This window comes from Adiantum capillus-veneris, chromosome 11, assembly GCF_014529385.1.
Source record: "Adiantum capillus-veneris isolate H3 chromosome 11, ASM1452938v2, whole genome shotgun sequence".
Taxonomy (NCBI): Eukaryota; Viridiplantae; Streptophyta; class Polypodiopsida; order Polypodiales; family Pteridaceae; genus Adiantum; species Adiantum capillus-veneris.
This window is the reverse complement of record NC_140941.1, coordinates 92,975,218-93,047,306: the sequence shown is the minus strand read 5'-3', so window position 1 is coordinate 93,047,306 and position 72,089 is coordinate 92,975,218. Positions and strand designations below refer to the sequence as shown.

At 40.9% G+C, this 72,089-nt stretch overlaps 1 pseudogene; it reads left to right on the top strand.

Moving 5' to 3' along the window:
- The first annotated feature begins 21,153 nt into the window (after positions 1 to 21,153).
- On the top strand, positions 21,154 to 68,537 carry LOC147447656 (uncharacterized; annotated as a pseudogene).
- The last annotated feature ends 3,552 nt before the right edge of the window (positions 68,538 to 72,089 follow it).

Genomic DNA, 72,089 nt, shown 5'->3' with positions numbered 1-72,089 from the left:
TAGTGGTGCTACAAAGCACATTACCTCACATCGTGAATTGTTCATCTCTCTCGAGTCTGTTCCTCATGGGAATTCAGTCACTTGTGCCAACAATGCCTCTTATCCGGTTCAGGGAGTTAGAAAGATTGTGCTTACTGCTGCAAATGGCAGTTCTTTCACACTTGTTGATGCACTTTATGTACCTGGGATCAAGAAGAATCTTTTGTCTGTATCTGCACTTGCTAGACTTGGACTTGTAGTCAAATTTGTGGATGAAAAATGTACAATTCATGATCTCAGTTTTGGTGATGAAATTGTTGCATCTGGCTTTTGTGCCGTGGGCTGTATAAGCTCACTTTGTATGACAAGTGCATGCAGTTGCAGATTCAAGGGCTATTTCAGATGCAAAACTTTGGCATGCACGTTTTGGTCATCTGAATTTTGCCAGTTTGGTGCGTTTGTAGAAATCTGATATGGTTGCTTCTTTGCCACCTCTTGAAGCACCTATCAAACATGTTTGTGAAGGCTGTATTTTGGGTAAGATGCAGCGTTCTAAGTTTCCAAAGGATGGTTCAGTTCGGGGCCACATGCAGGTTGCAGCTTGTGCATAGTGATGTTATGGGCCCATGCAAGCTCCATCCTTGGGCAATTACCTTTACTTCATGACTTTCATTGATGATTACTCTAGGCATGCATGGATATTTTCACTTAAAGCAAAGTTTGAAGTTTTTATGTGCTTCAAACAATTTCTGGCTATGGCTGAAAATGTCTCGAAATGTACTATGAGCACCCTCTATTCCGATCGAGGGGGGGAGTATATGTCTCATGAATTCAATGCATTTTTGGCTAGTCGTGGGATAAAACACCAATGTATAGTGCCTTATACACCTCAACAAAATGGTGTTGTTGAGAGGAGAAATAGGTCACTTACAAAAATGGCACAATGTATGGTCAAAAGTCAAGCTTTGCTGCATTCTTTTAGGCTTGAGGCCATCATGTGTGCCACTTATGTACTAAACAGGTGTCCCACGAAAGCTTTGCAGTCTATTACTCCATATGAAGCATGGCATGATAGCTTCTATTGAGCACATGCGTGTTTTTGGCTCTTTGGCATATGCTTTGGTGCCACAAACACAACGCAGAAATTGGATGATAAGGCTGTCAAATGTATTTTTGTTGGTTATAGTGCTGAAAGCAAAGGTTACAGGTTGTATCATCCGCAAACAAAACGAATTATGGTTTCACGGGATGTACGGTTTGTGGAAGATTATGTTCAACCCTTGTTGTCATGTACTGGAGACAGTAATGTAAGCTCACAGGACATTTATGACACTTTGTTGCCTCTTTTCAGTGGTGGAAATACAAATGTAATTTCCAATGAGGCAAATGTATAGCCTATGGGGGTTTCTGAAAATGTTACAAATCAGCCTATTACTGATGCAGATGTACTTGATGAGGAAAAAGCTGAAAATGAGCAGGCTAGAGGTATGCCAAAATGGCCGGTGCACACTTTGCATGACAGTAAATTGGATGCACCTTTGTCTAGTCGTACTCGTTCAGGCTCTCGCCATGCATCTTATGCATCAGATTGTTATGCTTTGGCTGTGTCTAGCTTACATGATGTTGAGGAGCCTCTGTCTTTTGATGCAGCATAGAATTTAGAAAATTGGATGGCTGCCATGCAATCAGAATATGATGCACTTATAGAAAATGATACATGGACTTTATGTGATTTGCCTCCTGGCAAAAAGGCCATTGGTACGAAGTGGGTTTACAAGTTAAAATGCAAGCCGGATGGTGAGATCGATCGCCATAACGCTGGACTTGTTGCAAAGGGTTATGCACATAAAAAAGGCATAGATTACGAAGAGACCTTTGCGCCCACTTGTCGTATGACTACTGTGCATTTTCTATGTGCATTGGCAGCTCATTTTGGTTGGGATGTACATCAATCAGACATTGTTACTGCTTTCTTGAATGGTGACATATTTGAGGAAGTTTATGTAACGCAGCCTCGCGGTTTTGTCAAGAAAGGACAAGAGGACAAAGTGTGCAAATGTAACAAGGCTTTGTATGGGTTGAAGAAATCTCCTTGTGCTTGGTATGAGAAAGCTGACACTCATTTGGTCAAACGAGGCTTTCGTAACAATCCAACAGAAAGCACATTGTATGTAAAGCGTGAGGGTGATGTACTTCTCATTGTGGTTATTTATGTAGATGATTTGTTGATCACTGGACTAAATGAGAGACATATTGCTGAATTTAAGGCTGATTTGAATGCTACTTTCAAGACTAAAGTTTTGGGGTTGTTGCATCATTAATTGGGCATATAGTTTAAGCAGTGTGATGGTGGTATTGCCTTGTGTTAGAAAAGTTACATAGAGACATTGCTATGTAAGTTTGGACTTGAGGATTGCAAACCTATTGCCACTCCCATGGAAACAGGTTTGAAGTTGAGTCTACATGATGTTGGCGATCCTGCTGATGTCACTCTTTACCAAATTGCTGTTGGCTGCCTCATTTATATATGCAACATGAGGCCAGATATTCAGTTTGCAGACTCACAGGTTAGCAGATTTATGCATAGCCCAGGGTCTAATCATTGGCAGGCTGTCAAGAGGATTTTTCGCTACCTTAGTGGCACTTTACATCTTGGCTTGTTTTATCCCAAGGGGGGATCACATGCTTTTTCGGACTCAGATTGGGCTGGTTGTTTTGACATGTGAGTGTCGACAAGTGGTTTTTGTTTCATGCTTAGCAGTTCATGTATATCATGGTTGAGCAAGAAGCAACCTACTGTGGCCACTTCGAGTTGTGAGGCTGAGTACAGAGCACTCTTCACAGCTACGATTGAGTGTGTATGGCTCAGACACTTGATGGTTGATTTGGGTGTTGGACAGGACACTGCCAACACTATCTACACTGATAGTCAGAGCGCATTGGCAGTTGCGAGGAACCCAATTTTTCATGCTCGCACAAAGCACATTGAGGTGCATTACCACTATGTCAGGAAGAGGCTCTCAGTAGGAGAGATCAGCTTGGATTATGTGCCAACACAGGACAACCTTGCAGATCTTTACACAAAGGCATTGTCTCGTGAGAAGCTCGAAGCTTTTTGCAAAGCTTTGGGCTTACTCCCGTTTGTGGACTGATCATGTCCACAGGGCATGGCACTTCCCTTTACTCATGTGCCAGCTCTTGTTCACCACATCACTCCAGGGGGGATTTGTTACCATATACATGTGGTAGTGATGTGTGTGAACACACTAGGACCGCTGGGGCATTTTTTCTCTCTTTAGGAGGTTTTTCCCCCCGTGCATTGTATATACGCCCATCACTCTAGGGCTATCTACCTTTCTGTTGCACACTAAGTAACACACTCTCTATTGTGTGCCTTGAGCTTCCTTTGTCTTCTCCAAGCTGTGTGCATTTCTCTGCAACCCCTATTCCAACATCTGACGAAGTCAAGATTGTAACTCTCTCTCTAGTTAGGTAATATCTCTCTACTGTTCTAACGACATCATGGTTTATCCTCTCTCTCTCTCTCTCTCTCTCTCTCTCTCTCTCTCTCTCTCTCTCTCTCTCTCTCTCTCTCTCTCTCTCTCTCTCTCTCTCTCTCTCTCTCTCTCTCTCTCTCTCTCTCTCTCTCTCTCTCTCTCTCTCTCTCTCTCCCCCCCCCCCCCCCCCGCCTCGGATTCTTCCCCGCCATTGTCGCCTCCTCTCTTGATGTTGCCAAGGAGAGCCTCCACTCTCATGACAAGACCCTCGCTCTCGGCCCTCTTTTCTCACCATCTCTCGCAACTGCTTCTGCTGCCTAGACATCGCCTTCTCCTCGCTCGGACCCTATTGGGACCTCATGCACAAATGCAACACCGAGCTGTTCATTGAAAAGAGACTGGATGACTTTTAGCGTCTTGTTTTGGGACCTTACAACTCAAAATCAACATATCTTCCCAAACACTATCTTGGCTCAATGCTTTCCATGCAACAACAAGTTTCTGAACAGACCTGCAAGACATAGCATATGGTGACCACACGTTGTATCGAAATCGCAGAATCAAGAAACAAGTAACTACATACCTTCGGACATTTCGATGAAAACCATGCGTATAATTTGCAAGGTAGCAATGCTTGCGCTCAATGTTTAGTCCAACAAGGCTCCAATGTGAACTGATTGCACAAAACAAAGAATTAGTTTGCTATTCATAGTATACAAAATATTTAAGAATAGCGAGATAAAAAACACTTACTTTTCGTTGTAAGCTAAAAGTAAAACTTTTGTCGTGTCCATGTTGACTCGTTCAAACCAATCAACGACTTCTCTCAGGGAAGTGGACTCCGAGGTAAGCACGACTAACAATTGTGAATCCAAAACGGCTACCTCGGATTGTTGAGTCCATGAAAGGTTGGAAACCAGGATGCTGCAAATTGAGAAAATTAATTGATGAGGATCTCCAATAAGCTAGAATCAAATAAATACCTCTGCAAAAATATAACATACCAGAGACTAAAATTTATAATTTGGTTCATAAGGTCCCTCTCACTATTTCAAAAAATAGCTATTTCATGAGGGCCGAAACGAAAATACAAATTTTGGTCCCATACCAAAAGTGCTACATCGAAAGTTGGGCCGAGAAAACCTAGGGTCTCAGTGTTAGCTTGGTCAATTGCTGCTAACATCTCCCGTTCGTTTGACTCGGTTGAAGGCTCTTCCACAAGTAGCTCTTGAGTCCACTCCACATTCAAACGTGTGGCATATGTGTGTTGTGTGGTGCTCACATCGTACACCTTCACTTTGGTGACTGGAAGGATTGTCAAAATGTTTTCCATTCTCTTATCAGATAGATGGACTGGAACAAGTGTCTTATCGTACCTAAAGCGTAACAACCTAAGAGAATTGATATCCCAGGGCATCACTGTTAGTCTGTGAGCATGAGCTGTGAGGACGTAGTTGTCTTGGAACAACTCGATCAAAAAGTCCTCGGCTGCCTCGTGGAGGAAACCCATCGCACTTCTGGCCCACCAAAAATCCAAATTTGCACTCTGACAAATATGGCAAACTACTCTTTGGAAGGCTAACTTAGGAATAGCCATAGAGATATGCCTCTGGAGTTTGCCCAGCTCAAGCAGAACGCTTTGTTTCTACTCGTACCTCCGATTATGTATTGTTGCCTGAAGAATACGCAGGGTTTTGCCTTCAACTCTTGAGGATGAAGGTTGGTTGTCTTGCGGGTAAACCTTCCTTGCGGTCTGCTTCGGGCGAGCCATGGAAACAAGCGTTTTCCTTGGAAAGTGTTGTGGGGAAGAATAAGAAGAAGATTGAGCAATGAGAAGGTTAGGTCATAAAAGTTGACTCTTAAGAGGTGAGGAAAGAGGTCAAACAACAGTTGGCTATACGAAAATAGAAACGTTATATAAGTGCCAAGGACATCATCATCATTACTAAACATGGGATATGCATGTGGCGGTGGCCACAATTAATTGAGTCTCTCATCATCATTGAGAAGAGTGCATCACCGCGTGGAGGATACGTGGCATACTGCATGTCAACTATGTGGTTATCATGGCACAATGTGATATGGGATGGGCCTTGATAAACCAAACCCCCTCCTCGCGTTGTGTCATGACAAGGAAAAATGTCGCGGCACAACGCGAGAAGGGGGAGTGTACCGCAGCTAGACCTCCTTATTGCGTTGTGGCATGACACTCTTGATGGCGCAGAACAACATGATAAAGAGTGTCGTGCCACAATGTGATAGAGACCAACCATGTTGTCGAGATGCCTTCCTATCGGGTTGTGGCATGACATTTGGATGTCGCGTAACAACGCGATATGAGCCACCCATATTGTGGAGATACTCCCTATCGCATTGTGGCGCGATATTTGGACGTCGTTCCACAACGTGATAGGGACCACCCATATCGTGGATGCGTCTCCCTATCGCATTGTGGCATGACATTTGGATGTCGCATCACAACACGATAGGGACCACCCATATTGTGGATGCACCTCGCTATCCTGTTGTTGCGCGACATTTGGCTGTCGCGTCACAACGCGATAGGACCACCCATACTTGAAGAGAGCTCCCTATCACGTTGTGGCGCGACATTTTTCTGTTGCTACAGAGCGAGAGCATATCAATGGCTATGTGACATAAACCTCCCACTCGGATTGTGGTGCGACACATTTTGATAAAATCTCTTCCTTCATAATTAGTAACCAAAAAAAGAAACAAAGAGGCAGAGACAAAGGAACAAGATATGAAGACATTTGCATTATCATCAAGGACTCCATTACACAAGACTAAGAGGTGATAGATGCACCATCTTGTTTATCCATTATAATTATTCTTCCTCCTCCTTTATCGTCGGTGGTTTCTTGTCCTCTGTATTTGCAGTGCTGGTTTCCCCAGCCTTTGCCTTCTGGTTTCCTTTGTTTTCCTTCTTCATCTCCTTTCAAAGAGCTTTTGCCTCGGCTAGTGTTTTCTTGACCTCTTTCATTTTCGCCATCATCTTTTGGGAAAGCTTCACCTTTCCTCTCTTCTTGTCCTCCATACTTGTGTTGGGTAGATGTGAGCGAGTTCTTGAGTGTGCAGTCAAGGTTCTTTATATAGCTACGATACTCACCTAACTAGGACACGTGTCATAGGGATGGTTGAGCTTGCCTCGGTCTTTGTGTTGCATTCATTGCACCATTACTAATGCAATCATAAGGGTGGCTGTAATGACCTGGTCGAGTTTCTAAGGATCTATATATAGAAGTCCCGTCAGTCCTCCATTCGTACTCCCTAGTGTTAGCCGGTGCCTTCCTGCCTTTATCCTAACCAACAACCCAAGTTTTCTTACCTCTCTCCCCCTTTCAGATCGAGATAGAGGAGGAGTTGCCTTGCTCTAACGAGGCACCCAAAGACAAGCTGTACCATTTTCTCTATAAATTGGGCTTCAGTAGAGCTGGAGCATGATTTCAAGCATGTTTTCAACCCTACCTTCTCATTGCAAGAGTTTTTGGCTTTTGTGTCACATTTCCTTTGCAGAGTTTCATCAAACATACGAGCAACAGACGATCAGCGACACATTTGAGTTTCAAGATTGTCGATATGTTCATATGAAGGATATCAGTTCTGATTATTTAAAGAAATATATTTTCTACAGGAGGAACTCAAGTTGCCATTGCAGTCTTGCAGGAATGACAGCAGATGTCCCGTACATAATCGAAAGTGTCAAGTTGTAGAATACTATACTGGGTTCATACATTTTTTGAATGTTAATCTGGATGATCATTGAGACACAACAGAGGAGGCCGAGAGCAGTAACCGTTCGATCATTGGTGGTGAGTTGGTGCAACCACCAAGTGGTGCTTTGTGTGTTTCAGAAGGTGTTCAATTACCGGAGGGAGCTTTGCCAACAAATGTGCTCCCTACCGTCCCCATCGGTGATCATCATTCTGTAATGCTTAATGACAGCATGGAACTATTTGACTTGAGAGAGGACTACTACCTTGCTATAGTTGCTCAAAATCTACAAGAGGATGACAATATAATTGACCCTGCTGATGACACGTTGATGGAGCAAAAGATGTCGTGCGCACACTCACACACCCAGACAACTCAACACAATACAAGGAATTTACTTAAATTCCTCACCTCACTCACCACCACTCAAAAGCTCCCTGAAAATTCTACCCACAAGCTCAATTCAAACTCCAAACGCCTCGATCTACAAGCCCTTGCCTGCCCGTAGACACTACAAGGTGAGTCGAGGTGATCAACACTGGAAATCACGCTTGATGGTGAAAAAAATATACAAGAAAAACCATAAAAAACCCAAAAACTCCAGCCACAAAAGGCCACTCTCAAACCATTGCAAAGCCTTCACCAAACTTCACTCTGTTGGACTCTTTGGAGTAGCGCCAACCCTAATGGCACCGATACAGGGTCACATAGTCTTGCTGAAAGCCGCACCTTCTTCCCTCAACTCCTTGCACACACACATTCATGGAAACCTCAGAACTTCATAGACTCTCCCAAGTGCAAAATTGAAGAGAGAAAGCTCTCATTCACTCCTCCACACACTCGAAGACAGGACGCGAACATGATGGGACTACACTAGACCACCTGTAGGAACCCTGCTCCCTTCCCCACACAGAGTGGTGAAAGTGCTGATATTGTACTCCAAAAGTTCTCCCTCAGCTAGAACACTCACGCCACCGTGAGTGATGTGGCAAATTGAAGCCATTTCACACCTTTTTTGACCTTTTTTGGCCCAGTTTTGACCCCCGGTGGGCATTTTTTGCGGAAAAAACCCCAAACGGACTCCAAAATTCACCAAATTTCACACGCTTGATCCTCGATACCCAAATCACTTTTCCACATCTCCACATTCTATTTTTAACCACTTCTAGGGCGGTGCACGCATCACCGTAGATCAGGCACCGTAAATAGACAGTTACTGCATGTCCCAAACTTCTCGAGCGGGATGAGAGTACCCATACTTGTCACTTGCATTATTTACATTATAGAAAGCTCAAACGCACTATCTAGAACCAAAATAAGCCACCTAAAACCATATCAGGGCCCCGATACCCTATACGGGCATGTATATGTGTCCGACTGCTAGCGCGTGAACCTGACTATTCACAATGTGTACACGTTACATCTTTTTCGAACTTGAAACCACTTTGCAAAGATCCCAAATGCATGTATTGACATATTTTTGTACATATGACCATGCAAATAAATGCTACTTTATACACGCCAAAAGTGGTCTATCATCATTGCTCACCCTCTAGGTAGAGCATTTATGCTCAACCAAGAGACTATTTGCATCTGGAACCACATCCCTCGCAAAATATTTCTTGGGAAACCACATGTCCTAGCAAATGGACTCTGGCATGAGCAAAATTACACTTCTTTGGGTTGAGTTGCCCACCCTCTTGTTGAAGCCTTTCAAAACTCAACCTCAACTTCTCCAAATGTGTGACCCTTGAGCTATAACACCCAATGTCATCCATGAAAACGCGAATGGACGTACCCAAGTAGGGACCAAACACTCTATTCATCCATCCTTGGAAGGTATCATATGCATTAACCAGCCCAAAAGGCATTCTTTTGTAGGCAAAACAGCCCCAAGGAGTAATGAAGGTCGTCTTCAATCGATCTTCAATCACTATCAACATCTGAAAGTAGCCAAAAAATCCATCCATGATTGAGTAACGTTCATGACCTGCAACCTGATTGAGGATTTCATCTAGGAAGGGCAGTGGATAATGATTTCTTTTTGTGGAAGCATTCAAAGGTTTGAAATCAACACATATCCTAAATCTTCCGTTCTTCTTGGGCACAATAACAACTGGAGAGACCCATTCAAAACCTCCACTCGAAAGATGAAATCTGCTTCCAAAAGCTTCGTCACCTCTTCATGAAGTGCCTTCTCATGAATGACCCCCAACCTCCTAAGCTTTTGAACCTCTGGCTTGGTGCCTTCTTTTAGATTGATTCTATGCTCGATTCCTTTAGCTCCTTTCAACTCTGTATATTTAGTGGCGGATAGCTTTGGAAATTCCTCGAACATGTCTTCATACTCATTTTTTTCTTTCTCTGTCAAGTCCTCTCCTAGCATGCTCCTTGCGTTTACTTTGGCAGGCTCTACAACTGCTTTTGGACTATCCTTCTCCTCCTTGACCTTCACATCATGCACCAGTGATTCCTTTTCAACACTTATCCCAAAAAGATCAGGACATAATTGCATCAAGACTTCCTCTACACTTTCTTCTGATGACGTAGATGAAGCATCACGATCGTATGACGTGGTTTCTGTCGATTCCGTATCTTGCATCTCCACTAGGGGCTATGTACAGCTCTCGTGTGTCTTCATGTTGTAGACAATGGTTCTTCCTTTCTCTTTGTCGGGGATGGTGATCAAGCCCGTGCCCCAATGCTGCTTAGCACCAAGGGTTATAAGCCATGGACTCCCTAAAATGATTGGATACGCATTCTCACCGGCTTGCATCACGTAGCAATCAACCAAGCACTCAATCCCCAAGACTTTTATCTTCACATCTTCAGCTATTCCAAGACACCTTGCCTTTTTGTGGTTGGCCATCCTCATACAGATCGAAGCATTCACTGACATCTTAACGCTTGCTTCCTTCATGATAGCCTCGGTCATGACACACACCTGGGCACCACCATCCACATATTCTTGCACTTCCGTCTTCTTTCCCAGCATAGCTTCAACTATTGGCACCATATCCACTGGGTGACCAACCCTCAAGGATGACACCATGCTTTGATGCTTTTCCTTCTTGGAAGGAAGTCGCGTACTCACACACTTGGTCCACTGCCTCCTCAATTTAGCATTCAAAGCCACCAACTGACCAAAAGATATATTTGCCTTTTGATTTCATATGTCGTCGACAATATCATAGTCTTCAACACCTTGGCCAAGGACGTAGTCCTTTGGACCAATTTTCCTTCTTCGTCGCCTCTTGCTACTTTCTGGTTTGTCTTCTACCTTAGCCTTTCCTTTCCTTGCTCTTGTTTCCCTCTCTTCTTCAGTGTCTTTCTCCCTATCATGCCTAGCTCTCTTATTGGCCAAAACATCCACATCTTGATGCTCAAGGGTAATGATGTTAATAGCTCTGCCTTCTCCATTTCCAGGCAACAGTTGTGGTTGTTGTTGTGGCGGCGGTGCTTCTAGTGCCCGCTCTTGATGATTTTCTTCTATTCTTCCTCGACCACGTCCATATAGGGGGTGTATCCCTCCTCTCTCTCTTGGTGGTTCAGGACAATCAGGGTTGTAGTGACCCTCTTCATCACAATTGTAGCATTTTCCTTGTAGACTTCGTCCCCTACCTCTCCCAGCTGGCCGCTCCTCTCTTTGGTTCCTATTCATTATGTTAATTCTTAATTCTTGCAACAACTGACTAGCAAGATCATGCAAAACCCGGGCCATAACGGGATCTGGACCTTGAAGCACTTGCTCCACTCTATCATCTGTTGTCACAGGGACCATTGGTTGCACCACAACTGGCTCCGAGTGTGTCATGCCTTGCTCCCACCTTCTCTTGATCTTCTTGCTCTTGGCCTCAGCAATTTCCACAGCTCTTTCAAATGTAGCAGGCTCCTCTTGATCGACCTTCTCCCTTACACTTATGGAGACAATCCATAAACTGACGCACTTTAAAGAAATCCCCTGAAGGTACTTGGGATGCCGCCTCTAATTGAACCCAAAGTCCTTTGAAGTGTTGTGAAAATTCTTTAAAGTTAGCATGAACATCTTGGTGCAAACCTCTCAATTTTGTTGTCGCTTCTGTTGCGGTTAGTTTCTTTCCAAACCTGTCAAAAATTGCCAGCTTCACCTGCTCCCATGTTTGCTTTTTGTCTTCCTCTAAACCTTCAAACCACTCCCGAGCTTCTCCTTTGAGCGCAAGAGGAAATACATGAAGCTTTACTTCGTCATTCACAATGTGCATACCAAGCATATGCCATTCGAAGTCCGCAATTGAGTCCTTCACATCCTCCTTCCCTGTGAACACTGGACGACTATAAGACATCTCTTTGGAGTTGCTTCTCCCTTGCGTGAGTAACTTCACAAAATTTGAAGTCTTGCACCTCAACCAAACCACCACTTTTCTTCAATAAAGCTCGAACTTCACAGCAAAACCGCTTCACCTGGGTGCACAACCGGCAAATTTTTGCTCCCCAACAGGATCGCCAAAGGATGATGGAGCAAAAGATGTCGTGTGCACACTCACAAACCTAGACAACTCAACACAATACAAGGAATTTACTTAAATTCCTCACCTCACTCACCACCACTCAAAAGCTCCCTGAAAATTCTACCCACAAGCTCAATTCAAACTCCGAACGCCTCGATCTACAAGCCCTTGCTTGCCCGCAGACACTACAAGGTGAGTCGAGGTGAGCAACACTGGAAATCACGCTTGATGGTGAGAAAAAAATACAAGAAAAACCATAAAAAACCCAAAAACTCCAGCCACAAAAGGCCACTCTCAAACCATTGCAAAGCCTTCACCAAACTTCGCTCTGTTGGACTCTTTGGAGTAGCGCCAACCCTAATGGCATCGATACAGGGTCACATAGTCTTGCAGAAAGCCGCACCTTCTTCCCTCAATTCCTTGCACACACACATACATGGAAACCTCCGAACTTCATAGACTCTCCCAAGTGCAAAATTGAAGAGAGAAAGCTCTCATTCACTCCTCCACACACTCGAAAACAGGACGCGAACATGACGGGACTGCACTAGACCACTTGTAGGAACCCTACTCGTTTCCCCACACAGAGAGGTGAAAGTGATGATATTGTACTCCAAAAGTTCTCCCTCAGCTGGAGCACTCACGCCACCGTGAGTGATGTGGAAAATTGAAGCCATTTCACACCTTTTTTGACCTTTTTTGGCCCAGTTTTGACCCCCGACGGGCATTTTTCGCAGAAAAACCCCAAACAGACTCAAAAATTCACCAAATTTTGCACGCTTGATCCTCGATACCCAAAGCACTTTGCCACATCCCCAAATTATATTTTTAACCACTTCTAGGGCGGTGCACGCATCACCGCTGATCAGGCATCGTAAATAGACAGTTACTGCATGTCCCAAACTTCTTGAGCGGGATGAGAGTACCCATACTTATCACTTGCATTATTTACATTCTAGAAAGCTCAAACACATTATCTAGAACCAAAATAAGCCACCTAAAACCATATGCAAGGCCTCGATACCCTATACGGGCATGTACATGTGTCCGACTGCTAGCGCGTGAACCTGGCTATTCACAATGTGTACACGTTGCATCTTTTTCGATCTTGAAACCACTTTGCAAAGATCCCAAATGCATGTATTTACATATTTTTGTACATATGACCATGCATATAAATGCTACTTTATACACGCCAAAAGCGGTCTATCAACGTATTTTGTCATGGATGCTTATGTAACAGCGGGTGAGTTTATCAAACCAACAGAGACACTAGAAATGATATACAAGGATGCATCCGCATGTGTTGCGACGCTTCCAACGGAGTCAGAGTTCATGGTGGTACATGAAAGGCTTGGAATCACAGAGATGGGGAGAACTTCTCCATCAATGACATTGACGCCTTCCTCATCCTCTGCAAACAAGAGCACACTTGACTTATGGAATGCTGCATTACTCGAAGAAGATGAAAATCGGAAGGTATACTACTGTGTAAATATTTTTTTGCTTCCCCGTATGAGAGTTTCATGTGTATATACCAACACTTGGCTTTTATTTCTCGTAGCTTGTAGTCTATGATGATAAGTTCATTCCTCATCCCCATGGATGAGGTAAAGGAGACTTGGGAAAGAATTCCTCCCTTGGTCAGTACTTGGAGAATTTGAACGCACCAAACTTCCTCTGCTTCCATTCCAGCTTCTCCGAGGACAAGGCTGAATTCCCTCTTTTTGTATTGAAGACACTCTCAAGATATCTAGGAGGCGCGGCTATTAGATGGAACATAGACAAGGTGATGCTGCTAGACAAGTAAGCAACGGTCTCAATTTTCGGTGTAGGAACTTGCATGTATGGCCTGCGCAGTCGTCGCTAGGTTTTGTCACATGCTGCGTATGGTCTAGATTGTGGAATCACAAACCCACGCCAGTTGGCCACAATATGGAAAACATGATCTTTTGAAACAAAAGCATCCAATCATTCAACTTATAGAAGAAGGCCCCGCAGGTTGAGGCATCTGAGGAGATCCAATTGCTCGACCTCAACATGCTTGCGACGGATGCTGATGACGAAACGCGTCATTCAAAGAGACCAAGGCATGAGGAAGAGGGTCCTTCAAATAAGGGCAAGAGGCCATAATATTTTGTATCATTTCCAGATGACTAGAAATAAATAGAATGTATTTGTTTTATGTATCAAACTTACATTGATTATGTAACAGTGTCTTGCAATGTACTTTTTTTGTTGCAACCATCATTCACATTATGAAAAGTTGAAATGATAAGAGTATCAATGTCTTGCCGCATCTTAAATTTTGTTGCAACCATCATTTACAATATGAAAAGCTGAAATTACACTGATTATTATAGATACATTAAGTTTGGTGTTTGAATCTTGCTATGGCTGAGAGTTATGGCATAACTTGCAACGGTGTTGTCCAAACGCTTCCCACGCGTTGTTTTTGTAGCCGCCAATCCGCATGTTGTCTAGCCGCAGATGATAACTCCCATATCTCCTTTCTTTGTCGTTTTTTTTGCTAATCTCACCGCATGGCCAATCTGACTTTGTTTGACTTGCGATGTGACTTGTGCATTAGTTTTCGATATGTCCATTGGTATAGATCCTCTAAGCTATTTGCTTTGTCTACACCACCTCCATGTCGAGTGTGGTTGAAATAACCAGTACGAGGTTTTTGCCATGCCCTGTGTAGACCAAACATCCAAGTGGGGGAATTATGATGAGGAATGTAGCAACCGGCTACAAAAATGGGTGCTCTTTTTGGTGTCATAATTCTCAGCCATACATAACGTTTGTCATCTTTTACAAACAATTGATACAAAATCTTCCAATCCTTTCTTAACCATCCATGCTACCCCTCCTTGCCCTCTTCGTTGCTTGAGATTCTTTGACCACATCAATGAATGTACATTGTAATCCTCCAAGTCGTTAATCCTTTGTGTATCATGTTCCCAAGTTTCAACAAGAAGTACAACATTGGCTTTGCTTGTTAGTTCATCAATGCCAACCCTCACATTCCATGTGTATCCATTGCAATTCCAAAAGCATATTTTTAATTGTAACTCGGCCCCATAGATCGTGCATCCCTATTTGCTCGAGGAACATGTCTCCTCCTTGGACACATTTTCTTCATGGGAGATCTCCTTGTTTTTCTTATTCTTTTCCTCATATGCCTTGCGACGCATATTTTGTTGCTAAATAGTGTGATATTCATATACAAAATATTTTGTAACCCTCAAAATAGATCCAACTATTATCAATGATAATATTTCGTTTGGTCTCATCCGGCATGTTGCATACAACTGGTCGTTCTCTCGAGTGAGGAGCTCCTTGCTTACCCACTCTATGTGCTCCATAGACCATAAGTGCGGACATGCCAAAGTGGGTTTTGTAGAAATATTCGAGAACAATGGCAAGAGAAGGAGACATCTCTAACTTCTCTTTGGGAATTCCACGAATAACAATATTCTTGGAATGTCGCTCCCATTCCTTCAACTCCTCCACATTCACATTCTCAACATTCTTTGTTTGAGCCATAGCTTGCATGATGGAGGAATTAGGAACCACATTGCTACCACATACATCATCCCAAGACTTGTTTGTGCATATATTTTTCATGTCGTATACATCCCGGCTCATGGTGTCAATTTTTTTCTCTTTCAATACATGGTCATGCTCTACTTTGCTCATACACTCCTTAAAAGCATTCAAGTCCACAAGAGAGTGTTTACTTCCTCGACTTCCTCTTTGAGTAGCATCAAACGTGTTGTTTGTATCTCAAGTGTCCTCTTGATATTCTCATTCTCAACCACAAGAACCCTTAGTGTGCTATTCTCCATTGCAAGTGCCCGTAAGTCTTCACCTTGTTTGTTTCTCGTTTGTTTACGGTCTCTTGCAATGATACCAAGTACGCCGTGATCATGGTTTTCAATGTTGTTGGTTGAGTGGTTGTGTTGCTATCTTCACACTTAGGAGATTTTGGATCATTTTCTACAATGGTTGTGGACCTTGTTGAAGAAGAAGAACCCTTGCGATTGCCAGAAGACATTGTATGTAAAACAAGAGATGAGAGTCAACTTTCATGAACCTGTTCACTTCAAAAATGCTGCTAACAAAACACCTTCCATAACTCTAAAAATTTATGTCTTTAGATCAATGCATAGAGGCTATCATGCTCTTGGATTGAGGCTATAGATCACCCAAATCACAGTTCATATGAAGAAGTTATGATCAAAAGAGTGAACTATTGTCTCCTAGGTCAAAATACGGCTGCAAGAGAGAGAGAGAGAGAGAGAGAGAGAGAGAGAGAGAGAGAGAGAGAGAGAGAGAGAGAGAGAGAGAGAATGAAAAGTAATATTAAACGTCATTAAAAGGCCAAAATGACCTATGACACCAAACTGATACAATGTTGGTGGATCTAATAGTGCCTGGACCTTTGTGTTTTGTTGTTGTTGTGTGTGTGTGTGTGTGTGTGTGTGTGTGTGTGTGTGTGTGAGAGAGAGAGAGAGAGAGAGAGAGAGAGAGAGAGAGAGAGAGAGAGAATTGAAATGAAATGTTATATTAAACAAATTTAACAGGCCAAAATGACCTATGAGACCAAACTGATACAATGTTGGTGGATCTAATAGTGTTTGAGAGAGAGAGAGAGAGAGTTCTATTATCATCATCGGAGGTCAAATATGACCTATGGGACCAAATGAACATGTCACGTGGTGTGAGTGGAGGTCATAAGTGACTCTCGATGCTTCAAAATGGCTGAAATGAGCGTCGCAATAGAGAGTCCACATCATGGTTGGGAGAGGAAGGTATGTAGGGAGAGCTCATGGTTGAATATATGGGGAAAAGAGGACCTAATGTGGTCAAAAGCTAAGCACACAAGTAGCGTGTGGTACTCACTCTCTCACACTTGATGAGGGCATAAGGTGCAAAGTTGATGAGACTCCTCGCCAGTGCCCCAACGTCCTGCCTCACAGTGTAGAGAATGGGAGATAAGATGAATGGAGTCAATGGTGTGGATCACACTCAATGGGATGGGCTCAAGGATGTAGAGATGGGTTCGGTTACCTCGTTTGGAGAAGAAGAGAGATTTGTAGTTTGGGGCAACATGTGTGGTGTAATTGTTGAAGCAAGAACCTCCAGATTTCTCCCAAGCCGTGATACATTGGCGTTGTCAGAAGGCCTCATTACCTTGGGAGTCGATCGACGCAGCCTCAACCAAGTGACATGCATCCCATCTTCCAAACCATTTCTTCATGTCAAGAATTCACCTCGAACTTAGTATTTTGCTCTTGCGACCTTTTGACTTGCTTCATATGCGATTCTAGGAAGTCGATACAAAGGGCTACGTTGTGTCTTAAGCATGTACTCCACAACCCTTTGCATGCCCAAGGCCTCAATGGGAAGCGATCCGGACTCAAAAGTAAGAGCATGTAGGGTGTTTGTGTCTTGACTTGCAGAAAGTTGGTGAGAAAATGCTTTTGGACATTCTCAAACTCTTTCCAAGTAGACTTTCCAATGCTACCACCCCACACCTCCACTCCATAAAGAAGCATTGATTTCACCAACGTGTCAAAGAGGTACTTTTTGAGAGTCCAACACTTTCTCTCTAGCATTGGACATGTTCTCAAATGCATAATAAGCCCTCTTTTTTGCTTCCAAGAGACGCATTGTGCAATCCTTCCATTTATGATTGGATGGAACCTCAAGGCCAAGGTACTTGAAGCTATCTACCACTTCAAGTTGCTCATTGTTGTATACAATGCATGGAATTTTGTCATTGAGGGTCTTTACAAGCATAACCTCGGTTTTGGATCCATTCATGATCAGCCCGCTATGTAGGCAAAAGCGTTCCAAGAAACTCATAATCTTTTGTGCATCTTCTAAAGTATGTGCCAAGAGAACTACATCATCGGCATAAAGAAAAATCATGATCACCGCATTTACTATCTTAACTTCTTCTATGCCTTCTTGCTGCATAAAATCAAGAACCATGCATTCCAATTCATCAATGAGTATCCCAAAGAGGGTTGGGAAAAGTGGGCATCCTTGTTTGACACCAATGGTGCTTGCAAAAAATTCTGAAATTCCATCTCGCATACGTAGTCGACATATCACTTTTTGGTAGATGCAAAAGACTGTATGCATAAATTCTAAAATTCCATCTCCCATACGTAGTCGACATATCACTTTTTGGTAGATGCAAAAGACTGTATGCATAAATTCTGAAATTCCATCTCCCATACGTAGTCGACATATCACTTTTTGGTAGATGCAAAAGACTGTATGCATAAATTCTCTCGGCACTTGAAGGCTTTGCATACGTCTCCAAAGATTTCCTTGCAGTACCATGTCAAAAGCTTTCTTGAAATCCACAAAGCAACAATACAACTTTTTTCCTTTCAATCGAGACACTTCCATAAGAACTCAAAGAGTGACAAGGTGATCAATAGTGCTATGATGCTTTCAAAAACTTGCTTGGCCAAGTGCACGTTTGCCGTTCTTTTCAGCCCATTCACTTATCTTCATCTCCATGATACATCCAAATAACTTTGCCATCAAAGATCTAGCCATTATAGTGCGATAATTGTTCACATCTCCTCCTTTATGCAAAGGTTTGATCCAAGTACTCCAATTGTGAGGCATGCCATGCTGAAGTGCAAAGTTAAACATATCATGTATCCAATACCGTGTTTCTCCTTTGTCCATTTAATCATTTCAGCCTTGACACCTTGAAGGTCCCCTACCTTACGAGTAGCAAGTTTCTCAAGTGTGCGGCATACATCTTCAATGGTAAAGAAGGGAGGCATAAACGGAAGGGAGCTACAACACTCCATCTTATCAACATTGGGTTGCTCATAGAGATTCTTGCAATGAGTATACATATCCTCAAGAGTTAAGTTACCAAAGCTCTCAACACACTTGCCTTTTAGATTTTGCCAAAACTTGCCACATGCATGTGCTTTCTCTTGTGCTAAAAGAAGTTGTTTTTTAACTTCCCACCTTCTCCTCTTTTTTTGAACAAGTGCTTTGTATGTGTGTGAATGTTCCAAGTAGACTTCCTTGTCTTTGCTTACATCCAGGCTTGACTACATTCCATGTCAAACCATTTCTTCTTGGTGCTACCCTTCTTAGACCTTTTGCAAGACATGTGTTTCATTGAAAAGTTCCTTCGCACAAGAGAAAATTACTTCTTTGAAAACTTTCCACTTGCATTTTAATGTTGGGCTCTCTTGATTCTCTGTCATGCTTAACATTTGGTCCACCATATTAGCATATATAAGTGCTCGTTTGACGTCTAGACGTAGGTACGAATGATTCACATCATATTGGAGGCTACATGCTCGGGTCTTTTACCACACTTGAGGTCAATACATAACATCCTATGATCCGATTCTAGATTCCATTCACTAAGTGTAGAGCTTTGTATGCATTCTAAAGTGGCTTCCAAAAACAACATATAGTCAATCACGTTATCACCATTGTGATTTCTACATGTTAAGTCATTGGTGCCTTGGCATAAAGATACACCATTTGGAATGAGCATTCCGGTACTATTGCACATATGTAGAAGTGACTTTCCATAGTGATCCAGTTCTTTGCATCATTAGAACTTTAATTATACATGTATGAGTCATCCATTCTTCTTGAAACATGCAGCATGTCAACTTGCTGTGTGTTGTGTTATAACGTATTTGTGCGAGCATTCATGTCTCCAAAGACAACGACTTCACCTTGGTCCTTGTAATGAGTAATGTCTTCCTCTAGTTCAACAAAGACCGATATCTATCCATATGCAAGCGAGCATAAAAGGTGGAGTCATAGTGAGGAATGTAGCAACCAGCCACAAACATGAGTTGACCATTTGTTGGGTTGATTTTCAGCCATAGGTAGTGTTTATACTTATTTTCTTTGACAATGGAAACATCTTTCAAACCTTTTTTTATCATACATGCTACGCCTCCTTGGCCTCTAAGTTGATTTGCATTTTTTGCCCACATCAAAGAATGCATATTGTATTTGTCAAATCCAAGAATTTGTTGCGCATCATGCTCCCATGTTTCGACAAGAAGTACCGCATCGGAGTCATTGGTAAGCTCATCATTCCCGCATTCCATGGATACCCATTACAATTCCAAAAGCTTATTTGCAAGGGTGAGTTGGTCTCATAGATCACGTGTCTCTATTTTTTGGGTGGGATTGCATCCTCTTCAAGTGACTTTTCTTCTTGAAATGACACCTTAACCTTCTTGCTTCTTTCCTCATATGCTTTGCGACGTGCATTTTGTTGCATAAGAGTGCGATCCTCATATGCATTACAATCCATTCCTTTGAGGTAGATCCAACTATTGTCAAGGATGATCTTTCTCTTTACCTCATCATCCATGGTACATACAATAGGTCTTTCTCTTGAGCGAGAGACTCCTTGTTTTCCAACTCGATGTGCACCATAAATCATGATTCTAGACATGCCAAAGTATGTAGCAAAAAACTCTTGAATAGCAACCGCAAGAGATTGAGGTGTTTCTATGCTTTCCTCCTTGGTTCCACAAATGACGATGTTCTTTGAGCGTTTTTGCCGTTCTTGCAATTCTTGAGTGTCCACATTCTCTACATTCTTTGCTTGGACAACGGCTTGCATAATATGATATGTAGAAACCACATTATCCTTACATATATCAACCCATGATTTGGATGCATTTCTCATTTCACATACATCATGTCATATTGTATCTATCGTTTTCTCTTTCAATACATGATCACTCTCAACTTTGCTCAAGCGCTCTTTCAATACATTCATGTCAACAAGAGAGCGCTTACATTCTTGAACTTCATTCTCAAGATGCATCAAGCATGTTTGCATTTCAAGAACCTTCTTGAGGTGCCCATTCTCCACAATAAGAACTCTTAACGTGCCATTCTCCATTGCAAGTGTGCGCAACTCTTCAGCTTGCTTGTTGATAGTTTCTTATAATGAGACCAAGTAAGCCATGATCATTGCTTTCGTTGTTGTAGACGACATGGTTGGATTAGCGTCCAAATTCCTTGGAGATGTTGCATCATTCTCCATGAGAGTGTGGATTTTCCACCCTTGCAAGTTTTGTCCGACATTGCCTTCAAGTCGGCAAAGAAAACGCAAAGTTTTGACAATTTGTTTAATTTTGAGATGCTGTTACATAAAGCCTTCCAGTGCTCAAAAAAATTATGTCTTTACATCAATGCATATAGGGTGTTGTTCTCTTTGATTCAGGCTATAGATAACGTAAATCGGAGTTCAGATGAAGAAGTTATGAGAGAGAGAGAGAGAGAGAGAGAGAGAGAGAGAGAGAGAGAGAGAGAGAGAGAGAGAGAGAGAGAGAGAGAGAGAGAGAGAGAGAGAGAGAAGAAGAGACATCGTAATAACAATTTGGGGAGAAAGGGAGAGAGAGAGAATTTTTTTGTTAGCAATGACACTGCTTGTTTCAATCGGTGCAAGCTATTCTCAATTATCATCCAATAATCTCTCCGACTCCTTTGAGTAGTAAGGGCCCCTCAGATGGTCCGTACACATTCAATGCATCGCATATTGTCAGTGCCTCCCAAACGGTAGCGATAGGGACGACCCCCAATAGTGGTAGCTGCCTTGGTCACAATAGAGGAATCCCTTTTTCGTAAAACAATGGATCTGTTGCTTATAGCTATGGAACTGGCAATGGAACTGGAAGGAATGACCGAGACCTGGATAACAGGCCAGCTTCTCGCAGCCATGACTCTTGCATCAATGCAAGACAAGATGGGATGCAGAATGGTGGTGTGCTACACAAAAATACGAGGCTTGATCTTCACAACAATCCCATGTAGAATCATTCGGCCAATCCCAACAATGAACATGTTGTACACTTTGATGGCATGGAAAGACATGTGTATGGGCTGCTTGCATGGTTGCAACTATTTGCAAATACACACAACTCAAACGCTAGCTATGAAGAGGATGATGATGTAGGTGATATTGATGAGACTGAGAGGCAACACGAAGAGGACACAATCGTGCTTAGAGGGAAGGAAGAGGAACATGCCCGTAAATCAGTCCCCTCCCTCCTAAGCGTTGTGAAGCTATTTGGATTGCCATGTAGTGTATCTCCTTAGGTGGTTATTGGCATGCGTGGGCATACATGATTCCTGAAGAGCGATAACTGCATGTGCTTAGAGGGAGATTATCATCAAGTGTGGAAAATATTGATAAAGCAACAAGTAAATTATGCTTCAATTTTTTAAAGGGAAACATTTGGCCATGGTTGAAAAACCATCAGTTTGATTGGGCTTCATTGCCTACTAGTGGTGTACTTTTTACTAAAACCAAAGAGAACACAAGCAAGTTTGTAGAAAGCTCAAATTTTAATTTGAGAGAGAGAGAGAGAGAGAGGGAGAGAGGATGCAAACATGCCAACACATCAATAGAAGCATGTGCGTGTGTGTGTTCTTGGGACAAAGTGAGACACACATGTCATTCATTTGGATTGGAAAGAGAAGTAGATCATGTGAGAACTTCATCCATACATTGTGCTTTCTCGTATGTGAGCTTGGTCACATGGGCCATCCATGCTACACAAGGAGTTGAGCCTTACACTCTCGGCACCAACCCTGCACTCTCGGCATGGGCTGGTGCATCATATTGTGTGCTACCCTATGGGAGGAGGAGAGAGAGAGAGAGAGAGAGAGAGAGAGAGAGAGAGAGAGAGAGAGAGAGAGAGAGAGAGAGAGAGAGAGAGAGAGATTACATGCGACATTAAGAGAGAAAAGAAGAAGAGGGGAATCTCTTAATGTAAAAAGAGCATTCCAAAGAAACCTCAAAACTTGAACGAATAAGACCTGAACTCAAAACATGGAGAGAGGGTTGTGGGGATGGGTGGAGGTTATCTACTCCATGGATGATACTATAGCATTATCCATGTCATCATGGGGAGAAGGGTGGGTGAGATTGATATTAAAAAAAGTGGATATTCAACGTGGATGATAAAAAGATAGGTTTTCTCTTGGCCACTGCAGCAACACGCGGGTCATGTACTAGTTATTTCTTAAAACAAGCAAATGTTTGAAGCTCCCAAAAATCTAACCTTGACTGTGTGTGAAAGGGACTAATTATTTCCCCACTTTGAGGCTAGTAGCTAAAGTAGCAGTTGAAGGGACATGGGCAAATTGGAGAAGGGAAGAGATATCTTTATTTCTTACGACTTATGAAGACGAAGGGGAGGTAGCAAGAATCTATAGGTCAAGGGGGCCCCTCTTCATCATGAAGCAACAATCGAGAAATTCAATGTCACCCTCACTGCCTTCTAGATTAGGTAGGTGTAGCCAAAAGGCAGATGGATGTAGGTCTACTTTTGAGACTATATATATGGAGAAGGTGAAAAATCTATAGAGACAGAAGAAGAGCTAGAGACTTAAAGAGGGGCACGGGAGGGGGGGGGGGGAGAGAGATAGATGGATAGATAGATTGAACTATTGTCCATGGAGGTCATATATGACCTATGGGACTGAAAACAAGACATTACAAAAGGTCTTTCGAAGCGGAGGGATTGTGAGATACATCTCAGTTAAGGACTGAGGGTCAAGTGAGGGGTAAAAAGAAAGGGGGAGCTAAGATGAAAAAAAACTATGAAAGAGGAGGTGAGGAGGGATCCATTTTCGGACTTCAAAACTCCTGGATAATAGCTTTACCTTCTCGATAGACTACCCATTTCCCTGCTTTGCGCGCTTCTCGCATCTTTCGCAATTCTACTTCTTCTGTTTGAGTTGGGCGGGCGTAAGGCCTTTTGCAAACCACATTTTAGTGTCCTTGAGAAGTCTTGATTGCTCAAGGAGTTTGATTCGGTACGCCTTGGTCTTGAAAGTGAGGATTGCATGGTCGATGTGATGCTCGTGCGTAAGAGAGGTAATTGTTGTTGGATCCCATTGTACCATCGGGAATGTTGTTTGAATGCGGGCCAGGGACTTGTGAAACTTGAGATCCCCTTCCCCTTTCTAGTCGCTTGGGAGCCTTCCAATGCAAACATTGAGGGCGATATCTTCTTGTCGTTGTCGTTCGTGCAGCGTGGTGCCACACGATCTTCCACCTTGCGGTGTCGTGCTGTGACACGTACATAGTGGGAACGCATGCTACAAGAGTTATCTTGTAACTTTTTAGATACATCATTATATTTTCTATAATGTACATATGCATATTTAAGTATAATAATATGCTTTCTATCTCATCCTATTATGTATCTCAAGGGTAACGTATTCTTACTTTACCGTCAAAAAGTACTATGGGAAAAGCGTCAATAGCTCTGCCTCTTTAACTTGGGGCAAACAGCATTGATTTTTTCTTTCTACTATCTCATTATTATCTCACACCCTAGCTAGATCCTATATCTAGGGTAACTTCCAATATATATATATTCTATGTATTTTTCATATTTTTCTTATATTGCTTTTGAATAGCTACTAGGAGGGAATCAGATCCTAGTGGGACAATAGGTGGCATGATTTCAAAGATACACTTATTTTAGTGCATTATTGCAAGCATGATTACAAAACTTTGTCAAAGAGCAATGTCATGCTTTCATATGGCATGAGGTGTCCATTGGAATCAAATAAAAGTTTAGGCTAAGGGGACCACAAGAAGACTTTTGCTGCCAAAATTGTACCCTATTTTGATGATTTTTTAACACAAGGTTCCAATCCAAATTAGAAAAAGTATATAAAATGGGAGTCGTAGCTAATGAGCTGAATTTTCTGCCCATATTTTTACTTTTTTATTTGGAGCCACGGTTGATGAGATATGATCAAATACTGGACCCCAATCTGTCCACATCATGCAAGGACAACTCATTTCCACCTTTTCCAGTTTCTGTTCACACTGGCTCTTCTCTTCTTGTGTAAACCCTTGGGGGTTCCCTTCACCTATAAAAGGGGACCTCTTCTTCCTTTAAAACCACTCAAGTATTCAAGCCATTGATGAGAGGAATTCATGAGGGAGTGAGTAGTAATGCCAAATTGTACTTAGCCAATACATAAGCCTAAGCCTACACTTTCTCCTAGAGGAAGACTAGCCATTCTTGCAAGCTAACCTTGGAAGATCAACTCTAATCAAAGAAGGTCTTGCACTTGGTATATCAATCAAAGTTGAATGCTCCACTCTTCTTCTCTCTCCATCAATAATGGTGCCAAAGGGTTTGTCAAGTAAGATGTGTTCTACATTGATGTTTTCTTGATTTCTTGTTGTTTTCTTTTTCATCTCTAATCCAACACATATATATATATATATCTAATCTTATCTCCTCAACCAAACCTATCTCTCTCACTCTTAGAAATTCATTCTCTCTATAAATTCTAGGTTTTCCTTGCTATAGGTACATCTCTCAGTGTAGTATTCTTATTGCCTACGGGCAAGAATAGGGCTTGGGAGGGAAATTCTCTTCTCTTCTCTTCTCTCATATCTATATTTTGCACATACTATAGTTATCCTACATGAATAATCCACATGATGAGAATTTCTATCGCTTCCACTCTGTGCGATCTATTAGAATTAACGTATGGATTAGCCGTAAGATACACTTTCAACAACGCATAGTGTTTCTCTTTGGCCAGAAAGGCTCAATGAAATACTTCTTTCACTAGATCCCATCATACTACCTCTCATAGACTATAACTTTTCTTTTGATGTAAGTGTAGTTATCTTGCTATGAACCAAGAGGATTTGTACACAAAACATATATATTATGGTAAGCACAAAACTACAATTCCAAAGAAAAATTCGTAGCCTATTTGGTGAGCAAAGATTGAATGCCATTAACTCATCTATTAACCCTTTCATATTACCCATGATAGAATATGACCATAGTCTTTATGTTTTCCTCTTTGTGCTGTTTTGATATTCTCTTTTGTGTTCTTTCTTTGAGTGTGTGAGTGCAAGGGAGAAAGAGTGGGGATTCTTTGATTGCATTTCCTTCCAAACCCTAGACTTCATGGCATCTATGGTTTAACTCCTTCATATAGTTTTTTTGGAGTTCTCTCACAAACTCTCACAGCCATAAGATCGGTGCTTTCCTAACAAGATCGCAAATTTCTCGACATATTTTTGGTGAACCCGACGCGAAATTGCCAGAGTGAGTTTTTGGGTAACCATGGGTGATCATGTTGAGCAACAGGGTATGCATTTTGAGCCAGCAACAATGCAAATGTTTCAAGCATTTGCAATGTTTATGCAACAACAACATGCCATTGAAAGAAGGGAGATTTTAGCAACAAAGGCCATGCAAGCAGTTGTCAATAGAATGGATCAGTTCAATGGAAAAGATGTAACCAAGTACTTATGCAAGTATGTGAAGGAGATGGAGCTGTATCGCGTGTCAGAAGGTGAGATGATTCAAAGCTTTGAGCTAGTTGTTGCTCCAGAAATTAGAGAACATGTTAGGGGAATTAAAGATGGGCATGGGAGAAATTGGGAAGAACTCAAAGTAGGTTTAAAGGAGGAATATTTCATGGAGGACTCTGAGAGAGTGACGAAAAGGACATTCATAGAATGGGTAGTCAAGTCAAAGCAAGGACTATTAATAACAGAGCTACTTAGGGAATTTGAGCGGCGCTATGCACAACTCACCAGGACAGAAAGGGCCACACTAGATGCAGAGAAGACATATATTTTCTTACAAGCTATAGGTAAAGAGTTTCAAGAAAATTTGGAGCATCTTCTTGAAGATAAAGATGTTGAGCAAGGACTAAAGACCGACTGGAATGAGGTTGAAGGTGCTATCTCACTGCTTGCCAAATGACAAAGAAGAAGGGACAAGATGGTAGTAAACACGACAAGTCCGCCAACCTCAACTTCTGACAAAATGGTAAAGCCTACTTTTATAGCTCCTAAGTTTGATAAGTCTATGCTAGATGAGCTTGTGAAGGGAGTGCGTGACTTGAAGGTGAAGCTTGCAAAGCTTGAAGAAAAAGGCCAATCATCAAGGCCACTTCCTAGGGAAAGACAACAACGCAAAGAAGGGTTTGTTAATAGATGTATTTGGTGTTATAGTATAGACCATGTAAGAAGGGATTGTGATGATTTTAGCGATGCTTTGTCAAAAGAGGTTGTCTTTTTTAAGGATGGTAAAATCCACTTAATAGAGACAGGTCTACCCTTGCGAACTAACTTTGGGAAGGGGGGAATGCAAACCTTAGTTAAAGATATGGCAACTAACCGTACCAGCTCTTCAGTTGAGGCAGCTACTTATGGGGTAAAAATTGAGCATCTTAGTGATGAAGAGGTGAATGACCATCATGGTCAAATTTGGCCAAATGTCATGCAATTAGCTAAAAAGGGTAAGCTTACAAAAGAGATTCTACATGAAGCAGGTGATTGCATACGTCTAGAAATAGGATGGAATATCTAGTGGACTCATTGTCAGTGCATGCCTACATTAAAAAATGCCAACAAAATGAGGCTATTGTAGAAGAAAAGTGAAGGTGTGAGAATGCTGATGAAGGACCATCGAAAAGAGCTTCTAGAAGTGGGGGAAGAAGTGACTCAATTCGTTCCCAAACAACCCCGACACAAGGAGCGTCTCCACCTGAAGTACTCATGGAGGAGTCTACAACAGGAAAGAAGAAAGAGCCAACAAAAGGTAAGACAAAAGGCCCAACTTATAAACTACAATTTGATATTGAGGTTGCTATAGATTTAAAGAAAGTCTTGGAGGAAAAGATTTTGAATAGCAAGATTGAGTTCACTCTGGGAGAAGTCCTTGGCATTGCAAAGCATGAATTCCACGAGGAGATCATTGACATCATCAAGAGAAAGAAGCAAACTCATGCTGAGGTTGCTCGTCCACAGGTTGACGGAGAAACTTGAAGACACAAGGGATGCATTTGCAAAATAAGGAGGATGATGGAGCTGTGGTAGGATGCTACCAATCTAGTGGGAGAGTGAAGCAAGTGCATTTCTCAAATGATGATGAAGAAGTTGAAGCTATTCCTAGGAGCTACTATTCACCAAGTCATTGGGCAAGGGCTACTATAGAAACTTTAGTCAAGGTAGGTGATCTTGAAGAGCCATTTGTTGCCTTGATTGACCATGGTTCAGAAATAAACATAATGTCAAAGAGTCTCTACAACAAGTGCAAATGGCCGATGGACACAGATCATGGTTGGATGGTAAAAGTGGCAAACAATTCATCCGGTGAATTGTATGCAGCATGTCTAGGTGTGAAGGTGACAATAGGTGATGTAAAGATTGACCAAAACTTCTTTGTTCATGATACATCTTCATATCATCTCATCCTTGGACAACCCTACATTGTGGGAGTTCGAATGGAAACAAAGGTAATGGATGATGGTTCAACATATGCTAGGATACGTAGAAAAGATGGTAAACAAGCTGTTAAATTTCTCACAGTTTGTGTAAACCATGAAAGAAATCGTGACAACCTCAGAGAACATCCTCTACCAAAGGTGAGCAAAGAGCTTCATGATCATAGAGAAATGATGGGTTTTGGCCAAGTACCATTGTAAAGCAGGATTGCAGTGGTACAGAAAGAAAAAGGGTCTCGCTTGATCCAAAAATAGGTGAAACTTTCTCACCGAGCTCCTTGGTAACAAGGAATGGATCAGTATGTTTTACAAAACTTGAAGATTTGAAGAGATGTGAGAGGCAATATGTGCATAATGTACAAATAGGCATGAAAAAGAGTGGGTTGCTAGAGTCTACTGAAAATGTTTTGGGTTTGTGTGAACAAGTTTCTTTTGTAGATAATATGGGTGAGATTGATGCTATAATGGGGTCTAGTTTGCATCTTGAAATGAAGTTGTGGAAGTTTGCTCTATGGAAATGTATCAAGTAATAGAAGCCTTTAAAGAAAACCAAACAGTTGGCCCAGAAGTCCATGTTGAAACTAAATACAAGACTGTAGCAAAGAAGGTGAAACCAGTAGCTTCACCCTTACCACCCAACAATAGGGAAAAGATTGAGTAGGCTTCTTTGAAATCAAGTTTAAGGAATCCTAAAAAGATTGGGCATATCTTCACAATGGAGTCTTTTCAAGAGTTACAGATTGGTTGCAAGGAGTTTCTAACACAGGAGGAGACAAAGTGATTCAAAGAAATGCTTTCAAAGCATGGTAAGGCTTTTGCATTTGAGCCACATGAGATAAGATGTGTTGATCCTTCTATTGTAGCTCCTATGGTAGTTTTCACAATACCTCATGTGCCTTGGAATCTGCGACCTATTCCGGTTCCAAAGGCTCATTTGCCAAAGTTAGTAGAGCTACTGAATGAGAAGATCAAAATGGAAATTTTGGAGCCTTCTTGTGCTCCATAGTCAAACAGGTGGTTCATAGTTCCAAAGAAGAATGGTTCTCTACGCTTCATCCAAGATATGCAACCAGTGAACAAGGTGACAAGTAGAAATGTAGGTATAGGTCCAATTGTTGATGAGTTTGCAGAGGCATTTGTAGGGAGGGCAATCTACTCAATGGGGAATCTCTACTCAGGGTATGATCAATTTCATCTTGCAATCGAAAGCAGAGACTTGACAACCATGAGGACACCTTTGGGTTTGTTAAGGATGTGTACCTTGCCACAGGGAGCAACCAACTCGGTTGCACATATGATGAATGGGATGAATAAGGTCTTACATGAGTTTATTCCTCAAATCACAATTCCTTTCATTGATGATTTGCCTATCAAAGGATGTGAATAAAGTGAGAAAGATGAATCTTTGGATTTTAGGGGATGTCGCAGGTTTGTGGTAAATCACATAAATGATTGTGATAAAATTTTGTCTAGGTTGGAGGAAGTGAATCTTACTTTGTCAGGGAAAAAGTCAATGTTTGGTGTTAATGAAGTGCTCATTGTAGGGCACATGTGCGGGCCATATGGTAGGAAACCTTTTTCAACAAAGGTAGATGCCATCCAAAGAATGAAAGAAACATGCACTAGCATCACTGAGGTTAGAAGGTTTCTGGGAGCATGTGTCTTTTATGTTATTTGGATTCCACATTATGCACATATAGCTGAACCTCTTTATCAGTTGCTTCGAAAGAATCAAAAGTTTAAATGGATAGAGGCACATGTAAAAGCCATGAAAAAGCTAAAGGAGTTGCTCCAATTAGCACCAACTTTGAGAAAGGTAGACTATGAGTGTCAAAGGCCAGTAATTGTGATAGTAGACACCAGTCCTACAAGGATTGGATGGGCAATAGGGCAAGATGACGAAGAAGGATGCAGGTATGTGGTAAGATTTGGAGCAAAGGTACTAAGTGCTCGCCAAAGAAACTATCCACAGATAAAGAGAGAGTTATGGGGTATGGTTATAGCCTTGAAAAATGAGAAAGGGTACCTAATTGGTGCATGTGTGGTTGTAGAAACAGATTGTCTACCACTTCTTGGGATGATTACAAGCTGCTCAACGCGAGAAGTTGCTATGTTGCGGGTGGATTGCCTATATTAAGTCCTTAAACCTTGAGTTTAAGCACATTGCAGGTAAAGACAATACAATAGCAGATATGCTATCAAGGGCAAGGTATGAAGATGAATCACAGATGATTGACGAGGGAGATGATGTAGGCACAAAGTTCTATTCTATCTCTCATGTCAAATGTAACAATGTTTGCATGACTAATCCACTTGAATTATTCTTGAAAGAGCTTTATGAAGGCGATTGGCTTCTTATTGGAAGCTACTTGAGTACTCTAGCAAAACAGGATGATTGGTCTGAACAAGAATTCAAGAGGATACGCAGGAAAGCATATGGGTACTTTTTGAGGTATGGTCACTTGTGGAAGCATCCTAAACAAAAGGGTGCTACACTAGAACGGGTTATATATAAAAAAGAGACTCAAGTAAAGCTCATGCAAGAGTTTCATGAGAGTCTATGGGCCGGACACAGGGGTGTGTGGGCAACCTTCTCCAAGTTGAAAGAAAAATACTGGTGGAAGGGTATGTATAAAGATGCAACTCAATTTGTAGAGTTATGTGTAACTTGTCAAATGTATTCAAATGTTCGACATCGTGATGGACTGCACCCAACATATCCACTAGCCATGCACTATAAATGGGTTGTGGATCTAGTCACAATGCCTTTAGGACTCTGACAGATGAGATACTTGATTCTTGCATGAGAGGACCTAACTAATCAGGTTGAAGGAAGAGGATTAAGAGCTAAAACCACGGAAGCTATGTGCAAATTCCTTCTTGATGAGGTGATTTGCCATTATGGTTGTGTGGGAAAGATCACTGCAGACAGAGGTGAACTGGATGCCGAAGAAGCAAGGGAGTTCTTTTCCAGATTAGGAATCAAGCTTTCTCTTACTACAACTTACAACCCTGAAGGCAATGGAAAGAGTGAAAGAGGGCATCCTCCTATCATCAAAGCTTTGGCCAAGGCTTGTGAAGGAAGAGTTGGTGAGTGGCCAAAATTGTTACCATATGCTTTATGGGCTGATTGTACAATACATAGCTCAGTAACTGGCTACATTCCTGCGGAGCTAATGTATGGTCAAAAGACAGTGATGCCAGTTGAAGATACAATTCCCACATAGAATGTACTACCTTAGCAAGAGGGGCTTAGCACGGAAGATCTCCTTGCATTGCACATAAGGCAACTAGAGAGAAGACCTCGAGACATTGAGGCTGCAAAAGAACGACTCAAAAATGCAAGGCTGAAAAACAAGGACTACTTTGATAAGTGGCATCGGCTTAGGAGCAAAGCAATTGACAAAGGTGACTGGATTTTAGTATATGATAGTAGCCTTGATAACCAGCACAGAGTCATGCGTAAGTTCTTAAAAAGGTGGTTTGGACCGTATGTTGTAAAACATGTGCATGAAAATGCTACTTACACCTTGTCTGAACTAGATGGTACAGAAGTAAAGATTCCCATTGCAGGAAAAAGGATCAAAATGTTTAAGAGAAGAGGAGACAATGATCCAGAAGATGTTGATGAGGAGGAAGAACAAAACACAGGTGAAGATCAAACTGAAGATGAAGATTTGGAATCATCCAGTGAAGAGGAAAGCAAGGAAGATGTACAAGAGGGCTAATCTTACAAAGAGACAATGTGGCACCTACCGGAGGATGTGCAGGTTTAGAGGGGGTGGATGTCGTGCTGTGACACGTACATAGTGGGAACACATGCTACAAGAGTTATCTTGTAAATTTTTAGATACATAATTATATTTCCTATAATGTACATATGCATATTTAAGTATAATAATATGCTTTCTATCTCATCCTATTATTTATCTCAAGGGTAACGTATTCTTACTTTACCGTCAAAAAGTAATATGGGAAAAGCCTCAATAGCTCCGCCTCTTTAACTTGGGGCAAACAAGATTGATTTTTTCTTTCTACTCTCTCATTATTATCTCACACCCTAGCTAGATCCTATATCTAAGGTAACTTCCAATATATATATATTCTATGTATTTTTTATATTTTTCTTATATTGCTTTTAAATAGCTACTAGGAGGGAATCAATCCTAGTGGGACACTAGGTGGCATGATTTCAAAGATACACTTATTTTAGTGCATTATTGCAAGATTGATTACAAAACTTTGTCAATGTCATGCTTTCATATGGCATGAGGTGTCCATTGGAATCAAATAAAAGTCTAAGCTAAGGGGACCACAAGAAGACTTTTGCTGCCAAAAATGTACCCTATTTTTATGATTTTTTAACACAAGGTTTCAATACAAATTAGAAAAAGTATATAAAATGGGAGTCGTAGCTAATGAGCTGAATTTTCTGCCCATATTTTTACTTTTTTATTTGGAGCCACGGTTGATGAGATATGATCAAAATACTGGACCCCACTCTGGCCACATCATGCAGGGACAGCTCATTTCCAACTTTTCCAGTTTCTGTTCACAATGGATCTTCTCTTCTTGTGTAAACCCTTGGGGGTTCCCTTCACCTATAGAAGGGGACCTATTCTTCCTTGAAAACCACTCAAGTATTCAAGCCATTGATGAGAGGAATTCATGAGGGAGTGAGTAGTAATGCCAAATTGTACTTAGCCAATAACATAAGCCTAAGCCTACACTTTCTCCTAGAGGAAGACTAGCCATTCTTGCAAGCTAACCTTGGAAGATCAACTCTAATCAAAGAAGGTCTTGCACTTGGTGTATCAATCAAAGTTGAATTCTCCACTCTTCTTCTCTCTCCATCAATAATGGTGCCAAAGGGTTTGTCAAGTAAGATGTGTTCTACATTGATGTTTTCTTGATTTCTTGTTGTTTTCTTTTTCATCTCTAATCCAACATATATATATATATATATATATATATATATATATATATATATATATATATATATATATATATATATATATATATATATATATATCTCATCTCCTCAACCAAACTTATTTCTCACTCTTAGAAATTCATTCTCTCTATAAAGTCTAGGTTCTCCTTGCTACAGGTACATCTCTCCCCGTAGTATCCTTATTGCCTACGGGCAAGAATAGGGCTTGGGAGGGAAATTCTCTTCTCTTCTCTTCTCTCATATCTATATTTTGCACATACTATAGTTATCCTAGATGAATAATCCACATGATGAGAATTTTTATTGCTTTCACTCTGTGCGATCTATGAGAATTAACGTATGGATTAGCCGTAAAATACACTTTCAACAACGCATAGTGTTTCTCTTTGGCCCAGAAGGCTCAATGAAATACTTCTTTCACGAGATCCCATCATACTACCTCTCATAGACTATAACTTTTCTTTTGATGTAAGTGTAGTTATCTGGCTATGAACCAAGAGGATTTGTACACACAATTAATCACAATCACTAGACAAAACATATATATTATGGTAAGCACAAAACTACAATTCCAAAGAACAATTCATAGCCTATTTGGTCAGCAAAGATTGAATGCCATTAACTCATCTATTAACCCTTTCATATTACCCATGATACGATATGACCATAGCCTTGATGTTTTCATCTTTGTGCTATTTTGATATTCTCTTTTGTGTTCTTTCTTTGAGTGTGTGAGTGCAAGGGAGAAAGAGTGGGGCTTCTTTGATTGCATTTCCTTCCAAACCCTAGACTTCTTGGCATCTATGGTTTAACTCCTTCATATAGTTTTTTTGGAGTTATCTCACAAACTCTCACAGCCATAAGCCACGTGCTTTCCTGGCAAGACCACAAATTTCTCGACAACGGGAGATTACCTCTTGCACTTGAGTCTTGACCTCTTTGACAAGGGTTGTCACTACTTCCAGCTTTGCTGCATTAAACTTAACTTCCATATCTTTTATCTCTTCCTTCTCGCCATTCTCCACCATGGCAAGCGGATTCTTGAAGGCCGTAAGTTTTTGTTTCAGCTCGTCGTTTTCCTTTCGAAGTCTTTCAACTTCCGTTTGGAGGCGGGTGACTTTGTCCATTTTTGGGGGTGTTGCCACGACCCCTGCAAAACTAGGGTTACCTCAAGATGAGGCTCGAGTGGCCATGGGAGGGCTTTGGTGGAGCTTGGGGCGAAGTTAGGTTACTTAGTGTGCCAATTTTAACAGAGACATACTAAGCACTTCATTATACGTCACGCGTTTAAAACACCTGGAGACGCGGGTCGTAGAGGAGGGGAAGCTTGTGGAGAAAATGGTCGCAGAGGAGCACGACACGAGGAGCAGGTTGCGATGTGTGGGCGAGCGGGTCATAGGGTGGATTGAGGGCAGGGAAAGACTGTGGTTTAGCCCCTCCCCACAAGGCAGCCCATCGCCAAGGGGGAGGTTGAGGGCAGCGGAAGAGAACGACGATTTGTGCAGGCGTGCTATTTGTGAGCTAGGGAAAAGTTATGGGGGGAGAGAGAGAGAGGGAGGGAGGAAGAAAAGGAGACAAAAAATATTGCAAGCTCAGCTTGCATTAACAGGTCCCTCCTACCCTCAATACAAGGACCTCACCTCCAAATATTACTTGCACTGACCTTGCACTACCCTCAAAGCCTCATAAATTACAGGCCTTCCACTGCGATGCAACGTAGAACACATGTGAACATAAGGTGGATGGTACAAGCTACATAGAGGGAGGCAAGGAAGGGATGGGTGGAGACTCTTTGGATGTAGAGAGAGAGAGAGAGAGAGAGAGAGAGAGAGAGAGAGAGAGAGACACATGTGAACATAAGGTGGATGGTACAAGCTGCTTAGAGGGAGGCAAGGAAGGGATGGGTGGAGACTCTTTGGAGAGAGAGAGAGAGAGAGAGAGAGAGAGAGAGAGAGAGAGAGAGAGAGAGAGAGAGAGAGAGAGAGAGAGACGGAAGACCATTGCTTTCCCTCATCTATATGTATTCTATAATGGCAGAGGGAGTGCCCTTTACACGTGTCAAAATTTGCAAGATGAAGGCTAAAGTCTAAAAATGAGAGAACATTTGCACACGAGAGAGAGAGAGAGAGAGAGAGAGAGAGAGAGAGAGAGAGAGGGAGAGAGAGAGGCCGCCTATTTTTACTACATTAAGAAAAACATCTTATGGGATGATCTAAGGAGGTCGCTTGGCGCTTACCATGATTACTAGTTTCATTATAAATTGGTGGGTCATTAAACCATCATTTGTGTGGCTTCCTTAATGTATGCTTCTGATGATGCTTATGTTTGAGCACCCCATATATGCACTCTGAGTATCCCATTCTGTAGAGAACTACATGCTTCATTGTCTTCTCTCCTAGCTTCTCTTCAACACCATGGCCTAAATTAGCACACTTTTCTTGTTTAGAATAAAATATGGTGTTTATTCTTACAAGCACACTATTTTACCCATTTCCATATCTCTACCATGTAAAACAAAGAGTGCCACCAGAATTTCTTGAGCAAAGTTCAACCCTTTCGGCACTCAATTGCGCAAGTTTTTCATCATCGTCTTAATGTGATTTCAAGAATCCACAATTGCCTTCAAAGTTTTCAACGTTTAGTCATGTAGGTCTATCATTGTCTTGTAAGTTTAACTTCACACAATTGCCACCCCATAGTTGATGGCATAACTTGTAACTCTCCTCTTGGTTGCAATATCAACAAGAAGATGATGACGTGTGCTTGCCTTAAGCAACTTACCACACATTTGAACATTTTGAAAGCCTGTCAAGTGAAGACACTGATGCTACCACCCCATACTTGAACCTCATAAAGGAGCTACCAAGGTGTTAAAATAGATATTTTTTGAGAATATAATATTTGATATCCCCTCTCTAATACATGTTATCAGATGCACAAATGCATGTTATCAAATGCATAGTAGGGTCACTTCAATTTCAAAATGACAAAATGATGCATAGAACATTCATGCCATTTCTATTGGGTTGGAACGTTCAAGGTACTTAATTTCTATTACTAAATAGGGGCTCTTGATCACACACAATGCATAATGCTCGCATAGTGCTTCTCCTTTGTGTGTGTGTGTGTGTGAGAGAGAGAGAGATATATGTATATATATATATATATAAGTATTATATATATATATATATATATATATATATATATATATATATATATAGAGAGAGAGAGAGAGAGAGAGAGAGAGAGAGAGAGAGAGAGAGAGAGAGAGAGAGTCACTGTAGCTATACATCAATTTCGCACATCATACATACGTTGGTTTATTGTTCACAACGATAAAACATGTCAAGTACCGACCAATGCCTACCAAAAACCATTTTTCCAAACATACAAAATTCCTTTCCTTGAATCTAGTAAGAGAAAATTAGGTTTATTTTGCGGCTTTTTACACTTTTTCTCTTTATTTTAGGGTGGAATTTCTCCTTTTCCCCTTGCCCTTAGCTGGCATTTTTGAAATTCAAAACGGCACAATATTAACCTAAGACACATTTTTCCCAAACACTGCTACCACTACTCACTTGTCTATTTTTTGTAGTCGTAACTTGACCTTTTTTAACTCAACATGTTTAGGTTCATCTCATCATCGGCAGGCCTCATGATTTTAAAACTTTTTTTTTTAAAGCCAAGTAAGCATTTGAAATTAAGAGACAACAAAATTTTACCTTGCAGCACAAAAAAACATTTAGACATTCCAAAAAACCTCAATAGATATACCATCATGAGCCAAGAAAGAATAACAATCATCTGGCAAAAAGTTGCAAACACAATTGTTTCAAACCATTAGGCATCTAGATCCCTTTCATCCTTCCTTTATCAATTTTTGTATTTACCAACCAACATAGAGAATTTGCCACTATAGCAAACAAAAGAGGAGACAAACGACAACCTTGCCTGATAGACCTTCTCAACTTAATCACAACAGACAATTGACCATTCACATAGATTTTTATAGTAGCACGAGAAAATAAAATGTGGACCATTTTAAGGAAAGACTTACCAAGACCCATGTCCTACATGGATTGCATAATAAAATTCCATTCAACTATATCATAAGCCTTATCAAAGTCTATTTTAATAAAAACAAACTCCTAATTAGTCTCTTCTGCAAACTCAACACCTTCCCATATAGACACACTAGCATCTACAATGAATCTATTTTTTATGAAGCCCATTTGTTCATAATGGATAAAGGAGTCCATGAAGGGCCTGATTCTTCTAGATAGAGTTGAAGAGAAAACTTTGTATAGAGAAGTCAGACAAGTAACAGGTCTCTAGTTGGAGAGTTTATTCCTATCCCCCCCCCCCCCCCTCGGGCCTCCCTTTATGGATCAAACTAATGACCCCAAGGTTAGTTGAAACAGGAAGACATCTAGATGTAAGAGCCTCTTCCCAAACCATCAACAGAAAAGGACATAAGAAATCCTTGTATTCCATGTAGAGCTCATTAGGTAGGCCATTTATACCAGGAGACTTTCCCCTTTTGAGATTTCCAATAGTTTCTTTGAGCTCCCCCATAGTGATAGGTCTATCCAAGAAAGTGGCCACCATGGTATCAGTGTTCTTTTTTTGCACTAGGCAATTTTGGCCCTAGTTGCGGTAATCATACCATCGCTAGTAGGGAACTTAGAGAAAATATGGGAGAAATGAGAGGAGATCATCTCCATGTTTCCTTTTTATCAAGAACAATATCCCCATTTCCTTTCTCAAGAAGGGGTATGAAATCATTACTCCTTTTCTTTTGGAGTAAACTAAGTAACTCACTAGTGGGTCTACTAATTTTACAAGCCCAAAACTCCCTGGTTGAGACAAGAGCACTCTTAGAAACTAGATATTATTCCTATTTCAAATTAAACTTCAGGTTAGAAAGATGACGAGGGGGGAATCCTTGATTGAGAGACTCTTTTTCCAGTTTCTCAATCTCTTCCTTTATTATCATTCTTCTCCTTCTCCTCAGATCTCTGACTTTCTTTTTAAGGTCAATTAGCAAATTTAAGGACTATTTTTCTGTTGCATGCCAAGCCATTGCAAGAGAAGCATGCACTCCAAAACTTTCCTCGAATATATTTTGAATTTTAATTTTTACAGAAGACAACTTCAATAGACTTTGATCTATATGAGGCCAACCAAATCTGAAGTTACACTCAGCCTTGTGCATTTTAAAAATCAAGTATAGGGGTCAAACATGAAACAAGACATATCCAAGTGACAACACACTTGACACAGATCCTGATTAAGCTCATTAGCCAAATAGACCCTATAAAGCTTGGCAGCTCTAAAACAACTACCAATTTGCTTGTTTGACTAGGTCATGCTAGACTCAACAGACATATGAAACAAGTTTAAGTTCTCAAGAAGGTTGACCGAAGCACCCTTTTCACCACCTGAGATTACAAAACCCTTACCTTGTCCTCAGTCACACGAGTATTCCACCATGTTAAAGTCACCTACCAAGCATTCAGATGATTTAATATCAAGCAGCTGATTCCATACCCTAGCTCTATCTACATATGAGTAGAAGCATAAACTAAAGCCAAGATGAAGCTGAAGGGTAAGGACAATTCAATAGCTACCCATTGGTGGTCAGCTGACTTAAGGAGCTTTGTGATGCTAGCATTGACTTGAGGACTTACTCCCATTGTTGTGCCTCCATTCCTAGACGGGTGGTCAATATAATATCATGTATACTATTTGCCCAACCTTCTTAGATTGTTCTAAAGCTGCACCTGTCCAACCTTGACCTCCTATAAACATATCACATCTGCATTATGGTATGAAGTGTGCAAATATTACTTCAACACCATAGCCTTGATAGGGTCAGTGATACCCTTGCAATTAAATGACAAAATCTTTAACTTTTTGAATTCCATCATTTTTTAGAAGAATTGGGTTGCTTAGCTAAGACCATAGAAGCCCTTCATGATCACTGTTTTTTTCCTTTTTGCTTTTGTCTGGGCATTTTTACTAGGAGACCCTTTTGCCTCAGCTTCATTCCATGTATCTGATTTATATTTGACAGGAGACATTTTCATACCCTCCATAATATTCTCATGTTCCATCTGTATTTCTCTCTCAAAGTCAACCTTGAAACTTTCATAGTCATTTAATTTCCTTTCCCTGATAGTACTGAAAATAATGTCCTCCTCTGAGTCAGCATTAGATTGTGAGATTCCACAGATTTGTTAACTTCTTCATGTACTTTATCCACATGTTCCACATTATTCACTGATTCCTTAGCTCCCCCTTTTGAAGTTGAAGTAGCTTCCACAGGGTTTGATTTCTCTTACTCAACCTCAATTACAAATTTCTCAATTCCTTCATCATTTGAACTCTGCACCTTAGTGGGATCAAACTCATTCTCAAGCAAAGCAGAAAACCTATTGATATTCCTATTGTTGGCCTGTCTGTTGTTAGCTTTATTTCTGAAAGTGTTCCCTTTGTTAGGTGATTGGAACCCATTAGCTTTACTGTTAGATTGCTTCCAAGCATTGGGTACTGTTCTGTACAAAAACTTTTGCTTATGAATGATCTCTCCCTGTTGATTCTTAATCACTACACATTCCTTCAGTTCTTTACTCAGGTCAACTTCTACCTGCGGATCCCACTTAGGGTAATACCTCTTGAGTGTTTCTATCCCATCACCTTTCCCATATGAGATGCTACTTTTTTCAACCAAGGAAAGTAGTCAACATGAAAATCTAGGAGGTCAATCCAAACTATAACTTTTGATGGGTTGTACCCTTTAGGGTCAAAACCTTTCTACCATCTACAAAAGGAAATAGGCATGCTCCTAACAGGCCATTGCCCCTAATTGATCACCTGAAGAGAACTCTTTGTATCCTCAGAAAAAAAAGAAATACTAATTGTCTGGTGGGTAGTGAACTAGGGTGGGAATGATCATCCTAGAGTTCTCGTTGATAAAAATAGGTGTGTTCCTAACAAGCCACCGCCCATGGCTGATCACATGGAGAGAACTCTTTGTACATGTGGCGGTCACTTTTCAAAATCTGTATCATATCACGTGAGTTACTAGGAGAGGATCAAAATGTATACTTTTATGTATACATTAGAGGGGGGTGAGGGTTTTTTAAATAGGCCCGTAGTGTAAATGTTGTATGTATATTGAGGTATTATTAATAACCTCTTGAATGCATGTGATATAAGGAGATTTTGATAAGTGATGGCCTCGGGTCTTTGTATCCTTAAATAAAAGAGAGATAATAATTGTTTGGTAGGTACTGAACTAGGGTGGGAATGATGTTCCTATACTCTCAGTTGATAAAAATCCAATGCTTTGAACATCTCAACTAGAGGCCTTCTTCCATGACAAAAGCCAATTGCCACTTTGTCTGTCAAACGTCTGAACCAATTTTCCAGTTCTAATCCCCATTGGTGACCCCATCATTGTCACCATCTTGCACATAATCTATAGCCTTGATCTCCTCATCTTTTCCTACATCATTCCTCTTATTGGTCTCCTGCCCTTTGCCCATTGTATTTTCTTGGAGAACCTATTTAGGACTATTCTCTATAATAGCTCTATTCTCCAAGGGTGGGAAGTTTCTATTGCTCAAATCTATGTTGACCTCACCAATTTGTAACATTACATGGCCTAGTCACTTGTGTGTAGCGGAAAATAGCAAGAACATAGTGAGCACTTCATTAGAATAGATTCCTAATGAGATTAACAACAGTGCTTGGGTGGAGAGAGCAACAAAAAGCATAACACCTAGTTAGATAGCATGAACAATACTTCAAAAGAGAGAGAAATTAAGCAATTGACAATAGTTGAGGACCGGATTTGCATAGAGCCGGTCCCCCCTCCAAAAGGCTTTGTATTATGGTTTCTCCCATCAAGAGAGACATTTTACAATACAATTCTTTGAGTTCCTTCAATACTAGCTTGTGCAATGAAGATGGAAACTTCATGCACTAAGCAAAACACTTATCAAACACAACATCAATTCCCTCACGGTCTCAGACCCAAGACCTCACACACCTTCTTAGATGGTGAGAGCTAGCGGGGTATGAGAGTAGATTGAGAGGAAGAAGGAGTATTCTTATGAGAAAGATGTACATCTCCTCACATAATCATTCATATTAGCATAGCTTAGCTTAGTAATTAGCATGGTAGAGGAGATGAGCATGCATTGAAGCTTGGCTCTTGGTTGGATTTGCATCACAAAGCCAAGAGTTGTTGGTGTAGGCCTCCCTTCTCACAAGCTTGGAGTAGGTGATAAACTTTCCATTAAAGCTTGAGAAGGAGAGAGAGTCTTCTTTGCTTCACACCCGAGATTGTGTGAGTGTGTGTGTGACAATGCCTTGCAAAAATCAGCCCCCTCTCTCTCTTGGTTGACCCCCCTTGCTAATTGCTCATGCTACAGCCCTATTGGACCTCCCCAGCCCCTCAACCAATGGAAAATAAGCAGCATAAGTGATAGCCTTCTGACATGTGTCCCCCTTTCCCCTTTTGTGAGAGCTTTAGGTAATTAATAAATGCAACTAAACTCTCATTGGATCCCTTTGCCTCCTAGCCAATAGGAATCATGTAAGCCATTGGCCTGATGAATGCTCATTGGACCCCTTGGGAGACTGTCCAATAGTCTTCTAGAGAGCTTAATTCTTATTGGTTCTTTTATTAAGTGGTTTTAAATTGATTAAACTAGATTTACTCTAGCCTAATTCTCATTGGTCCACCTCCAAGGTCATCCAATAGGATTTGAGTACACCTTGTGGGCATTTGGGCTAGGGAACTGACATGTGTCCCTCATTACCTTTGTCTAAAGGGAGCATGTGTGTGTGTGTGAGAGTTTCTCTCTCATGTCCTTCAACTAGGGCTCGCCCCCTCCTATGTAGGGATGGTTGAAGACTTTTGGGACACACACAAAGCATCCAAATTTCCTAAGCTTTGACCTTTGGACACAACCTTTGAATTTTGGAACCTTAGCATTTTGGAAGTCTTAATGGGCTTAACCTTAGGGTCTTTTAAGCCCATTGTTGCACATTGCTCTTTTGCAGATGGCCCCCCCTTTGGATCCCTATTTTCCCTCCTTTGGATCCCTACTGTGGCCGGTCTACTAGCTTAACCAATATTCTAGCTTTTTCTCCCTTGGCACTTCCCCATTTTAAATGACTAGTTTAACATGAGAAAATCATTTAAGAGAATTAGATATTGATTATTATGACATTACCTCTCTCTTGAAATCATAGTCGTCCTTGACTATGGGGTAGAGAAAATAAAGAATATTCATTAGTCCTTTTTCTAGTGGGTAGAGGATCCCTATAATACCCTACGACATCTTTCCAGAATGGATGACTAGTTGATTTGGCGCTTGAGAGCCGAAGTGGCCACAAGCATGTTTGCACATTAGTCCTATCAATCTTCCATAGTAGAGTGACAAGCTCTACTTGGTGTTTGGGAGACGTCGTCTCTACAAAACTTGATCTAAGCATGCATACTACTTAATTTTTGTGCACAATAAAAAAACTTTGTTCATTTTAAACATTTGTACATTTGCTTGCTCTTGGGAAGCATTGTAAGCATTAACAAGGTTTAGGTTATCCTTTAATTGTATGCCTTGCATCCATCTAGCATCTTCAAAAGGATAATTCTTAAACTTAATAAGATATCGTCGGATGGTCTTACCGCCTCTTAGTACCTTGTCTTCATGTCAAAGAGTGGACTTTGGCTGCAACACCTCTTCTTGGTCTTCGATCTCCGGTGGGTCTTCAATAGTTGGTTCTTGAGGTGGATCTCCTTTGTAGGACTTTAGTAGGCTCACATGGAATGCATTGTGTATGAGCCAATGGTTGGGCAACTTGAGTTGATAGGCCATCTCATTGATTGGCCTAAGAATTTGGAAGGGACCATAGTACCTTTTTGCTAACTTAGCATAGTACTTTTGGTGTCCCGTAGGATTCTTGCCTGTCGTGTGCCTTAATCGAGCCTTGGGAAATTTGAGTAAGACCCAAAATCATTTTCTTCAAAATCTTGGGCTCTTCTGTGCTTGTTAGCATATCTCACAGCCTTTTGCCTTTGCTGTGAGATAGAGATAGCATCCTTAATCTTTTGGAAAGATTATTGTAGGTCTCGGCTATACTCATCTGCATCGAAGATCTTCCCGTGTACCTTAAGTAGCAATGGACTTTTTGATCTTCCCTCAATTACCTCAAAAGGTGCTTTTCTCATGGAAGTATGTATAGTGTTATTGTAGGCATACTCCACTAAGGGTAAGTACTTCTCCCATTGGGATCTTTGATCTACTTCTGTTACATAGGCTTTTAGTAGATCGAGAATTGTTAGGTTAGCTATTTCACTTTGGCCATCCGTTTGTGGGTGATAGGCCAAAGATAAGTTTAGCCTTGTTCCTAAATTCTCAAAGAGACCCTTCCAGAAATTACTGGTCATTCTAGGATCTCTATCCGACACTATAGACATTGGCAAGCCATGGTACTTGAAGATTTGTGAAATGAAGAGGGTTGCCATTTGATGGGCTTTGATAGTCTTTTTGACACCTATAAAATGAGCTTGTTTACTGAACCTGTCTACTATCGTCCATATTCCCTATTCCCATGGATAGACTTAGGCAATCCAAAGATAAAATCCATGGATATGCTCTCCCATGGTGAATTAGGAATTGGCAAAGGTTGAAGCAATCCAGGTTGCTTTCCTCTATCAAACTTCGTCTTTTGGCATACCACACATTTAGAAACATACTCTTGTATGTTTGCTTTCATGGTAGGCCAATAGAAATATGTTTCAATCCCCTTCAGGGTAGACTGAATCCCTCTATGCCCTGCATAAGGAGGAGCATGAGATTCATACATTACTTTCTCACGTAGTGAGCTAGTAACGCAAAGTCTATTGCCATAGAGAAGATAACCATCTTGTAAAGTAAATGGTTCCTCTTTCTTCCCTAGTGCAAGGGCTGAAATCACATCTCTAAAATCGGGATCAATAGCAATACTCATCTATCATAGAAGATAGATCATTGTGAGTTGCTATGGAAACTGCATTCACTCTCGGTTGTCTTTAGAGTGCATTAGCTACTTGATTATGCTTGCCAGCAATGTGAGCAATATGAAAATGAAATTGTGAAAGAAAGTTTTCCCACCTCATTTTTTTGTCGGAGACCTTGGTCTACGTCATGAAGTAATTAAGACTTTGGTGATCCGTTCGGCAGAATGAAAGGAGTCCCCAATAAATAGTGCTTCCATGAGTCTCAGGCATGTAGAACTGCGAGGAGTTCCTTTTCATATATGCCTAGCGCTTGCTCAACAGGGTCGAGCCTTTGACTTTCATAGCCTATGGTGTGCCCTTCTTGGAGCAAAACAGCTCAAAGGCAATCACCACAAGCATCACATTGGACCTCAAATGGCTTTGAGAGATCCGGTAGTGTAAGCACATGTTGAGGGATAAGCTTTTCTTTAAGCTTTTCAAAAGCATTGTTCTACTTGGCAGACCATGTATACCTAACGTTTTTCTTTGTTAGATCATGTAATGGTCCTGCTATTAGTGAGAACTTTTCTATGAAGCGTCTATAGTATGCACACATACCTATAAAGCTTCTTAATTCATTAAGATTCCTTGGTTTAGGCCATCCTTTTATTACCTCTAGCTTTGATGGATCCATTTGGATGCCATCTTGAGAGATAATGTGACCTAAATACTGAATCTCTTATAAGAAAAATTCACTTTTCTTTGAATTAACATAAAGGTTATTCTCTCTTAGAACTTGAAATATTACCTGGACGTGTTGCTTGTGTTCGTCTAATGAATTAGAGTAGATGATGATATCATCAAAGAACACTCCAGTAAAGGTTCGATGAGGCCTGAATAGCTTCTCCGTGAAGCGGTTGAATGTGGCTGGTGCATTGGTCAAGCCAAAAGGCATGACAATGTATTTGTAAAGACCAAACGTAGTGCGAAATACGTTCTTTACAATGTCTTGATCAACTATCCTTATTTGATGATAGTAGCCACTTTTCAGGTCAATCCTACTGAAGTAGGTGGACCCTTGTAGCTTATCAAATAGGTTTTCTACCCGTGGAACGGGAAACCTATTCTTGATAGTGATCCTATTTAGTGCTCTATAGTTGACACACATACGATATGTGTTGTCTTTCTTTTTCACTAGTAGCACAGGAGAACAAAATGGAGATGAGCTAGGCCTAACCATGCCCTTCTCAACTAACTCACGCACTTGCTGCATAATCTCCTCTCGTTGAGCTTGAGAAACTCTATAAGGAGGTTTGTTAGGCGGTGAACTTCCTGGAAGAAGTTCAATTGCATGGTCATCATTGCCTCGTTTGGGAGGTAGCTCACAAGGGATGTCGTCAATAAAGAGATTTTGAAACCCCTTGAGAAAATTGGATAACTCTAATTCCTTTTGATTGTGTATATTTTCTTTTTCTAAAACATTAGGTTCACTTTGAGAATATTTAACAAAAATCATGTACACGGAAATAGAGCTCTTTATTGACTTGTAGAAAGCTTGTGTATGTACAGTGGGTATAGTGTTACCCATTTCCTTAGCATCTATATACACATCTTTTTCCCTGAACTTAGAGGAGATTCTGCTTTTAGGGAATTAACATTGGCAGCCATGCGATCGAACCATGGTGCCCCTAGGATTACATCCTCATGCTTGAGAGGAGAGATAAAGAAGTCCTCTTTGTCCACATAGCTTTGGACATGGAGCCTCAATTTCCCGATTAAGGGAGTGACTGAAGCTTCTTGTCCCTTAAAAGCACCACCCGTGGGTAGGATATCTCTTATCTCGTAAGCTTGTATGCCTAGCTTGGTGGCCAAGTCTGTGGATATGAAATTGTGAGTAGAACCAGGGTCAAAGAGAATAAAAGCATCATGTTCTCTTAGCTTTCCCCAAGCATGGCATAGATGAGATCCTTTGTGGTGAGTTTCCTCCTCTTGGATTTTGACCAAGGTAGCTCTAGGAGGCTCATGGAGGTTGTTCTTTTGGGGACAAGCGCGGTACACATGCCCTTGCTTGCCGCACTTGAAACAACGATTATCCTTGCAATAATGCTCAAGATATGCAAGAGAGAGGTTATTTTTGCCTTTGTAAACTCCCTTCTCTTTAGCTTTATTGAGTTGCCCTTAGGAGACTTTTGGACATTGTCCTTCCCCTTAGGCTCATTGGAACCCTTGTTTTCTGTGGGCTTAGAATTTCTTTTAGCCCCCGTTTGGAAATTGATTCGAGAGGCCACCATAGTATGGTGTATAACCGTTGATATGGTGCGTGGCCTTTGGGAGTTGACATACTCCGCCATTTCTTCAGTTAAGCCGGCAAAAAATTGTTGCTTTTGCTCTCCAAAATCCAACTTTTTGAAGACAGTGGCTTTGAGTTGTAGGTCCCAAAACTTGTCTACATATTTGTGAATGGATTCATAGGGAGAGAGCTTCCAGCTTCTCCATTTGGTGAGTACTTTGTCTTTGGTATCGGTGGCCAAAAACTGCTTCATATTGGAAGCTCTTAAAGCTTTCCATGTTCGTGGAGCTTCACCGTTGGCCCGTACGCTAGACCACTATTGTCTGGCGGACTTTTAAAAGTGCATAGCTACATGGCATAGCTTAGAGGACTCTGTGAAGCCCTCATCTCCAAACACCGCATCGAATTGTTGGATAAAGGCCAAGACTTTGTCTGTAGCACCGAAAGTGCCATCATAGGTAAGGAAAGAGATGCTCTTCCCTCCCTCTTTGAATTTCTTGAGCTTGAACGACCTCTTCCACGCGGCATTGGATTTCCTATGGCCTCTTCTTTTTGATGGTTCAAAGGTTGCACCATCACTTTCTTCAGAAGATGAAGAATTTGAGGAAGATGGAGAAGAGGGTGACCTCTTTCTCGCCTTTTTCTTTCCTTGATCTTCATTGTCTTCACCATCACTTTCATAAGAGGAAGAGGATGAAGAAGATGGAGAAGAGGGTGTCCTCTTTCTTGCCTTTTTCTTCTCTTGCTTTTTGTCATCCCTCTTTGAAGTATGGTGTGGAGAAGTATGCGATGGTCTTCTCCATTTTGGAGGTGATGGAGAGCGTTTAGCCCGCCATCTTCGTGGAGCCATCTCCGCCGAGGTGACAGGAGAATCATTTCTTTCTCGTTCCTTCGGTGGAGGCTCTTGAATTATCCTTTGAGAATATGCATCATCAAGGAGAAAATTTCTGAGCCCTTCATATGGATCCTCTTCTTCTTCCCGAATCGGAGAGAGGCATCTTTTGGAAGTTTCGCAAGGAGGCTTCCTAGGTGCTCTCTCATCATGGTGGGGAGCTTGGAGAATCCCATGAGCACGAAGCTGTCATTGCACTTCACTTTGGAGGGATGGATTGCCCTTGGCTAGTTGAATCCTAGAAACAAGATAGTGAACAAGCATTGGGGCATCATTAGTAGCTTGCTCATTAGCAAAATCAAAGTTATCAACATTAATTTCACTCTCTTTACTATTGTCAGTCATTCTAACAACTTTTAGGTGTAAAATTTATAGGTGTCCTTTGGCACTTCAACCCCTAGTTGCTACTCCTCTTTACCCCCTTCAGAAAAAGCACTCAAATACCATTAATTGCAAGGAATAGAAGAGAGGGTTGTTCAACACCAAAACAACACCGGCTCCTATCCAGCTTCTAATAGTTCAATAGTGGTTAGCCGTAGGCAAGCCCCCACTATTAAGACCATAGCTCTCAACGATGATGCCCCGTTAACTGCACAAAGGTAGACACACTGCAAGGTTGAAAAATCCCTATTCTACTTACTCACATGCAATTAATAGTATTAACCATTTATAGCTAGCTTTAGGACCTCCCTTCTTGAGCAAGAAAAGACAAACCTTGTGCTCTGATACCAATGTAACATTACATGGCCTAGTAACTTATGTGTAGCAAGAAATAGCATGAACATAGTGAGCATTTCATTAGAATAGATTCCTAATGAGATTAACAAGAGTGCTTGGGTGGAGAGAGCGACAAAAAGCATAACGCCTAGTTAGATAGCATGAACAATACTTCAAAAGAGAGAGAAATTAAGCAATTGACAACACTTGAGGACCGGATTTGCATGGAGCCAGTCCCCCTCCAAAAGGCTTTGTATTATGGTTTCTCCTATCAAGAGAGACATTTTACAATACAATTATTTGTGTTCCTTCAATACTAGCTAGTGCAATGAAGATGGAAACTTCATGCACTAAGAAAAACACTTATCAAACACAACATCAATTCCCTCAAGGTCTCAGACCCAAGACCTCACACACCTTCGAAGATGGTGAGAGCTAGCGGGGTATGAGAGTAGATTGAGAGGAAGAAGGAGTATTCTTACGAGAAAGATGTACATCTCCTCACATAATCACTCATATTAGCATAGCTTATCTTAGTAATTAGCATGGCAGAGGAGATGAGCATGCATTGAAGCTTGGCTCTTGGTTGGATTTGCATCACAAAGCCAAAAGTTGTTGGTGTAGGCCTCCCTTCTCACAAGCTTGGAGTAGGTGGTAAGCTTTCCATTAAAGCTTGAGAAGGAGAGAGAGTCTTCTTTGCTTCACACCCGAGATTGTGTGAGTGTGTGTGTGATAATGCCTTGCAAAAATCAGCCCCCCCTCTCTCTCTTGGTCGACCCCCCTTGCTAATTGCTCATGCTACAGCCCTATTGGACCTCCCCAGCCTCAGTCAATGGAAAATAAGCAGCATAAGTGATAGCCTTCTGACATGTGTCCCCCTTTCCCCTTTTGTGAGAGCTTTAGGTAATTAATAAATGCAACTAAACTGTCATTGGACCCCTTTGCGTCCTGGCCAATAGGAATCAGGCAAGCCATGGGGCTGTTGAATGCTCATTGGACCCCTTGGGAGACTGTCCAATATTCTTCTAGAGAGCTTAATTCTTATTGGTTCTTTTATTAAGTGTTTTTAAATTGATTAAACTAGATTTACTCTAGCCTAATTCTCATTGGTCCACCTCCAAGGTCATCCAATAGGATTTGAGTACACCTTGTGGGCATTTGGGCTAGGGAGCTGACATGTGTCCCTCATTCCCTTTGTGTAAAGGGAGCATGTGTGTGTGTGTGTGTGTGTGTGTGTGTGTGAGTTTCACTCTCATATCCTACAACTAGGGCTCTCCCCCTCCTATGTAGGGATGGTTGAAGACTTTTGGGACACACACAAAGCATCCAAATTTCCTAAGCTTTGACCTTTGGACACAAAGTTTAAATTTTGGAACCTTAGCATTTTGGATGTCTTAATGGGCTGAACCTTAGGTTCTTTTAAGCCCATTGTTGCACATTGCTCTTTTGTAGATGGCCCCCCCTTTGGATCCCTATTTTGCCTCCTTTGGATCCCTGCTATGGCCGGTCTGCTAGCTTAACCAATATTCTAGTTTTTTCTCCCCTGGCACTTCCCCATATTAAATGATCAGTTTAACATGAGAAAATCATTCAGGAGAATTAGATATTGATTATTATGACAAATTTATTCTTGTCCAATATCCCTCATAAAGAAAAAGCCTTTAAAATCTTGTCCTTCTTGCCATTTATTATTAAACACAAAGCTATATGGCGCCTGCGTTCCTGATGAAGCACCCTATTCAAAGGTTGCACCCACCATACTAGATCCCTGCTAAGGAAAAGGTATGGGACAAGCTTGGTTATAAGGAGCTATTGGTTGTGGTACATACTATTGCACTAATGGATCACCTGTGACATGTAGCACTAACACCACCCCCACCATTTAAGGACTCTGACCAATAGGCCTGAGCAGACCTTAACCCTCACTCATGGTGACCCTACTCTATATTCCATTAATCAAGGTGTCGTGAAGAGACATGAATACCCTCCCCTACGAGGTGAGGGCGCGTCATCCCCCCTCATAAAAAATTGTTTGATAACCCTACCCCATTGACAAAGTTGACCAACAAATAGATCAAGCACACTAATCATGCAACAAAACCCTAGTGCATGCCCTAAAACCTCATCTTAGAGTTCACTCAAGTGCTTTAGGGTTGTTTTTTCTTGGTGATGAGCATTGGTAGCCAAATTTATGAATTTTTTTTCAAAATTTGAAGGAAATTTTTAGGATCTTGTCCATTTAAACTTACCATGAAGCATTTTCTAAATAGTGTGCCACCCTCTAGATTTTAAAGGACCCTCTATGACTTGATATTCTAGGTCATTTAAACTTTTGACCTATGAGAGGCTATGGGAGCAAGTTTCCCTCTCTATTACTTTAAAATTTTCACCCCGTGGAAAACTTGGAAAGGACTTACTTTAGGGCATTGAACTTTTTTTTTCTAGTCTCAAGCTTCACCTAAGCTAGTTTTATGGGATTGCGCCCACTCACACACACCTCATATCTAGAGGGGTTGAACTGTTAGTGTGCCCCTTAAGAAGGTTAACACTTACCACTAGGCCATCCTTCTTTGGATATGGGGAATTGAACTTTTAAAAAGGGTGCATCTACATTTTGAAGGCCCTTCCAAATGAAGAGCCTATGGGGGAGCCCTCTTTAGGAGGTCAACGATAGTGCTCATGTAACACCGTCCTTTAGTGTGTTTTTAAACTCAAATTAAATTGGAAGAGAAATATACAAGATCCACTTGGATGGGGTGACTAGACCCTACACCATACTTGATGGATAAATCATAAGAGGCAACCATCATATATTTATCAACTACTGAGTTGCTTGAGAGCAAAACAACTAGACCAAACAACTTATGGCCATAGCCACAAATAGTTTAAAGTACAAAGAAATTGTTGGTAGTACATCTAACAAACTAGAGAAAACTCAACAAGACTTGATGAGTCATAGACTTTGTTTGATCCGAGAATGTGGTATACGTGAACATCCTTACTCAGGTGGCCTCCAAAGATTTTGTGATATTTCCTTTTACCATTTGAGTAAAAAAACCCCGCTCTTCAGCTTTGGTGGAGAATGTCCTCCTCTTTGGCTGGTCCACAACATTTGCATATTGCTCCACCTCACGTTGGCCCTACTGCATCCCATACTGGAAATTCCACCAGTACTCTATATCACCCATATGATAGCTTCACTTCTCCACTTAAATTCCTCCTAGGCATGATGCTCCCTTCCTTCGGTCCCTGTTAAAAAGAAAACACCAAGCATTAAAATAGCTTTTGAGAAAATTCCCAAGAGCGTATTTCCCATGTCTACTTCCTACAGACCACATTCCCATACATGTCTCATTGAGAGAAAGATCATATGCCTTAGTTTTAGCCAACATTGTCCAAATTCATGTCACAAGTGTACCCTAATGCAAGACAATTGACATAACATGCTCATTGAAGTAAGATTCCCTTGCGACATGAATTGTGATTAGTAGCTAGCCTAATAAGGCCCGAGTTTTTTTCCACCATAGCAAGAAGGATGAGAACAAGCATGTACCTTTGTTATAGTATCTAGAGTTATTGTCAAGGAAATCTAAGTAGGCCCAACATATATGGACACAATTTTGCAAAACGCAAAAGACACCATGAATGGAAACTTCCATTTGAATGGCATGAAGTGAGTTGTTCTTGTTGGGTGGTGTAGAAGATTAGCTTGGTTGGACCAAGGCCTATTTTTTAGAGGATTTGAAAATAATTTTAAAAAAGAAAAAAGGAGAGATCTTAAAGGAAAATTCCCAACATTCCTTAGTCACTTCTGCACCAAAATGTCCTCTTCTTGGTAGCCGCCTTCTTCATCACAATGCATCCCTTGGCAATGAATGGAAACCTTGAGACTAATCCTTCTACTTCAATCTTCATCTTCCTTAGTGTCTTCACTCTGTGAGAGGTCACCTCCAAAATATACCTATTTGAATAAGCACTAGCACGTGGAGCAAGCAATCCTATAACACCATGTACACTTGTAGCTAACAAAAATAACCCTAGAATACATTTTTGATAGTTATGAGCTCCACATCCTTGGCATGATTTGAATTAATCATTGCCTGCATACGAGCTTCAGTATTCTATCAAGCTCGTTCTTTTGATTGATCACAATTCTCTAAGCTTGGACTTCCAATGCTGCCATCTATAAGTATTGCACATTTGCTCTAACTCTCCCTTTTTTGGCACCTTGACCACAACTACTCTCAATCTTGTGGCCAACCTATGCACCTCTAGAAGGAATTCTTCTGTCACATTAATTTGTTGGTTCTTAAAAGTAGCTGCATTCCTTTCGCACCATATGTACCACAATAACACTAGCCTTATTGAATTCCAAGTGAGAATCTCCCCTCCAAGGCCTTCCCCCAGGACAACCTCCCTCCATGTCCAAGAGATAGGATGAGCAAGATAGCATAACCTATAAAACAGGCTCAAAAATTTCTTGTTAGCCTAGCATCCAAAAGGCAAGTGTTGCAGAGTTTCCTCCTGGGTTTTGCACCTAGCACATAGACCATCCCTAGTACCAATCCTCTTGGCTTTCTAATGTGTCCATATGGCCTTACGCAAAATCACCCATGTAAGAACAACTTGTTTATTTGACTTATGGAAAACCCAAATGGCTTTAAATATATATTCCCATTGCTTAGAGACTCCACATAATTCCCCATTTTTGGTTTAGCCTTTTTTTTATGTCCACTGGAACACTGGCCTAGCTTATGATTCCTTATGGCCACTTGCCCAACTTATGATTCCATTTTTGGTTTAGCCTTTTTTTTAATGTCCACTAGCCCAGCTTATGATTCCTTATTCATGACACTTATGACCCATGATGTATTTCCTTCTCTCTATACTCACAATCACTTGCTAAAGAAATCAAAGTCAGACATGATTGCATTCATATTCACATGTACATTTACCTATTCCTTGACCTTCCTTTTATAGCAAACCAAGCATCCCGCATTATTTGGCATAGCATAGAGCCTTTGGGAGATATGATAACATCTACAAAGATAATCTCATCCAATGAAAGATCTACCCATGCTTTGCATTATTTAATGTAGAATCTATGCATATTTTTTTTTAATCAAAATGGCCCAAATTCCATCAAAGGATATAGCTCACTTGATCCATTTAGCAGGTTTAGGCATGATACAAACCTCATATGCAATTTTTTGTACCTTGGCCACTTGCTCATTTTCCCCTTGTAGAAATCTCCTGCTCAGTCCTACCATGCTTCATCTATAGATTATTAGGTTTCCATCAAGCCATAAAATACAACGTTGAAGGCAGCAAATAGTGATTAAGTACAAAAAATATAGAGGAGAGAGAATGCTACATGGACTGCCAGCAGATTAGCTTTTTCCTGAGTTTGTCCATAGCCAAAGTCCAACTTTGTTGAAAGGACACTTTAAAGTCCATTGGGATCCCAAGTAGACTGAACATAGTACCATATGCCAACTGTTTACATCCAGCATCACTAACAATATGAGGAGTTACATCATTAGAGTTTATGAACCCTATTTTAGCATGGTTAAATAACAGAGCCACTTGCAACACAGAAGACATCAAGACATTCCTAGAAATCATTAATGGATTTTCAATCATGAGCCAATAGGGCATTACAGTCATTAACAAAAAGTTGTAAGCAAAGCTGTTTTAAGTAGTTTGGATATTGAATCCCTTTCATCTTAACTTTTTCTATATTAGTGCTCATAGCAAGCATAATGCATCTTCCATAATAGCAAAGAGAAGAGGGGAAAGAGGATAGCCTTGCATGATAGATCTCCTCAATCTAATTGGACTTGTCAATTCACCATTAAGAGAGATTTTCTAACAACATGAGAAAACAAGATATGAACCATTTTGATGATAAAAGATTTCCCTAGACCCTTGTCTTGCAAGGACTTCATGATGAAGTCCCATTCTATTCTATCATAAGCCTTATCACAGCCTATCTTGAGGAATACAAACTCTTGATTCAACTCTTTAGCAAGCTCAATGCCTTCCCATAAAGACACAATAGCATCCAAGATAAATCTGCCCTTAATAAAACCTTTTTGTTCTTGAAGAATGAATGAGTTCATGAAAGGACTAATTCTTCTAGCTAGGGTTGAGGATAAAATTTTGTAAAGAGAAATCATACATGTAATGGGTCTCTAATTGGAGAGTTTTTTCCTCTCCCCCTCTTTATGTATTAGTCTAATGATCCCCAAGTTAGCTTAAATAGGAATACACCTAGTAATATGAGCCTCTTCCCAAACCAATATTAGATAAGGACTCACGAAATCTTTGTACTCAATGTAAAACTCATTAGATAAACCATCCAAACCTATAGATTTTCTTATTTTAAGATTTTTAATAGTTTCTTCAAGTTTTCACACAGTGATAGGTCAATCTAGATAAGTGGCCACCATGGGATCCATTGTTTTTTTCTGCACTGGGGAATTTTGGCCCTTGCTATGCTGATCAGACCATTTATAGTAAGAACTTACAGAAAATATTGGAAAAATGGGAGGAAATCGGTTCCAAATTCTCTTCTTGATTCTCAACAAGATTCCCATTATCTTTCTCGAGCAGAGGAACGAAGTCTTTGGTGGGCCTTTCTGTTTTACCAGCCCAATATTCTCTGGTAAACTTAACATCTCTTTGGTGAGCAAACACTTTAAGTAGCTAGGCATTCTTCCTATTTCATCTTGACCTTCAGATTAGACAATTTAGGAGGGGGGATCCTTGCTTGCCAGACTCTCTTTCAAGTTTCTCAATTTTAGTTTTAATCGTCATCCTTCTCCTACTCCCCATAGCCCTGGCCTTCTTTGTAGTTCAATGAGAACTCTCAAGGACTACCTTATAGCTTTTTGCCATGCCCTAGCAAGAGACTCATGCAAGCCAAAACTTTCCCCAAAAATATTTTCAAATTTACATTTTACAGAAGACAATTTCAACAAGCTTGGATGTATATGAGGTCAACCTACTTTGAAATTACATTTAGACTTTTGCACTTTCAAAATTAAAGGTAGTGATATGACATAAAGTAAGACCTATCCAAGTAACAACTCACTTGCCACATAATATTGATCAATGTAATACCAAATAAATTAATTGTAAGTTTGTAGATATTGCTTCAAAATAACAGCTTTGACAGGGTCAGCCTTGCAATTGTAAGAAATAATCTTTAGCTTTTTAAACTCCATCATTTCTTAGAGAATTTTGGAAGCTTGGCTAGAACCATGGAAGCTCTTGCTAGGTCACTGTTCTTCTCCTTCTTCCTTTTTGATTGAGATTTTTTGCTTGGAGATCCTTTGGGATCATCTTCACTCACTAGAACTGGATTAGTTTTGATTGGAGACATTTGCATTCCTTCCATTATAAGTTCATCCTCCATCTGCATTTCTCTCTCAAAATTAGCAAAATTTTCATAAGCATCATCTTTTTTTATCCCTGACTGAGTTAAAAATAGTGGCTTCTTTAGCGTCAACATTAGATTAAGATTGAGGAGAAGCTCACTTGGCCAGCCCCTTCACCATATCTTCTTCTTGAACTGCATTTCAAGGTCATTTTAGTGGGGGGAAATATAGTAAAGGTCAGTTTGTTTTGTGAGCACTTAGATAGGCTACACACATGGTCAGGTGAAACACCCAATCAATAAGAAACATACTTAAAATAATGTAACAAAAAAAAGATTTTATAATAAGATTGGATGCCTTGCATGGCTATGAAGTTGTTAACACTAACTCATCCACGTGACTACACTAAGAGCAAGTGCAAGGGATCGACAAGCTCAACCTTGGGTGGTTTCAACGCAATAGTGAATCAAAGTGCTCCATTCCTGTTATGAGACTGGGCACCCTCCTATTGTAGTGGTTAGCTGCAATTGGGATAGCTGGGCGTAATGGTTAATTATGTGCTGTCTATTTAGTTTACTAATTGAGTTGATGATGATTTTGTAGAGTGGAATGCGGGGAGTTGATGAAGAGGCGACGGAAATTACTCTTGGCCATTTTATATTTGCACAGTATCTTAGAACATCATTTCAATAAGCCTGTTACCATATACATGTGGTAGTGATGTGTGTGAACACACTAGGACCGCCGGGGCATTTTTTCCCTCTTTAGGAGGTTTTTTCCCCCGTGCATTTTATATACGCCCATCACTCTAGGGCTATCCATCTTTCCACTGCACACTAAGTAACACACTCTCTATTGTGTGCCTTGAGCTTCGGCCGTGGGAAGGACCTCTATGTCGATATGTCGACCTACATGAAATTGACTGCCACCGCCACACTTGTCGTCGCCTAGGCCTGTTGGGTCAAGGCCGTCACCCCCTCACGGTCCAAAACCCGCTTTGCGCGCCATTCTGAGCACCTCTTCGTACCTGCGCGCTGCCTGCAGATCACGAGCCCGCCATGCAAGGCTTTTGATGGCCTTCACACACCTGCTTTAAAATTAAAAGGTGGCCTAAAACCTGTCCGCCCGCCCAATATCCAAGGCTTTACAAAACAAAACAAAAAAACCTTACCCTCAAAGGATTTGCCAAAAATCCTCAAAGCATTCCCTTTTTTATTCGGCCACCCAGTGTTCTACTCGGCCGTCCACCGCAAATTCCCCAAGCTTTTTAAAAATTCAGACATTCTTGATACTTCAAGAGGGCACCCACTCATCATGATTACTCGGCCATTGAACAGTCAAAGTTGGCGATTTGAACAAGGAAAAATTGAATAAATCGCATCTAAAGTTCAAAACAGGAGGCGATCAAAGGCCAGGTGTAATTAACAACCATCCGCCACGACACATGGCACAAATCAGGAAGTGACCATATCGTAAAATTATCAGCGTATTATTTTGAGGGTTAGGGAGACCGGACGCTACAAATTCAACTGGCTTGGTGACACACCGTCGGACTGTCTATTCTCTAGCAATTTCCTAGCACATCGCCATTCCGGACTAGACACCACCGCTCTTTCTCAGCTAAGTACATTACATTTCTGTTATTTATTTTATTTTATTCCACATATTGCATCTGCGAATATCACCAAATAGCCTTTTTAAGCATTACTATTTAGTTATTTATTTATTAATTTATTACAAAAAAGCACGCAATCATGGCACATCTTCCTCATGCACCCACGATTGCAGAGCAACTTCAAAATTTGTAGCAATCACTCACATATGAACGCATGCGAAGGCAAGAACTTGAAGATAAATTATTGCATTCTGCACGCACCGAATCTGCACCGGTACCCAAGAAAAACAAAATTAGTAGAAAAGCCTTCACTTTCAAAGATTTTGATGGCACTAAAGCTGCTAGCACTGTTCTAGCATGGGTTAGTCAACTAGATGACTACTTTCATGATGAAGACTTTCCCGAGCGTGAAATGGTAAAGTGTGCATCCAATCATCTCACTAGCAGCTCTGCATTGTGGTGGAACGCCACCAAACAACATGGAAGAAGACCACGCACATGGAATGCATTTAAAAAAGTGTTTTTACCCCAATTTTTGCCCACACAGTACAAAGCTAAAGCACGACGTCAATGGGATTGAATACGACAGGGTAGAAATGAAGATGTACAGGGTTACACTGACCGTTTTTGGAATTGTCTAATTCAATTGCAAGCTATTGAACATGTTAGTCGTAGGAAATTGAAGCGAAAGTACATATCAGGCTTGGCACTACAAATTAGTGTTGAGGTAGATATGTTCGAACTAGATTCTCTGTCAAAGGCCATTAATTTGGCTCTCAACGTAGAAAAGAAGAAAGGTGGACATTCCTCTCACACTGATCAACCTGCTAACACTAACCGCAACAAGAGACCTCCTTTCTCTCCTAACTTTGACAGAAGCAAACACCAAAGCCGTACCTTTTTCAAAAGACGAAGATTCGACAATCCCCCTACCACTGCTCAACCTCATACGAGCAACAACAACACTCAGCAACGAGGCAACCAACATCCTTTCAACCAGCGTTCTCCTCCAAATTCTAATGGTAACAAAAAGGTGAAGTGTTTTAAATGCTTTCAATATGTTCACTATGCAGATAAGTGCCCAAATGGTCATGCTAAGGGAAATGGTCAATCCAATGGCCATTCAAATGGAGTCAACAGGAATTCAAGTAAAAAACCCTTCAACAACAACCGCCCCAACGGAGCTACTCTTAACCTCATCGAAGATGCTACACCCAACAACAAGGAAGTGGAAGTTAACTACGGTGAGGGATATGATCCTGATTATGATAACGATGACAACCCATCCTCAGGTACTCCTATATCTCCTCACACTTTGTTTAAAGTGCAAGGCACTGTTAAGGGTGAAAATGTCACCATTCTGTTAGATGATGGTAGTAGCCATGATTTCATTTCCACACGATTGGCACAGCAACTATCACTCTCTGAACTTTCATCACCTCATAAGGTCAAAACTGTTTTTAATAATCAACGTTTTAATTGTAAAACTCAAGTCACTGTTGAAGTTTGCATTGGTGAATTCACACAAGCACGTACATTTTTGGTAGCACCATTGCATGGTCTTGATATGATTTTGGGAATGCCATTTCGTCATGAATTTGACCCGTTGATTAATTATAAAACACGTACAATGTCTCTCACCCATAATAATAAAACTTTCTCCATCCAAGCAACACTGGCACATCAAAAATTTCCACTCCTCTCTCACACTCAAGCCAAACGAGCAATTCGAAAACAGGGGAAAACATATCTAGTATTGGTAAATCAAATATCCGTTGAAACTAAAACTTCACGTAATTCCACACACGATGAATTTCTCTAACAATTTAAAGATTGTTTCATGCATGATCTGCCACCTGGAATTCCACCATCATGCCCAGAAGACCACAACATTGACATCATACCGGGTAGTGAACCTCCTTGTAGAGCACCTTATCGTGTAAATCCTACCGCACACAGGGAAATACAAAATCAAATCACTGATTTACTTGACCGAGGCCTAATCCGACCTAGTAGTTCACCATACGGAGCTCCAGTACTTCTTGTCAATAAGAAAAATGGAACCTTTCGTATGTGTATCGACTACATGGCTTTAAACAAGATCACCATTAAGAATAGGTTTCCAATTCCTAGAGTGGATGACCTATTAGACAAACTGAAAGGGGCACACATCTTTAGCAAAATTGACCTTAAATCAGGATATCACCAAGTCAAAATGTTTGAACATGACGCCTGCAAAATTGCTTTCAGAACACAAACTGGACACTATGAATTTCTTGTCATGCCATTTGGTTTGACAAATGCACCAGCTACATTCACACGTATGATGAATCGCATTTTTATTGACCATCAAGATTCTGTGATTGTATTTTTTGATGACATTTTGGTATTCATTAAATCTGAAGAAGAGCATAAGCAACGTGTATTTGATTTGCTTGCACAAAATCAATTGTATCTAAATCCTGAAAAGAGTTCATTTTTCCAATCTGAAATTGAATATTTGGGACACATTGTATCGGGTAAGGAAATACATTTCGATCCAAAGCAAATGGAAGCCATTCAATCTTGGCCTAAACCCAAAAACTTGCAAGAGCTACAATCTTTTATTGGTCTTTGTAGCTATTACAGGAAATTTGCTCATTTAATGCACTTAAACATGCCTTGACTAATGCACCTGTACTGCAATTGCTTGATTTTGAAAGACCATTCTTTGTGGTAGTCACTGATGCTAGTGGGAAAGGTATCGGTGCAGTCCGTATGCAAGATAACCATCCAATTGCTTTTGAAAGTCGTAAATTCAACCGTCTGAAACAAAGTTCAATACTTATGATAAAGAGTTGACTGCTGTGGTACATGCATTGAAAATCTGGAAACATTATGTAATGGGTACTAACTTCATCATTAAAACTGATCAAAAAAGTATCAAATATTTACTTTCTCAGCCCTTAATAGATGATAGACATATTAAGTGGGCCGCTTTTATTCAAAGTTTCCAGCCCAACATTCAATACCAACCTGGTAAAGAAAATGTTGTAGCTGATGCTTTGAGTAGAAGACCCTCACTTAATCATCTATCAACCATTATGGGAACTTCCTTTGACACTATGCCTGACACTTATGCACATGATGATGATGTTGGGATATAAAGCCCAATGTGGTCGCCCAGGTAAGTGGGCGGGCCGCCAGGAAGGGCTTGGTGTTATCAAAATTTCATTCTGAGGTCATCTCGGCCACCGTTCGGCTTCGACAAAGGTCTGCGCAGGCCATTTTTGACTACGTGGTCTCGGCGAGTGCATATCCGACTCTGCAAATTTGGGGTTTTCGGCCTACGATTGCAGGTGCTGAGGATATCGACGCTCCCAGAGTGTTGATTTGTGGCTATCTACACATCGAAGGACGGCTCACAGTTCTTGGAGGCGTGTCACATACGACATGGGCGCATCTACACACAGACTGTAGGCGACATCCACTAGTTCATCAGGTAGCTTGTGTTTGCTGCTTGATATTCCAGATTTCATCCTGACATTGCAGGAACTTCCACATGGGATGTATTGTCAGAAATGATGTATGTTTGTTGAGGGTTTGCTGGCTGTGAGTCACGCAGCAAACAAGCGCTGCAGCGGTTACAGCATATAGTGGGAAATTTGTGGATGTATGACTTTGTGGGAAGTCTATGTACTATAAGATTTACTGCAGCCTTTGTTGAGGGTTGAGTGAGGTTTTATTGAGCTGGGGGATTCTCGAATGTTGAGATCCTTTCGGTGATACAAGTCTTGGAGCGATCCCTCGAGCACCCTTAGATAGGCAGCTAGGATGTATTGACTGTGAGTTAGACAGTTGGGATTGCATCTTTGCTTTATTGCCATTGAGGCATTGTCACAGTCTATGATTACAGGACAGTGACAGGACAGTGAGAGACAGTACAGGTGCAGGACAGGGTTACCCGCTTACAGTGTCAGAGAGACAGTGTTTTTGAGCTGTTTTTTAGTACACCAGAGCCATTTTACAAAGGAGACTCTGCCGAAATTTATGTAGAATCTGAAGCTTTCTTGGTTCATTTGACAGGTTGATATTGGTTCAGAGGTCAGTTTACAGGGGAAACTCTGCTGAATTTTTTCCAGGAAAGTAAACCACTGTGAAGCGTAGCTATGGCTGGATCACAGGACACTGCTCTTTACAATATCAAGAAGCTGGATGGAACCAATTTCCCATTGTGGAAGAAGAAGATTTGGCACGTGTTGGTACAAAAGAAGCAGATAAAACCTATAAAGCCCAAGGGGATAAAACCAGAAGATATGGACGAAGATGAATGGAGAGAAATGGATGAATTAGCACTTTCTACCATTATGCTGACTTTGGCAGAAAGCGTTTACTTCAATGTAGCAGACGAGATGTCGGCTTATCAAGCATGGTTAAAGCTGAGTGATCTTTATGAGAAGCAGAGTGCAGCTTCACAGGTATACTGGCTTAAGAAGCTTGTTGACTTGAAGATGAAAGAAGGGACACCTATGTCCAATCATCTGAATGAATTCAACACAATCTACAGTCAGTTGTCAGCTCAAGGTGTCAAGTTTGAGGAACCTGTTAGAGCTATGTTCCTGTTGATCACATTGCCGGAAAGTTGGGACACTTTTCGCACAGCTTTGAGTAATTATGCACCTCTAGATGGTTTGAACATAGCAGGTGTAGAAGGAAGTCTGCTTACTGAAGAAACCAATAGAAAGACAATGGACAAAGGCAAAGGAACAGCCTTAGTTGTCAGGGGAAGGACCAAAGAAAAGTACAAAGGTGGAAAGAGGAATCAGTCTCGTAGCAAGTCCCGCAGTGCTAAAGGCAAGAGTGACATAGAATGCTACCATTGTGGAAAGAAGGGTCACATGAAAAGAGACTGCAAAGAATGGAAAGCAGAAAAAGGCAAAGAGAAAGCTGAAGACCATGGTGAGAAGAACAAGTCCTCAGTGAAGATTCAAGAAATAAATGTGACAAACACTGTTGCAGAGGATGACAGTCTAGTGTCAGGAGACATCTACTTCTTGAAGAATACAATGGACTCAGCTCTTCTTACAACATCTGATGGAAATGCACTGAGTGACTGGATTATAGACTCAGGGGCATCACTTCATGTGTCTCCAAACAAGGAGTGGTTTACCTCTTATGTGACCACTAAAGATCATGTTCGGCTAGGCAATGGGCAGACATGTGAGATCTTAGGTGTTGGAGAAGTTCAATTGAAGTTTCGGAATGGCTCTTCTTTCACGCTGAAGAATGTGAGACATGTTCTCGCAATTACAAAGTGCTTGATCAGCACAGGTTTACTTGATGATGCTGGCTACGTCACCACTTTTGGACAGAACATGTGGAAGATATCCAAGGGTTCTATGACAGTAGCACACGGAGTAAAGTCTGGAGGACTTTACACGATTTATGTATCAAATGTCTCTAAAAATGTAATCAATGTAACCGAGCAGCCGAACGTTTCTTTGTGGCATAGCCGGTTAGGACATATTTCCAAGAAGGGAATGGAAATCTTGTCTCGTTCTGGTTATTTGCCTGGATTTTCATTTAATGATTTTGAATTCTGTGAACATTGTCTGTATGGTAAGCAAACACAGCAGCCACATAAGCATAGAAGCAGTAGAAGAGATACACAGTTGGCACTTGTTCATAGTGATTTGTGTGGACCTATGCCTAACCTATCTCTAGGGGGAGCTTCTTACTTTATGACATTTATAGATGATTACTCGAGGAAAGTATGGGTTTACTTTCTCAAGCACAAGGATGAAGCGTTTAGTGTTTTCAAAACGTTTGTGACACTTGTGGAGAATCAGAGTGGCAAGAAGCTTAAATGCTTACGCACTGACAATGGTGGAGAGTATGTTTCAAAGGCCTTTCAAGACTTTTGTGAGTCAAAAGGTATAAAACGTGAACTTACTGCTCCTTACAATCCTCCTCAAAATGGTGTTGCTGAGAGGATGAATAGGACAATACAAGAGAAGGTCAGAAGTATGTTGTCTAATGCACAGCTGCCAAATGGGTTTTGGGCTGAAGCTGTATCAACAGCTGTTCATCTTGTAAATAGATCTCCTAGCAAGGTTTTGCAGAAGGATTCAGTGCCAGAGATGGTATGGTCAGGCAAGGTGCCCTCATACAAGCATCTCAGAGTCTTTGGCTGTGAGACATATACTCACGTTGCAAAGGAATTTAGGAACAAACTTGAGCCAAAGAGTAGAAAGTGCATCTTTCTAGGCTATGGTAATTCTGGTGAGATGGGGTACATACTTTGGGATCCCGAATCCAGAAAGGTTATCCGCAGCAATGATGTTCACTTTAATGAAGCCAAATATCATTCTAAACCAGAGAAAGTTGAGGAGATTAGAAGAGTTGTCTTCCAAGAAGATGGACCTACACGTGCAAGACAAAATGTCAGGGCTCAAGAGGAGCAAGGATAGGATAGATTGGAACCACAGGTTGTGGGTGAGCCTGAGCCACCTATTGTGCGTAGATCTGGACGTGTCACGCGACCTCCTGATAGGTTTGTTCCATCTATGAACTATGTCATGTTGATTGATTGCAATGAGCCTTCATGTTACAAGGAAGCAGTGCAAATGAAGGACTCCGAGAATTGGCAATTGGCCATGCAGTTAGAGATGATAGCTCTGCATAAAAACCAGACATGGAAGCTAGTTAAATTACCATGGGGCAAAAAGGCTCTACCCTGTAAATGGGTTTACAGGTATAAGATCACCGCTCATGATAGTCAGCCAAAGTACAAAACAAGGCTTGTTGCCAAGGGCTTTAAGCAAGAACAAGGCATTGACTTTGATGAAGTATTCTCTCCGGTGGCCAAAATGACTACATTGAGATGCTTTCTTGCATTGGTTTCCATATTAGATTTGGTGTTGCACCAAATGGATGTCAAGACAGCGTTCTTGCATGGTGATTTAGATGTGGAAATTTACATGCAGCAGCCAGAAGGGTTTGTTGAGAAAGGCAAGGAAGATTGGGTATGCCAGTTGTTAAAGAGTCTTTATGGCTTAAAACAATCACCGAGGGCATGGTACCATAAATTCCACAAGTTTATGCTTTCTCAAGGCTACAAACGTAGTGAGTTCAATCACAGTCTATATACAAAGAAGGCTAAGGATGGTAGTTGGTTGATCCTTATTTTGTATGTGGATGACATGTTGATTGCTGGCAAGCACTTGGAAGAAATTTCAGCTTTGAAGTCAAAGATGGCAAAATCGTTTGACATGAAAGACATAGGTGAGGCAAGTCATATACTTGGTATGCGCATTGAGAGAGACAGATCAAAGAAGTCGATTTGGTTATCTCAAACGGAGTATATTGACAAGGTTTTGCAACGTTTCAATATGGAGAAGGGAAAGGCATTGAGTGTTCCATTGCCACCATATGTGAAACTTAGCAAACAAGATTGTCCTGTGTCTGAGGACGAACAGGCTGAAATGGATAAAATTCCATATGCGTCTGCAGTGGGTAGTTTGATGTATGCAATGATTGCTACTCGCCCAGACATTGCATTTGCAGTGGGAGTAGTAAGTCGATACATGTCAAACCCAGGCAAGAAACATTGGGAGGCAGTGAAAGGAATATTGAGATACCTGAAAGCTACAAAGAGTATGCGTATATGCTATGGGAGTTAGGAGCTAAGTGTAAAGGGTTTTACAGACTCAGATTATGCAGGTGACTTAGACAACTGAAGGTCTACATCAGGGTATGTCTTTACATTGGCTCGTGGAGCAGTATCATGGCGTTCTAGATTACAAGATTGTGTTACTCAGTCTACTACAGAGGCTGAATATGTTGCAGCATCAGAGGCATGCAAAGAATCAATTTGGATTAATCGACTAGTAACAGATTTGGGAATCAAAGAAGAGATGCCTGTGTTATATTGTGATAGTCAAAGTGCTATACAATTGGCTCGCAATCCAGTTTATCACTCAAAGACAAAGCATGTGGATGTGAAGTATCATTTCATCAGGGAAATGCTCGAGGATAAGCAACTTCAGCTTGTCAAAGTTCACACCACAGAAAATCCTGCTGATCTACTTACAAAAGGACTTCCCTCAGAGAGCTTTGCGCGTTTTCACAAGCAGTTAGGTGTAGGGTAGTACACCACTTCTCTACATCTCTTGTATATTATCTTGTATAGTAGCTTCTCTCACACTTAAAGTACCACATTGGACTTTAAGTGGGAGGTTGTTGGGGTATAAAGCCCAATGTGGTCGCCCAGGTAAGTGGGCGGGCCGCCAAGTATGTACACATATTCTTTTAATAAAACCTAATAAGAACTCACTATGCTCTACACATTACAGTAGAGCGAGTTCACCATATCGTCGTGCTCTTCTTCTCGCACTCTCTCTTGCGTCGCACTTCCGCTCGTACTCCTTCAGATGACTTCAAAACGACATGGTTGCACATGCTTGATAATTATGTACACACATTTCTCGAATACACTATTCAAGAAAAATTCCTTTATTTCAAACAAAAATTGTGTGTAAATAAACCTTTCCGTACATTAATTATTGAAGAATTACACAAACCTCCTTACGCCGGACATAGAGGATTTACTGCAACTTTTCAAAATTTATGTCGTGATTTCTATTGGCCTACTATGAGAATGGATGTTAAACAGTACGTGTCAACTTGTTTGATTTGTCAAAAAATCAAAGCAGCTACAGGTAAGAAATTGGGACTTTTACACCCTCTTCCCATTCATGCAAGACCTTGGGAACATATTTCAATGGATTTTGTTACTGGTTTCCCACTCACAACGCACAAACATGACATGATATGGACTATTATTGATTGTTTCTCTAAACAAGCGTACTTTGTTCCATGTAAGAAAACACTCACAGCACATCAAGCTGCACTTTTGTTTCTAAAGACTGTTTTTCCTTATCATGGTTTGCCTAAAGTGATTATTTCTGACCGAGACTCAAAATTTTGTAGTGCTTTTTGGACTACTGTATTTGAAAATCTTGGCACTACACTTGACTTCACTTCTGCATTTCATCCTGAATCTAATGGTCAAACCGGAGTCACCAACCGCACTATTATTGACTTGTTAAAAGCTTATGTTTCTTCTCAACCTAAGAAATGGGATGATTACCTACATATTTTGCAATTTGCATACAACAACACCACTCACACGGCCATGGGTAAACCTCCATTTGAAATTGTATATGGTCACTCACCTCCTACTCCTGCTTCACGTCTTTCTAATGTTGTGCCTGCCGCGCTGATGATTTCACTACTGACTTTCATGATATTTATGAAAGTGTGCATTCTGCCATTAAACACTCACAAGAAATTTACACCAAGCATGCTAACAAGCACCGCAAGGCACACCAATTCAAAGAAGGTGATCATGTTTTACTTCGCATCGAAAAACGAAGGATCAAAAGTGTTGATACTAATGTCTTTGTTAAGCTTGCTCCTCATTTTTATGGACCCTTCAAAATTTCAGCAGTCTCATTAATGATGTTTCTTTCCGTTTAGAACTACCTGCACATTGGCACATTCACAACGCCTTTCACATAAGTCTTTTACGCCCATTCCGAGGACCCCTACCTACACACCACATTTATGAAGACCCACCTTCACTTGTAGACCAAGAAGAGCAACTCATCCCTGACAAAATACTTGACCATGAGACCACCACTACACGCACTGGAATGGTATATAACCGTTACCTTTTGACTTTCAAGGGCCACCCTGGAGAGGATGCCTGAAAAGTTTTTTCGCAACTTTCCCGACCTTCTCCACACTTTCCATCACTCACGGTCTAGTTGATTTCTCCATTGAGCAACTGAGGACAGTTGCTATCCCTGGTGGGAGGGATGTTACGAGACTGGGCACCCTCCTGTTGTAGTGGTTAGCTGCAATTGGGATAGCCGGGCGTAATGGTTAATTATGTGCTGTCTATTTAGTTTACTAATTGCGTTGATGATGATTTTGTAGAGTGGAATGCGGGGAGTTGATGAAGAGGCGACAGAAATTACTCTTGGCCATTTTATATTTGCACAGTATCTTAGAACATCATTTCAATAAGCCACTATGGCTCTGTAAATAGTTGTAGTGGGAACTCCCTCATGGGTCATGCAAGAACTAATGAGCTTCACTCATTTACAAAAGTGAAAGTGGTTGTAAAAGAGGGGCCTCAATTTTTGGCACCTTAAACTCAAAATAATATATTAAATACCAAACTCCACAAGAGAGGTGCCGTGGAGTTTGGGGCTAGATTTAGGCCTTGCTCTTGTAGATTCCCTTCTCTACTCTCTTAAGCTATGGTTATTTTCTGTGTACTCTCTAATCTAGTCTCCATCTCTGACACATCTCTTACACTCTCTTACAAGCTTGTCTATGTCAATTCTATGTTTATTGTGTGTGTGTGTGTGTGTGTGTGTGTGTGTGATAGTCTAGGTGAGTGTGTGTGCTTGGAAATTGGAAGAAGAGGTGGACAGTTTGATGGTGATTGCTTGGAAGATTGTGATGAATATCTTAAGCGGTCAATCTCCCCCTCTTCTCTCAACAATTCCTGCCTCATCAGGTGTTCCAGATCTTGCGTGAGTTTGTTGATGTCAAAGTCAATCTTTTTTCTAAACTTATTTTTAGCTTTGGTAACTGCTAATTACACTAACTCATTAAAATGACCTCACGCTAAATCGGATCCATGTGCTAGAACCATCAAAATCTGGCTGGGTTGGTTGGCGCTCGTCGATCGAATGCATGTGCATTGGTGATGGGAAAGAAGAGTCTCCTCCCTTTCCCTCCTTGAGATGTTGATAACCAAACCTTCCTAACCAATTGTGAAATTCGACAAGGTAGCCTCAAGCGACTAGGACCTTTACTTTGCCCTTAAAAGAAAATCGATCAACATGAAAACTTGGAAAGGAAAGAATATTTAGCAACTTTGTGCGGTTTAGGGTTTTTGCATGCATAGATCAACTAGTTGTGCTTTAGTCACTCACGATTTTCAAAGGGCCTATTTGCCTCAAGACGAGGCATCTGCTGAGCGCACTCTTGTGCTCTGCCCTAAAGGGGCAAGCAAGACGCTCTTCAAGATGCCCCACTGAATGAGCTCTTGCCTATGTCAACTACAAATATGGGGATTCTCCTCCTGCTCAAGCATCTTTGCCGGGGGTTCTCACAACTTTTCACAAATGGAACACAGAGAATGGGTCATAATCATTTGCATCCTACAATGGCATGGATACCTTTGAACTAGGGGGTTAATGACAGCCAAAATGCTTTTTCTCCTCTATCAAGGCAAGGACAAGTCCATTTCCATAGCATGATGGCCAACTACATATTGGAATACCGAAGAATGTAGTAGTAGCTAATGAATGGGGTAATGTGGATGGGGATAATGTTGGGCCAACTTATGGGGATAATGTTGGGCCAGCTTTTCAACATGGCTTGGACCTGCTGAATAATATGCATCAGGATGCATGAGCAAACAAGGAAAGCCAACAGTCTGTAGAAGCTCAACAACAAAGAGAACACAGTGAGGGCAATGCTATGCATGCTATATCTTCAGATGCATCCAAACAAGGTGAGAAGATAGAGGAGAACAATGGGAATGGTGCATTTGATGAGGATGTAGACATAATTGGGAATGGAGAACTAGAGAAGTGGAATAAGTAGCTACAAGACATGGTACTTATTGGTCTCTACCATGGAGTTAGACCACCACGGGAAGTCTTCAAGCAGTGAATAAGTGTAAATTGGGAATCTAGAAACATATTCCAAAGCTATATTCAGTGCTTGCTTAATTACTACTATATGGTCTTCTTTGATGACCCGAGCAAAGTGTTGTAGGTTATTGAACAGGGTCCTTGGTTGCTGAAGAACACACCTATATCTTTTTTCAAGTGGCATGTTGGATTCAATTCCAGGGGAGATAAGCATTCTAAAGTACCTGTCTAGGTTGATTTTCTTGAGTTCCCTATGAATTTCTTTCCTTGGATCAAAGCAGTACGGGCATAGGTTGGTAAGGAGCTAGGAAAGAAACCCACCAATAGGATTAACCTAAATGGGACCCCCACTTGTTGGTAGAAGTAGATCTCAACAAGACTCTAAAAGAAGGAGTCATTATCAAAGTCTCATATGGTAATGTCCCACATAAACAAAAGTTATCTTGAACGTGCAAATTCACGTTTCAACTGTTTTTGGCAAGATCATTTGATTAAAGATTTCCCTCTAGTGAAAAAGTCTGAGGTGACCAAGGAAGGAGGCTCGAGGGAATAATCAACCAGCCTTCATTGCTCCAAATAGAAGGAATACAACAAGGCAAAGAGGAGGCAATAGAGCTAACTGGAACAGACATATAAGTAAGTTTTCTCCTTTACTGGATGAAGTCTTTGAGCCCACAATGAATGAAAACCAGGTCAAGGAAGTAATTTTTGACTCTCAATCTAAGAAAAATGTCCATCAAGTTGATCAACAAGTTAAAGTGGGAGTAAAATACAATGCAGAGGAAACCGAGGAGGTACACTCACAAACTCCAAAGGTTGATGACTCTAAAGGAGAACAAACGTCAGCAAGCTCAGATGATGAGGCATGTGATGAGGTTATAGGGATATCTTTTGATCGATTGTGCAAAAAATTCAAGAGGAGCTTGAAATACAAGACCAAAGGAAGATGGTGGAGGTTGATGAGTCCCCTAGAAAATCCCTGAATGTGATAATGTCCCAGGTAGAGGAAGAAACCCTTCCCTTAGCATCATCCTCTAAGGTTAAAAGGAAAAATCCTAATAGGTCATCAGTCATCTTGGCTAAGACCAACAAAACAAGTAAAAAATGACTAAGTCTAACTATATTATAGGCATCACTTTCAATTGCAAAGGACTAAGTTATCCTACTAGACCTATGATACTTAAGCAATCACTTATTGACACTAAGATCAATCTAGAGTGCATGTGCCTCCAGGAACTAGAAGTAGGGGGGAGTCCCTTGATTTCAACCTCAAGAGAATAAGCAGTCAATTGCATGACATGGGGATGGGAAAATAGCTCATAAATTATGTGCATATCCTTTTTGTCAATGCCAAGGCTATTAATGGAAAGTGGTCCAAGTATTTTCCTCTTTGTAGATCTATAAGGCAGGGCTATCCACTTGTTGCCTTATTGTTTGCCATTGTGTTAGATGCTCTTGGTTGGCTAGTCAAGGATAAAATCAAGGAGGGGAAAAAAGTAGGATAAAGATACCAGGTGCAAGCCACGACCTGTGTCTCTAGCAGTTTGTAGATGATACAAACTCTTTACTTATAAACAAAGTTGAACATGTTGAGCACTTTTGGGACTGCCTTACCATTTTTTCCATGCAAGTGGTTCCATAATCAATCATGCCAAAACAGGGGTTAAAGCTCAATCCAAACTAATATCCCAGGTAGTTATCAATGCAAGGTGTCTTGTAATACAGGATGGTACTATTTTCAAGTTATTGGGCATACCTATGGGTTTTTCTGTCACCTGTCATGGAAAGGTTGAAAAATCAAATTTTGGTAGTCCATGCAACCTAATCTATCTTCTAGGCTTTTTGTGTTGAACCACTACCTCATTGCAAGCCTTATGTATACATAGATTGTTGGAAACCATCTTAGGTCCAGATCAACCAAGCCCATGCCCTTATCAGGAGGTTCTTGTGGGGTGGTACAAACCAGATAAGAAGTATTCCAAAGGTTGCATACAAAACATGTGTCCTCCCAAAGGAACAAGGTGGCGTTAATCTCTTAGATATAGAAGAAATAACATCCAAATTGGCAGCAAAATGGATTAGAAGGTGCATCAACTCTGAGGACTATTGGGCACTACTGATAAAAAAGGATGTCAACAAGTTCTATGTTAGAGGATGTAAGGCCTGGACTGATTGGGATCTGCATAATCTGCTCTTTTCTGCTACATATATTGTTCCCAAAGGTTCTATGCTAATTTGCAGGATGTGGATCAGCTAGTGCTCCATTGCCAAGAAAGCAAAGTTGTGGTATCACGTGGGCACAAACTTTTAGATTTTTTTTGTAGGACTCTTTCTTCTTTATAAGAGGTATGGGCTCAGTTCAAAGCATCCAACTGAGGAGAGACCACATTTGCTTTAATAAAGGTTTAGAAACTTGGCAGGATGTATGGGGGGATTTATGCAAGCTATAGCATGATTGAAAGGGCAACCGTTTCGAAGAACCTCTCTGAACTACCCTTCTCCTTCATTTTGATATGAGATTTAAACATAGTAGAAGGGTTTGAGGATCAATTCAAGAAATTGGGTAGAGTCATACAAGGTGAGGAGAAAAACAACTGGACACCCTCAAATCAAGTGTTGGGCCTCTGGGATGTATCAAATCAATGATTGGTTTTTGTTAGAAAAGAGAGTCCGTTACTTTGGAAGGTTAAAGCTTGTAAAGGTGATGACTAAGAACTCCAAGGATGTGACTTTTCTTCGTAGATGATAAATTTTTTAATTAAAAAAGGAAGTGTTACCTGCTTATTTTATGTTTTTCTAGATCTTGGAGTGAATTCTTGCACAAAACCCCATAGTAAAATCTTGCCCAAAAAGGTGACATAACTAATTTCGGGGATGGTTGAAATGCACTAATTCAAGCCTTTTCGTTCCAAAATAGAGCTTTCAACAAATTTTTGGACCCCAAAAAGACCCAGATAATTCAAAAAATACCGTTTTTCTTACACGACCCATTTCCTCCCCGCACTTCCCCTAATGTCTCTTCCAGACCTAGGGATAGGCGAGATAGGACATGTGATCTCTCTCATAATTATCATCACTAGAACAATGCATTACTACCATCTACAATATTCTCTTCCGAATCTAGCATAGGTGAGATGGGATATGTGACTTCCTCATAACGATCATTAGTACAACAAAGCATTACTATCATATTTGTATTCTCATAACTATCATCTCAAAACCTATGTTATGTAGCCCTTGCAGAACTATGCTTCTCTGAGTTTTGGTTTGCTTCAAGACATTATCTAATGCCAATATTTGTACACCCTCCACCTCTATCATCTTCCTTCCTCCCCACCTATGTGGCACACTGAATTTTGGTTTGTTTCCTATCATTTGTGTCTATGATTGCCTTGCCATACTTAATGGAGGATCTATATATGCTAATCAAACTTTAATATAGAGTCCAATGATGCATGAAATAATCATATGTTGTGTTCCATGGTGGCTCCAAATTCACCAC